A 72089-nucleotide genomic window follows, 5' to 3' on the forward strand; every position below is an offset into this window, starting at 1 on the left:
TCTGTCATTTTTGCTGTGGATCTGTGTATTTTGGGGTCACTTTCTGTATTTTTGTTGTTGTTTTATGTAGTTTCTTGTCAATTTGTGTAATTTTGTTCACAGTTTGTGTGTCTTTGGAGCTATTCTGTATATGTTGTTTTTTGTGTGTGTGTTTTGGAAGTTATTTTGTGTAATATTTTGGGCTTCATATTATTTCCCACTTCATGAATTACAATTTTTGGGGATTTGCTTTGGGGGCTGCAAAAAAATTAGACAGAGGGCCACATGTGGCCCCCGGATCGTCAGTTGCCTATGTCTGCCCTATATAGTACAGTTGTTTTCATATCTAAATACATATGTTTATCTCAATTATGATCAATTTTACCACATGAGGTGCTTGAACAAAAAACAGACTTATGCATGAAGAAAACACTTCAAAAACAAAGAGACATATGGGCTTTATTTGGGCTCATTGAGCGTAAGGTTGGACGGTTGAATAGTCCGAAGCTAAGGCAGAAGAACGAATGAAAAAAGCAGGATTTGATGTTTGCTGCTGCTCACAGTGTATACAATCCTTCACGTAATTAAAAAGAGCTCGGCTCAAGTACCATTAAAACGACTCTTGTTCGTTCAGTAAACAAATAAATTAAAACACGTATACAATCAGTAAGGCATGAGATCAATGCAGAATAAATATGGATGTGTACATTTAATCAATGGGATATCATGGCTCAGTCACTTCAGAGGTAGAAAAAGTTCATCCACAAAAGCAGAAGTAGCAGTTCTCAGGATATTAGAGGTAAAATAAATAGTATTTCTCAGCCTCTTTCTCAGGTTGAATGTTGAACATTCTTTGAACACACTTGCATAAACATGTTTACACAACATAAAGAAGCACTTGTTTTTAAGGCAATAACTGAGATGAACTTTAGTACTGAGTGCACATGATAAGACACAAATATAGACATCACCAAGCTGAGTCACACTGTGTGTTTTTGTGCGACTTCTTCAAGAGTCACCACAGTGTAGGAAAGTCCATGTGGGTGAAGCCAGGGTCCCTCCTCAGCTCCCAGTAGGTGTTGTTGCTCACCCATGAATCATCTTTTGATTTCCTATGGAAACAGAGGAAACGCTCAGGTACTAATGAAAAGTCGTGAAGTGAAAGGTGAGTCAGAGGCTGAAGAAAATTAGCTTCTCTGAAGTGTGATTTTACTGCGACATGTCGGAATTTACTGCATAGAAACAGTGGGTGCACGGCAACCGAGTGAACTACTGCAGTGCTGCTGCTGCTGCTGTGAGCAGCATCTGTGACCACATTAAACCAAAAACAGAAGAATGCATATATTCCTCTAGTAAGTTGAATGGTAGTGCAGTGTGGGATCAGATGCTTAATGGGAGCCTCAGGGATTTAAAGATCCCGATGAGTTTTTGTTTTCTTTAAAAGAGCCCGACACCAATCTTTGTTTGGTGACAGGTCTCATTACGAAGGAGCTCCTCCACCTCAGGGACCACTGTTAGCGTTAAGGATGGTCAACAATGCTGAAGTCGTGCTATGTGTCAAAGCAGCAGCCACAGGGTCAGCAGCATTTAGCATCGTACTTTATTGATCCCAAAGGAAATTCAAACATCATACATTCATGACCAGCAATAATATATGCTACAGTAGCTAGCCTGGTCAAATGGAAGTCATAGCTCAGTCTCAGCATCTCATCTATCAATAGCGCTTTAGTCAACTTTCAATCAATACTAATCATAAGTATTGAAGGTGTAGATGGTGAAGCTACAGCTTTAAAGAGCCGTCACTATTCAGTATGTGTCAAACTGGCTTATTCTCAAACTATTGCCCTTTTTCTTGCTTATAATACGACATATTTAAGAAGCAAGTGTTCACCTGCTGCCTAATGATCATAGCTACTGACAGGTGTCGTGAGTCATCAGTCAGTGGTCATATTATTATGGTTGCTTAGTGTATGATGTAATATATATATATATATATATTGTAATGGTATGCTATAAGCCAGTGGTTCTCAAACTGTTTTGGCTCAAGTACCTGTTTTCCTATTTATGAATCTAAGTACCCCCTTTTCAGACGATAGTACAACATTTTGCTCAAAATTATATGAAAAAACAACCATAATGTTGGAATGAATGAGTGATTAACACACATTCTAAAGAATCTCATTTTGTAGGTGCAATAAAACAGCATTTAGTGCCTCCTGCCGGTATCTGTTACCTCTTTGGCGGAGGTTATAAACACCTTTCTCCTCTTTCAGTCTGAAGCATTCACACTGTAATATATGAATGCTAAGAGGCCATTATAGAATCAGGTAAAAGCTACACACATTTAAAATATGTGTGTCTTGCTTATAGTTGCACAAAAAGTCTGAAACATAATTGAAATCCAGCACTGCTGAACAAAGATTTCTCAACACTAAACTGTAAACCCACATGTGCTGTGCAGGCACCACAGACTGAGCAGGTGGACAAAGGCATTTGAGAGAAACTGAAAGTTGGATTTTTCAGCTACCTGAAGAACTTAGTTTGATGTGGTTTGTTGCTCTCCTCCAGGACTCGGCGTCGGTCTCTCTGCAGCTGTTCAATTCTTTGCTTCTGTTCCTCTGCATCCTCCAGCTGCCCCTCCTCCAGCAGCCTGCCAGCCACACACATCCATTAGGCCCACATGCTAAAAGTTTCTTCTTTCATGTTGCAATTTATTCTTCACACGTTTATTTGACCAAGTCTGAGTATTTTTGGTAATGTATGAATAAGTAACACTATTAAAATTAGACACGTAACTCATGCAAGGTCTGAGTAGGAAAGCAATTATGAGAATATTATAGTTTCTCTTATGATGTCAAGGGACGCAGTCATGTCTTTCTAATCTGATTGGTTTGTGGTTGAACTGTTTTCCTCACAAATCTAGTTGAGCCTCTAGTCAACACGTGTCAAACTTAAGGACCGGTGGCCAAGTTTGGCCCTTTAGAGCATCCAATAAGGTCCGCAAAAAAGTCAGAGAAGCCATGAATCATTGTGTAAATTACCAACTAATTCAGTTGTACATATCTCGGCTAGATATCTCCAAATTAATACCGCAATACTGCATTTGCAGGCCTCACATTTTCCCCATGCTTATATTACATGATGGCAGTCATTTTTTTTTATCTCAAATTATTAAAATAACAACATTTTTCCAATATTCTGCAATTTTCTTTAAATTATTCCATAAAATTTCCTGAAAATACATAAAATGGGTCACAAAATCAAATGAATTGAAAGTAAAGATCCAGCAGGGACTGATATCATATATTATTATTACTGCATGCCTTAATTTAATTTAATTTTATTTTTATTTAATCTATTCTACTGTTGGCTATTGCACATTTTTAAAGCACCTATAAGCCAAAGCTAATTCCTAGTTGTGAATTCTGTTCATCAACAATGGCAATAAAACATTCTGATTCTGATTACTTTGATATTGTCAGTGTCGTACATATTTTATTTTTTTTATATGGAAGTGCAAACTAGAGCACAATAATGATTAAATTACCAGTACTAATTTTCCTGTCTAAAATCTGTGGCCCACTTAAGATAAACTGCTCCGTATTTGGTCCCTGAACTAAAACGAGTTTGACACCCCTGCTCTAGTCAATGTAGCTACATAGCTAACTTTTTTTTTTTTTTTTTTACAAAATTCTATCTACACCGTCTCACCTTTGGTCTACTCGTAGCCTGGTGTCTGTGGGCGGCAGCAGCAGTTTCAAAGCTGGGTCCAACTCATTCAGCTCGATTGCAAACTTAGTAAAACCGTAGTAGCGCTCAGGATCCACAGGCATAGCATCTGTGTTACAAACAAGAAAAACAGCGTCAGCCACAGCAGAAGGAAGCCTCACATTAGGGAACTGACAGCTTTTATAATTTGTGTAATGGAGTAGACTCTTCATACTTGCTCTCCAGATGCATTTGGCCGAAGGTGGATCTCCACAGAAAACTGCCTCGTGCCACTTTCCAAACAGACTGTGTACAATCTTTCCTTTGTTGTCTGTTATCGTTCCCTCCACCTCATTCACACTGGAGTGCCAGTATTTGGCCTGAGGATTTAAGGAAACAGAAACCAGTGTTCCATGTTAATGGCAGGGTGCTCGGTCAATGCAAGAATCATTCTCATGTTGTCCTTAAGTAGACGGATTCCCCACAGTGTGTTGCTGGGCTGCTCCGTTTAATGAGAGACGGGAATGCATAACGTGCAGTGACAGGTCTTGACTTGTTCTCCTGTACAGCTTCAGGAGGTCTTTTAACTGGAGCACACTAAAGCAATTAACCTTCGCCTCTCGGTGAAAGCTTCCATATATTAAACGTTAAAAACAAGGAGAGCTGCAGGCTTGTGTGCAGGTAAAGAGCAGCATCTACAGAGGAACTGGGACTACTAATGAAGGGGAAATAACGTGTAAAATGTGACCCCTGGTGGGTTCAGATAGCAACAGTAAGCATTTATTTAGAAGTCACTTTAAATCCTAATAATTTACATTATAATTTGAAGATCCTATGAGATATGGGAGATAGCACATGGGACATCAAGTCGTGATAAATAATGATTTATGACTAAAAGTGTAACGATATCTCGATACGACGATATATTGCGATAAGTACTGATTTTTTTTATTTTTTTTTCAAAACCTTTTTCGCTTTTTCATTAAAATGTGCAGGTAGGTCTTCACAGAAATTTTGTCACTGTTTGTTGAAGGAACCAATATATTGTTCACTGGAATATTGCACTATAATGGTGTCACTGGTAAGAAAGACCCTATTTTTTGTGTACAGAACGCACTATTGGAGATACTAAAATAGTGTCACTGTTCATAGGACACTTTTTCAATTTATTGTCTTTCAGAGATATAAAATAAAAATTGTATTTTTTCACTTCATCTTTTTATTTTCTTGTTATATCATAGATTATCGTAGATTGATTTCTGACCAATATATCGGTAATCGCAGTATCGTCATATCACGAGATAATCGTTATCGTGAGCTTTGTATCACGTATCGTATCGTGAGGTTCCCACCCCTATTTATGACAGATGTAAAGACATTTTAATGTGGCATAAACGTGTAATCTGAGAAAATGTTTGATTTTAAAGGTATTTTGATGAAGGTAATGGGGCGTCGAAGCATCCCGTGTAAACCAGGGTGTGAGGCGGGGCAACCTCTTAATGGGGTGTCATAGACATACAGTGATGCGGGAAAACAACTGACCCGAGAATCAATTCAGCGCTTAAATGGGACAGCTGATCATCTGTCACAGTGAGTGAGTTTGTTCCATAACATAATTATGATGTATTAGAATAGAGTCAATCTTGGAGGTGTTAGAGTTAGTCAGGGAAGGTGATGGACTGTCTTCAGAAAAATGAGCTCACTTTAAGAGGGAAGGGAATAAAAAAGGGAGGTGGGGAGGAACACCTTGAATAATATATTCATTTCAAATCTCTCTGCATCATTTCATGTTTTGCATCCTGTCATTAAATGAGCGTCCGAAAGCTAAAATAAATGCATTTTAATTCATAAATACCTAAAATATATTTATTCATGAAATGTGCAGCAAATGAATGCCTTGTCTTCAATAACCAAGGAATAAAAAAATTGAAGTATTTATCCTTTAATTATGATTAATAAACAAAGCTGCAACTTATGAGATTTAAAGATATTGTTGATTATAAAATAACACAGATAATGTTCAAAGCTAAAATAAATGCTCTTCTAGAATTTACTAGACAAGGATTTACTTTACTAAAAGCAAGAATAGAAGGTAAACCAAGATGTCTGTCTGTTCTAGGGGTTACATTGTGGAATACTGTTGATAAAGAATGTAAAATGAGTGACACACTATTTCATTTAAAAAAGAAAATGTCACAATATATTTTAGAGTTACGTGAAGCGGTAGAAATATGTGGGTGTTTCAGTCTTTTTTTATATTTTTTTTTTAAATTGTGATTTATGTTTGAATATTTTTTTGTTGATGACTGAAACAAACAAATAAACTGAAACAGATTTTTTTTTTAACCTTTAACTTTGCAGGAAGGTATAGAGATTAAAAACATAGTAGAAGCAAAGTACAGACATTAGACACACACACACACACACACCATCTAAAGGCTGAATTAGCATCAGATCAGAGTTACGCTGGAGATTATTAGGGTTGCTGAGTTCACTGAAGGCTTTTCTCTCACCTTAACAAACGTCATCTTGCACTGACAAATATCACTGCTGGAGTTTCGGATGGAGATCTCCCCGTAGTGCTCGATCCAGCGCTGACCACTGAGAATGTTGTGTATGCAGGACGTCACCTTGTTCCACTCATAATGATCTCCATATCTACGCAGTGTTAAATAATAAAATCCATCAGTTGTGTCCCGCTGACTGGTTGATACAGCTCTAGAATAATCAATAAATAAACACACACACACACTCACCCTGGCAGAGTAACGTGGGTGGTGCCAATGGGAACAATCTCCATTGACTTTCCCCAAAACTTATTCTTACATCTCACATCTGCAGGATTGGAGAAAATGAGGCTTCATGAATCATTCATGATCATCTTTGACAATAACTTTCAACTGAAAAAACATAGTGATGTATTTTATACCAACACTACCTTGCCAGAAGACAAAGTTTTTAGACTCGGCATGACATGCTGAGATAGGAGGATGATGGCTGACCTGATGATGCAAAGAAAAACAAAGTTTTGTTCCGGAGGCAGTTTTTACTTTAGTGCTTTGAAAGAGTTATCTGTGATTTAAAAAAAATACAATAAAATGTTTACCTGTTCAGCAACAAAACGGAAGCCTTTATCTGGTCGGTCACATTCATACGTTTCTCCAAGAACAGGATTAAAAGGCTTTCCACCAGTTCTGTAGTAACTAGATGCATATCCAGATACAACAAATGTCGCAATGTAGATCTAGGAAAAGAGAACATTATCAATTAGAAAATAATATAACACGATAATATTCAGGCTGCAAATTACATAAGCCACAGTAACCATTAAACTTAATATGGTCTCCATTCCACTGCTGCCTTCCAAAATGTCAGGTCCCATTTTGATCCTTAACATGCCTTTTACTCTATTGAGCAGAGAAACTTATTGCCTTCATAACCCACCACTTGTTAGACAGGGGAGCTTCACCTCATAATGAGAGGCCACTAAGCTTTCACACAATGACTGTCTGACACTAAGCTTTGAGTCAGATAACTAAATGTTATGTATTTGCTTGTAATGCTTTGTATCAAACCTTTATTGCTAAACTCCAATTTACACATTGCACTGTATGGTTTTTCCTACATTTTTGCATTGTTTACTGTGCCTTTCTATTTGTTTTTCTTTAAATACATTCTCCTTTAGTTCAATTTTTTTTTTTTTTACTTTCCTTTGTATATATGTATATACTACATTATTTTAAAAAAAAAAGAATGTATTAAATGTTGCATCGTCTGCACTAAGGGCCTGAAAAAAAACCCCCTCAAAAATGTTGATTCTCTGTATGTCCTGTACATACTTTTTTGTATCTTGACCCCATTTCAATATCCCAAATTTCTGGCGACCTCAAAGACTTCTTTTTTCTAGAATTAGTTTTTGATCATGTTTGTTATACTGTGTTAAACATGTGGAGTAGCCAAGACTAGTGACAAAGCTCAGATATTTTTATTCTGCATTTCATTTGAACTAGATTTATATTTGAGAAAGTGAAAGTATAGAATAATTTATGTAAGACTTTAATATATTGATAATAGATGAGAATATATGTAGAATAATAGATAATAATATATACATTTAATAATAGGAATATGATATAATAAAAAATATATTTCTTTAATCAGTACTGTATTTTGCGGCGTACAGGGCTTTATTTATTTCTGTTAAAGTTGAGGGTGCGGCCAATGCGGCGGTGTGCTCTATGTGTGGATTTTTCAGTCAGTCACATACATTTGTCCAGTGAAAACAGGTGTCGGGAGGCAAAATATTACTGACAGTCACACGTACAGCAGAATGAAATAACTGTAACAGCCGCTCTGAACATCACGGTGAGCTGAACGTTCAGAAACGAGCGTCGCATAATGTAGGAAAAGTGAAAGCGTTCACAGTTTTATTAACTCACGTGGGAGCAAGTCACAGAGAGAGAGAGAGCGTTGAAACACTCCGGATAAAGTAAAAATCAGCCGGTTAATGATAGAAAGAAACAATAAACAGCATAAAGTTGCCAAATAACATTTCGTTTGTGCAGAAACGTGATCGCTACTGAGGCGATGGTGCACGGGAGCAGTATATCAGTCTGCTTCCAGTAAAAAGTCACCATAAAAAGTTGTAAATGGACTGATATACAGACGTGCGGCAGTGACGATGTGATTTCATGTGGGGATGGAAACTCGATCGTTGAAACTGATCAGAGTATGCAGTAATACACGGAAACCTCCGTTAACAGAAGTACAGCAGCCCGACTACCTGCCTGTTCTGATTGGCCGAGTCGTTTTTTAGGCTCATCTTTTCATTGGAAAATTGATAAATTATTGGAATGTGGCCAATAGCCTTGAAAATACGGTAATTATTTTTTTTTTATCAATTACTTGACATTTGAGGCAACCCCAAGGTTGAAAAACACTGCAGTAGGCTGATTTTGATTTTCACATTGTGCACCAGACCAACATCTAACATAGACTCCATGGTGTGCACGGTGCAACCACAAGGTCGTCAATGCAACTTGAACAAAACAGTGAAGCGTCTTGTCTCACCATTCGTTCAAAAGGGTCCTGTGTGTCTGCAGCCCTGTCTAACAGCTCGCTGTATTCCAGCTCCTCACACAGTCTCTGCAGAGCGTTGAGTGGCTCGTTCAGCTGCACCGGCATCGCCACTTTGGAAAGATCTTTGCCGATGTTGTTTCTGAGGATGTTCCACAGGCTGACGGTGCTGTTGTTGGGGCTCGGTGAAGGCAGACAGGATCTGCGTTTGTACAGAGTTTCACCCTCTACTACAAAGACAGAATGTAAGTATGAGAAACTAATAAATCAAAGTTACATCAGGCTTTAGAATACCTGAGTTGAGTCTTTCACCTTCGGTCCCATTGCTGAAGTTGTCCATGGAAATGTTGTCACTGATGTCACTGATGTATGAGTCATCCTCTGACACCTAAAAACACATTCAATCCCAAAGTGGGTGGAATTTCTGACACATTTGCGTACCAAAATCTGACTATACGGTTGGAAACCATAAGATATTATTTCAAAAAATTAGACAAAATGACTTTTCTGGAATAAAGTAGGTCCCATACGACTGAGTCACTCCACTCTGCAACTTTTAACATCTTGTTTTTCTGCTAATTTACAGTAGCATAAAGACGCCTCATTACCCACTGCTGATAGAAAAGGTTTAGCACTGAAAACTACCTCGTTTTCAGAGGAACTTGCCGACAGCAGAACTTCTTGTGCATCGAAGAACTCGGACAATGACTCAGCGATCGACGCACGGCTCTCGTTGGACACTTGGTGCACGAGGTGACGGGATTCATCTGTTTCTGAGTCCTGTTTCTGAGGAACACAATGAATTTGGAATAAGATGAGAATTAGAATTGCAAAAAAATGATGAGAAAAATATTCAAAGATAATTCTAATAACTCATACAATACAATGCACACTAACCCTTACCTAAATTAACAGCAATATAATTAGAAAATGTAAATGAAAAGTCATTTTTCCTTTGCCTGCCTACCCTAAACAACAGTGGTTCTCAAGTTTGGTCATACAGAGCCCCTGTCCTGCATGTTTTAGATGTTTTTTCTGCTCCAATACACCTGAATATAATGATGGTGTCATCATTTAGCTCTACAAAAAGCCTCATAATGAGCTACCATTTACAATCAGGTGTGGTGGACCAGAGTGGCATCTAAAATATGCAGGATACAAGCTCTCCTGGAACCTTTTCGAACAGAATCAGAGGGCAAGGGAAAGCAAAACCCATGGATGGGACACTGGTCTATCACAGGAATAACACAAACATACAGGCTAGGGGTACAGCTACACTATGAATGCAACAGACACATTTTATTTGAAGTACAGAATGCCTCAGAAACTTGGTACACTTTTAATCTATGCTATCTTACATCCACCACATTAAAAAGTTCACTTTTGTGAAAAATGAGCTTTTTAACACATGCAAGGATGGGCAAACATCGATTAGTCAATATGAGTAAAGTTAATAAATCAACCTGTAAATAAGATGAAGTGCAGCTTTGTTCTGTGTGTTCAACAAATTTCCAGGGAGACAATTAAACAGCTCATTGCACACTGTCTGGTCAGCAAAGGTTTGTCAAACGAGCAAAGGACGATGATGTCACAGAGAGGTTCTTCCTCACAGTGTCTGCTCACAATGAAGGGAGAGAGCGGATGCACTCGCTCATTTAAAGCAGCAAAATTCTATTTATTATAATTCATTTATAGGAGAATTTATCACCCAGAGTGTGCAGAAAGGAAATGTGTGTTCACTTCTTGAGTTTTATTGAGTGAGTCAGAGGAATGGCTGAAGTGCGTGTGAAGAAAAAGATACATCATTCATTCTGCAATGACTTCAAGACAATGTGGGACGGTAATACAGACATAAACAAGTCACGGATGTGATGGTGGGGAAAGGAGACACTGCATTCCTGCACCCACCTTCACAGAGGCAGTGAGATTTATAAGAGAGGGCTCTACGATGTGGGACTCAGCATGAATCTTGCTCAGGCGCTCTCTCAGCTCAGAGTTGTGGGCTAAAGTCTGGAAAAATAACCAGTATAAATATTGTTTATCTTACACAACCAATCTGAAGACACTTTGAATGGTCCAAGGCAAATATTTTAAACCGTTTCCTCTTTGTCAAATCAGGCTGTGGATGTTTTTTGATGATCGTCTGGAATGGGTGCTTGCTATGTGAGAAACACCCGAGGCCGACAATGAGAAACGCATTTTTGCAACAGAACCCAAATAAACCACATTATAGCAACAAATGTGTGCAACAGAGGACAGGAACAAGAGACATTGACTGTGGTGCATTGCTGGTGGGCAGTCAACACATATTAGCTCGTTGTTCCTCTAAAGGACTCATTAATGTGTCACACCTGACTGATGCACAGGAGAGTAAAAAGAATGATTGGAAGCATTTGTTCAGCCCGTGTAATAGCAGGTGTGTTTTCTGCGTACCGCTGTCAGCGTGTTCCTCAGATTGACAACTTGCAGTGAGGTGGGGGGGCACGAGTCGTGATCCACACATTGTCTTAATCGCTCTCTTTCAGAGGACAGCGAGAAGAGCGCTGACTTCATCGTGGCATGCACTGCAAACACAAGCTGTGTAATCAATTCAGAACAATGCACCTTCATGTAAACCACTCAGTTTATTAGGCTTCTAATAGAGAGTGAATTAAAATTGATCCACATTTGCTCAGCCAACCACAAAACCTGGTTTAGTAATTATTACCTAATAAAATCATTAATGATACCATTGAACAGCTGCATTATCCATGCGAGTGTGCATACATTTGCAAGTTTAATTAGCAGAGAGTTGGCAGCTGCTCCCTGGGGTTAGTCCGAAATGTAAAGTACACTTTAAAACACTAGTCACAGCAGAAAAAGCTTTAGCTGACAATAAAGAGTCAATAATCAATTTGTAAAGAAGACGATGTAGAGTTTGAGGTATGTTTAAATAGTAGACGTCCTTGTACTCTTATAGTAATTGTTACTCACAGTTGGTGGCAACACGGCAGAAGTCCTCCTGCAGCTTGGCTACATCAAACGTAGCATCCGTGCATTCAGGTTCGGCTTTATCGGTGCCAAGAGCGGCGCTGGACAGGTTTGGGTTTGAGGCATGCAGACGGATAGAGCCAGAGGAAATAAAGCTGGGCACCTGCAGCCCAGGATTACAAAAACTGTTAGTTTAAAGGGCAAAAAATAAGCAGTCTAGAAAAAAAACACACTTCATTGCCACGTCCTTTACCTGCAGGGTTGTTTTGACATCTTTATTGTAGTTTTTGCATCGCCATTTCTTTGCGATACGCTTTTCTTTTTTCGGGCTGTCAAATGTAGAAGCCTGAATAAAGATTAGAATACCATTGATATTAAGCCAGTAACTCATCATTAGAAAGTTTTTAAAAGAAGTATCAAACCTGCAGTGCTTGGATAGATGGAGCAGAGTAGGTACGGTGAAGGACTTCCATACTCTGAAGCAGGTGGCTGAGCTCCAGCAGGGAGGCCTCACATACTGATATGTCTGTAGAAAAAGATTTGATCTTTAAAAATCTGAAACAACAGAGAAATCTAAAAAAAAATGACACAGGGTGAAATGCATATTAGTAATGCTGTGCATGGATGGTTTTCTCCAGTGGTGTTTTTCTCCAATAATGCCCAAAAATGCATGTTAGGGTCATTAGAGTGTCTTCAATTAAAACTTGATGAAGTATTTGTGTGATGGACACGTGACGTGACTGTCTGGAGTATAGTTTGTGGGCATGACAACACCTACGAGGTTAAAAAAAAGGTTTTCTGTACTGTGCACAAATGCCTGAGTCCTCTCACAGAGCAAAGTGAGACCTGGCACATTATTCAAATGTATTATGCATGCAAAAGGTGGTCCTCAGCCTCAGCATAAAACACATAACTCAAGAGCTTGAAACAATTTGGTTAGTTTTTATCCTCAAACAAACACTCCATCACTCTCTGCAGGGTGAGGCATTGATGCATATCATCTCCTCAATGAGAGGCTCTCAGTCACAATGTGATTTTTAAAATACATTTTGCAGGAAGCCTTCTGCCAAACTTCCAAACCAGATCAATGTCCAAGTTTGTCTGACTCACAAATGTAAGATGTGCCAATTTAGGCCAAATATCAGCAGGCTCCAACACAGTCATCAAACAAAAAGGCATTTGCTTAAACAATAAACTCAAAATCTGAGAAAAACTGGTTTATTTTTACATTTCATGTAAGACTTTCATTCCCATGTTCAGACTTTCAAATCATTTGTTTATGAAGAGTCATTTCCTCTGCAGGCGACTGAATCTCATTATGTCAGACAGACAATGCTATCATTTTAATCTAATAATCAAAACTAAATATTCCAAAGTGTCTGACTCTGAAAATCATTTTTAAAAAGCTGTGTGGTTTGATGAGGTGTTGACAGCACCTCATTTGAATCCTAATGAATGGAACCAGAGACGGTGCAGTAGCAATCATTGACTTCCTTTTATAAACACCAACCTGTCAATCATGTTAAGCTCACAAATACAACAGCAAGCAGGTATCCTGAAGGGTATGGGAGGCATTTTAGGTCTAAGAAACATACAGGTTTGAAAACAAACACTTCTACACTTTTTCAAATAAAACATCATTATGAATCTAATATTTTATTTACTATTAGTAATTCATTCATAAACACCATAATTCCTTCATCCCTGTTTTATATGCACTTTTTCAAAAAACAGGACATTCACTGAATTGATATCGACTGAATTCAATGGGATCTGAAGTCTGATTTGCCAAATAATTTGTCCTTTAGGTCAGCAGTTTATAACAGGCCTCAATAAATTAGTCACAAACACCCCCACATGTTAATACACCAGTTTATCCAACAGAGGCTCCGACTCACAAATTCAAATACGGTCCTTTAGATGTCACATTTCAAACTGATATTAACTGACGTCTAGAACGCACTGTATGTTCTGATGTGATGCAGTAAATAGACTAAAACGCTTGTGTGTGTCACCTTTGGAGCATCGGTCCATTTCGTCTGATGAATGGAGCCATGCAGCTACCCTGGCCTGGCTGTTGGAAGTTGATGGGAAAACTCCACCTGAATGCACGGAGGACTGCCTTCGAATAGAAATGCACTGCAAAAGAAAACACATTCTATATTCCGTTGCTGTCATTCCCTCCTTAGATGAGCTTTTGTGATTCAAATAAGCCGAACGAGAATAGTCAAAGCAGACAAAGAAACCTCTGCTAGTTTTTATCTATTTGAAACAGGTTACTGTGACTGTCAGTGGGCTGTTGTGTGTGTTGGTTTACCTTTCTAATGGAGGCACTCTCGGCCATGCTTGGGGAATTGGGGGAGGGGTAGTGAGGATAGTAAAAGGACTTCTCGTTAGGGCACATGGCAATCTCATTTTGCCGACAGAGACGATGGTGACGTAGTTTGGACACCCATTCATCAAACAGCTCCTGTGACTTAATCTGCAGAGCGGAAATCACAAGCGGAAATCCACACAAGGACAAGTAAGGTGAAGGAGGCGTGTCAGAGGAAAAATGAACACACAGGTGCAATGACACACATCCTCTGCACAAAAGATCATTTCAAAGTCATTCTAATGTCTGCATGTGTTTTGAGAATTAAAGAGATTCATATTCTGAATCAACCATGTTTCATCCTGTTCGATGAAACCCTTATTTTTATTTGACCTGCCTTTTACCTTCAAATGATAGATGTTTTGCTCAGCGTCAAGATCGATGCACATGGCTTTCTTCTTAATAGCCATGACAGAGAGACCCACGTCAATGCAGCCATGCAATTTCCCTTTTTCAATCTGAAGTCAACACACATTATCAAAAGATTAAAACATACAGTTTAAATCAGCCATCCACTAAAGTAACAGCAATATGCACACTTATCCCAACATAATGAACAGTTTACAAAGACTACCTGCATCATTTGTATAACTTAAGCAATGTTATCTCAATCAATCAAAGTGTAAGAGTGAAATTATTTATTGATGCATCCATCACTTTTTTTGTGTTTGTTCGTCAAGTTGACCCCGTAACAGATAATTTATCTGTAATCTTATTCAAATTTACAAATTCCTTCTGATCAGATTTTAATTTCTGTATTAAAATACATCTTCTACACCAGTGATTCTCAACTGGTGGGTCGGGACCCAAAAGTGGGTCACGGACAGCTGGTCAAAATGAAATAAATGCTTAATGTCTCTCATGTTGTATTTTATTTTGAAATAAACTTTTCTTTTGATAGGCATGCTGTGAAATGTATGTTACACAGGAAAATATGTAGATTTATGTTGGAAAAAATATGATATGTGTTTTCAACACCTATTTTTGAAAAACTACATTTGTTGGTTGAATTCTAAAAAAAAAAAAAAAGCGGGTCGCGATTTAATGTCCGTGGTAAAATGTGGGTCCCAGGGTGGGACCAATTGAGAACCACTGTTCGACACTAACTCTGGAAGACAATTAACCTGAAACCTGAACACAATTAGCAACTAAATTTGTAATATTTGATAAAAATCAATATGATTAAATATTAGTAATATTAAATTATAAAATGATTGCACATTATAAAATAACAACATAAATACAACGCAATACTGTTGAAATTGCAAATTCGGTTTCATATTTCTCCATAGCTGATAGAAATGTGTGTGAGAACGTAAGGTGAAGGTCATAGTGAGATTCTCAGTAATACTAAATGTTTGTTTATTCTATCACCATCTAAGTATTTACAAATGGTTGATTATTAGCATTATTTACCCATCAATTGAACTTATATGTGCAAGGTGTTATCCTTTATATGGGAGAAAATCTATTGTCCAAAAATACTTTATCCCACTCATTGGTATAGCTTTGAAATCCAACTTTATAATGGGAAGACGAACCCTCATCTGAGTCACGGCCACACATTGGCCACAGTTACAATATGATTTTTTTAATTCGGAATTAGTTATTCCGAGTTAAATCATTCGGAACTAAAGTGTTCTGCTTTGTGTTTACATGGAAATAGTAATTCCCGAACTGAGATTTACATGGAAAAACGGTTTATTCGGCTTTAGTTAATTCCGCCTTAGGTCTGGGGATTGGGAAGGCTCGGATTGGACAGGGTGAACATGACGTATCACGTCGATCATGTCTATCGGGAAAAACACACAACAAACCTTTTATTGTTGACTGTAACACAGAAGACCACACACGAGCTGTTTTCACCTTTATTTTGATTGTGGTTTTGAAGCAACAGCTCGAGAATAACACGCTTTGGTCCACGGAGCAAAAAGGTGATTTAATCACCAGCAAATAAAACCCAGTAAAACTCCGGAAAACAAGAACCAGTAATAAATATTTGCTCCCTGTAGCCCTAACAACTGGTACTAGTGTTGTGTTCAAGACCGCACTATCCGAGACCAAGACTTGCCCGAGACCAGAATGCACCGAGACCAAGACAAGACCAAGACTTTCGGGAGCCGAGACCGAGTCAAGACCAAGACCGAGACAAGCCGAGACCGAGACCAAGACCAAGACCATAAACATTATTTTTTTTCAATTTAAAAAAATATATAAATAAATAAAATTATGACAAGGTTCAACAGTTAAATAACATTCTCTCTTTAATTTTAGTTTATTTTAAATACATTTGACGGACAAAAAAGGTGCCTGCAAAAAATTAACTAAAATATTAAAACTACTACTGCTACTGATAAATTCACAATTATTCTACATATTTGAAAACAAGATTTTTATGTCAGCTGAATGTACAGCAAGTGTTTAAAAGTATTTCTGCCAAGAAATAATGATTCTTGATTCTGATTCTTTCAGTTGTGCAGGTCAACAGGTCACAGATTTCATAAGATATTTTTTTTAGTTTGAAAAAGCCTTTACACAGGTTATTTTATTAATTCACTTAGTTGATATAGTTTAATTTGGTTGCTGTAATATAACTAGGATATTCAATTAACAAAGGTTTCCAACTGTAACTGTAAAAGTGAAACTTTCTGAAATAAAACTACAAACAAGTTGTCATCAGTGTAAAAAACAAAGAGCTACAGGTAGATGTGAAACTAAATAAAACAAACTCAAACACTGGAAAAGTCATGTGACAAATTAATCAATAGTTATTGTTGAGAATTATTATTATTATTCTGGATACAGTGGAAACAGAAACTATAAAAATAATTATATTGTGAACCTGTTTATATTGTGGGGAACATATTATATACATAAATGTAATTGGAGTCTAAAGCCACAAAAAAAACACAACTTTAAAAAGAAAATAGACTAATATAAAACCTCTTTAGTTATTTGACTCATTCTGGCTTGTGCAACTCTGCGGCGATGACGCGCTGGTGACGACATAATCCAAGATGGCGGCGGCCCGGACTAGAGCCGACATTATGTAATAAAGCCTTAAAAGACATGGATATAATGAAAAGAGTGGATGGACAGATGCATAAACATGCAGACTTTCACACGGACACACACGGACTTATTAAACACACACGGACCTCAGTAAACACGGTAAACGGAACAGGCTTCACCGCTCGGCTGGCACTAGGACCCAGAGGCGGAGTAAGTGCGTCCCCCGTACTTCACAGGCTGTAATATCATCAGTTTATCATTTTACCAGTTGTTAGAGCTACTGTCTTTACCAGGGAGATAATATTTATTACTGGTGATTGTTTTCTGGAGTTTTACTGGGATTTTTACCGGTGATTAGTTCATTTCTCCCTTGCGCTCCGCGGTCCAAACTGACACGTAGCCACACACGTATGAGTGTCACACACGTCACTCAGTCACAATAAGGAAGGTTGTGGTCATTATACGGGGTGGATTAATTAATGAATAATGGATTGTTTTATCCCGTTCTTCTCCGTGTTATTATCACATTATAAAAAAGTTTAAAAATAGCAGGAATTAGTGCTGGTCTCGAACGGTCTTGACGGAAAATCCCGAGTCCGGGCAGCCCGAGTCCAAGACAAGACTGAGTCAAAATGCTTCAGAGACCGAGACAAGACCAAGACCTTTAAAATTTGGTCTCGAGACCAAGACCGGTCTTGACCACCACAACACTAACTGGTACAATGATAAACTTGGTGATATTACAACCTGTGCAGCAGTACGGGGACGCATTTACTCAGTCTCCGGGTTTTAGTATCACCCGTCTGATGAAGCCGTTCTGTTTGCTGAACTCCATGTGTGTGATAAGTCCATGTGCCCGTGTTAATGTGTACATGTTTATGCCTCCGTCCATCCCCTTTTTTAATTATATCCATGTCTTTGAAGGCTCTATGTTGGATTATCTCGTCACCCAGCGCGTCATCACTGCAAGTTGCGCATGCGCAGAACAACTGGAATTCACTTAAAGCGGAATTAAGTTTTATTAACTGTTTACAAGAAAGAGGAATTATTTAATTCAGAATTAAAAACGGAATAAACCATCCACCTAATTGGGATTTAAGTTGAATTCAGAATTAAATTAGCATTAGGAGTTAACTGTTTACATGGTCAGTTTAATGAGGAATTAACTTTTATTCTGCTTTAAAGAGGAATTCAAGCTCCCATGTAAACATGGCCATTGTCTACGCAGTTACGTAAAAACATGTAACACCAGAATAAAAAAGGGTCCAAGTGTCCTTTGTTGTCCTCTGTGAATGGTGGGTCCAGTTGTTAGTTTGAAAGCCAGCAGCCTTTTGTACTCACATCAGCGCTGCACTTGCCGTACTTGAGGATACCCTTGTCCAGGAGGAAGAATCTCTGCCGGAAAGAAGGAGAGGAACAATGAAACACAGCTGGGATGACAAGCAACCTTCCTCTGAGCAAATCCTGAGTCACTGCTGTGAGTCTGTGATCAGACACTCATTACATCTACATATTACTAACATCTCTGCAGTCAGATGCTGCTTAATCCTTCTTCGTTACTCAGATGTAATGCGTTTCCTCCACATTACTCAATGCGTATCAAAGTCAGACTATTGACAGCACAGAGACCTGTGAGGCCCTGACAGTAGGTCAATACTGAATCTATACAGCTCAGGTGACCAACAAGCCATCAGCTAATGCACTCCACAGGAATGCCAGGATATCCAGACATCATCATCCCAGGGAAAGCTTTTAGACGGAGTGTAAACATGCAGTGATCCAGGTCACACGAGACTCCTCTACAGGTGAATTCATCCATTGAATGAGCTCATTCAATTTGTTAAGATGACTCATGTCAGCACATTTGTAATAAGAAATGGAAAATTGTCGGGAAAACTGGGAAATGTGAGTGGCGCTTAGCTTTGAGGCGTTAGAATGAAAGATAAGTATGTGTGGTGTAACATGGGTCAGTCAGGGATTCTGCAGGCATTGCGTTGTACCTTGTGCCAGCCTTTCAAAGGCCATTTTCTCCTCTTTAGCATGAAGCCTTCTTGTTTCTGTGGCTCCAGGACGCTGCTGTATGCTCCACGCAGGCCTTCTACTATTTCCCAGCTGTCCTGTAAACACACATAACCATATGATGACCAGAGGTTAAAGTAACGGATTACTAGTACTCACGTTACTGTAATTGAGTTGCTTTTATGGGTACTGGTACTTTTTTGAACATATTTCTAAATCAGTAATTTTACGTGTACTTAAAGTAAGTACGTTTTAAAAGAAGTCATTTGTTACATTTGTACAACCAACCGTTGCTGAGTAAATTGTTATTATTTGTATTAAAATATTTAACGGACATTGTGAAACTACAAAGAATGAAATGACCAGACAACAATGAAATGCATCACATCACAGTCGACCAATCTGATTAAATGTAATGCATGACGCCAAAACAGCATTGAATGCCTGCTGTGTAATGTAGTTTTTGTATTTAGCTATACTTAGAGCCTTACATTTTTTTTTATTGAATTTAATTCCATAGTGTTTTTTATTTTAAAATAAAAATATTTAATACAGAGGCTTTTGTGGAAAATAAATTAAGTTCAAATTGTGTACAAACTTGAGATGTTTATTGTATGATTTCACAATAGATCGGGATTTTTTGGGTGCCAATTTAAATCAATTTTTTTTTTTAATCGAAAATGTTAAAAAAAATTATTTTTTTTCTCTGATATTTAATCGATATGTTTCTTATTGTGTTTTTCACATTTTCGTGAACATGTATTTTCTACAGCTGGAGACATTGTACAATCATTTTATTTTCATATTGCTTATTTTTGTGCATTGTCAGTAACTCAGGGTGATTTATTGATGTTCTCACTTACAGTTGTTACAATGCCGTCATTATGTTGTCATGGTTACTTTGAGACTTCTACACTGTAGTTTCAGTGAAAAGAAACTTGTTGTCCTTTATTATATGATGGCAGTGTGTATCACTACATTTTCTTTTTTCAGTGAAAATGTGCAAAAACACTAATAATAAATAATAAATAGGATGTTTTGAAGCAAATAGTTTTGACTCAATTTGTCCTCTGAATGATCAATATCTTCTGATGAACATATACAGCAACTTAATTTTTCATCTCTACGTTTAATTTTGATATTAACTAGGTTAAATATTGCAATATATTGTGACATTGTGATAATATTGTATCGCGACCAAAGTATCGTGATACGTATCGTATTACAACATCCTTGCCAATACTCACCCCTAGACAGTAACTAGTAACTTTTACTTTGAGGACCATTTAATTCAGCTACTTTTTGTGTTTACTTGAGTATTTTATATATGATTTACTTGTAATTACACTTGAGTACAATTTCAATCAAGTAACAGTACTTCTACTTGAGTAGGATATGTCAGTACTCTGACTGACATTACTGAAACTGCACCACTTTCTTGTAAAAATGAGATACTGAATTGTTTTTAAGGACTCAAAAGCATGTTGTCTTTCATGGCTGTTGTTGTGTTTTAAATGAGCTTTGTTGAGCCATTCAGGTTGAATTGTGGAGTCCAGTAATTGGCTTTGTGAGCTGCTTAAACCACATGTTTCCTATTTACAAAGTAAGCGCACCCGTCTAATCTCCCTCTTCACAATAATAATTTCCTGTTGAGGATAAGAGCTGTCAAATTCAAATCAACAGCAAACACAGAGATTAGGAAGGTATCTCATCATGCACTAATCCACAGACCATCTTTGCTGTGTGTTTCGATTTTGTCCTAAAACTATTGGTTGAAAACAGTTCAATAATGCTTTTAAAACCTTTATGGTTGCCTTTCAGGCAGCAAGTAAAGCCTTTAGAATCAGTGGAGCATTAGGTCATCATTTGGTTAAAAGGGCATTTTCATTTCCCTGTTGCTGTTGCTTATGCTGCATTATTATGGGGGGTACTTTTATAAACCATACACACACTTTCGATTGTAGGACATTATAAATGAATGTGTTTTTGGCCTCGTGTAGAACTGAGCACTTAGTGTCAGTGATGGGCAGTAAAGGCCAACAAGCGTTTTCTATAAGTTGTATCAGCAGGCGGGTCAGCACTATGAATACATCTCATCTGACTATTAACATCTGAGTCAGAATCACAAGCCTCTTCAATTTAAATGTTCAATGTTAATAATAACCTGTGAGATAAACACTGGATTTATTTTCAGATCATAGCCATCAATGTGCTTGTACTTAATCTGAATTAATGGTAAAGAGACATAGAAAGACTCTGACTTTGGCATTAAGCTTACCTGTATTAAAGGGCCCATGTTACTCGCCTTTTCTGTGCTTTACACATGATAAAAGTGCTATTAGGGCTTCATACACATGCCCAAAGTGTTTTTATCATTGATTCCCTCAATCGTTAGTTAGAGGGTGATTTGCTCCTTTCTTACTGCAGGGTGAGCCCAAACACCTCGTTCCAATTTGATGACGCGTTCCCACTTTGATGACGAATTTGACGTAGCACTGAGCTGGAGAAGCCGCGCCTCCAGGAAGCTCTCTGCCGTGATTGACATATAAACAGACACGCCCACGAAGGTGAGCATTTCAGCGTCCTTCGCGCAGTGTTATGTATGTATTTTCTACAGTTTATGTGTGTACCGGTGAACGCCCCGCCCCCACGCTCTGTCTCGTGTTTATAAAGCAGCATGAGCTCAGCTACGGAGTGGGTGGGAGGAGGGCGGGCCGTCCTCTGGTCCTACGTCACTGTGCGGGGAGGAGGAAGTCAGTGTCCCGTCTATAGACACGCCCACTCATGAATATGCATAAGTAGGCCACAAATCAGCCTGTTTGTGTCGAGTTGCTCAGAAAGTGACTTTTCAGAGGCTAAAACTCTGGAAAACAGGCGAGTTTGGGAAAATAAACCTCAAATATTATGTTTTTTGAGTTCTTAGAACACATGGAGATGGGTGAAAAAAGCATACATGGGACCTTTAAGGGGACTTTTTGTCTCAGTATTTTACTGAACACCTCAGTACAAAACAGTTCTGTCTGATCAGATTTTAATTAAGAGACATCAGAACTGTCAGCTAGAGAGGTGCTGGCTACAATTAGCCCTCATATCTGAATGGTGATAAATTGTAATACAACATGTACTGCCTTTTTACTCTCCACTCATCAGGATTCTCCTCTGCCACAGAGACACAGTAAATAACTTCAACTCACTACCTGCGCCCTGTTCAAGGTCCCAAGTCAAAAACATAATCCTGACACTGCCCTCTCTTTTTATATTCTTCCTTTAATAAAGGGAGGGGGGAGCGCGCACTGAGCGCGGGGTTTGGTCGTTCTCTGTTCCAGTCAGCTTGTTTTCTCAGCGCATCACAAACAGTAGACTTATGAGTCTACGTACTTGCACCCGCAGTGTTCGCCATGTTGTAAACAAAGCTCTTAAATGAAAACTTAAATGAAAACTTTTGATCACGAGGGGGGGGCAATGCCCCCTGCCCCCCGCAAACTCCGCGTTTAAAATACAAAAAAAGAGGGCTGTTCAAAATCTAAAATTGCCAAAACAGAAATAGATAAATAAAATGTTTAAATGAAAAGGGTAATACTGGACAAGGCACATGAAAGAGTTTAGATAAGCCTGCTGACAGAAATAAACATAGCATAACACGAACTAAGTGGAAACACAGGCTGTTGAGCATGCAAAGACTATACTTATTAATACTTATCATTGTAGGGTTGCACTTTTGGTTCTTTTTTCTACATTTTGTTTGTATAATATCAAGAGGACATTTTATTTAATCAATTTTTAAAAAGGGCTGAAGATTAATGTAGAAAAGGTAAAGCCCTGGGAATACTTTGTAGGTACACTAATGACTTTCATTTCTAAAAAAAAAAAAAGCTGTTGTGAGTAATGCATAATGAATGCTTTTACAGCCTGCAGATAAACGCTCAGGGCAAGTGCAGAAACAATTTGTTTCACTGAAACCTGTGATGGAAATTTCTTGAATCTCTGCTGTATCGAACCAAACATATCCACAATCTTGGGATTTTAAATTACTAGTGCATTGCAGTGTGGATGTCTTGATATTGACGAGTGGAAGGTTAAGTAGCTTTTTCATGGATGGCCAAATGAGTTTGTGTTTGAAGGTGGGACGTCAGGGACATTTAGGTTTGTTGTGAAATGTATAGAGTGATAACTATTGTGTTTTCATATATTTTGGCTTTTGGCAAGAACACTGTAGGGAGTTAAACCCCATCTATTCCGATTCCAGTTTGTTGTCCTCACGGATCCGAATCTCCTCACACCGGTTTAGATGCGCACAGAGATTGTAAAGTATTCATGAAATAATTTAGTAATGGTATCATTGCAGTCTAAACAAATCTGACAATGCACACCCCTGAACCAAGCAGCAGCCATGTTGAAAGTCTCAGGTCAGTCTGATCCTGATCTGCAGAGATATTTGAGGAACACACACACATACACACAAAGAGAGATTCCTTGCTTTTATAGAGAGATGTAGTTTGTATTATGAGTGATACTTTGTGTAGATTTTTTGTTTATGTTTTTGTATATTTTTCTGTAATTCTGTGTATTTTTGTCTTGTGAATTAACTTGTCTTATTTGTTGATATGTCTGTTGTGTTATGTCTGCTATGGACCATGTACAGTATGTGTCCGAAATAAAGTTTGATGATGATGTTTAAGAATTTGGGTAATTTAGCTTTTTTTTTTGTAATGAGTTGTTTTTGTGTATTGCTATAATAATATAATTTTTCCGTATGTTTGTGTTTTTCTGTCATCTAAATTCTTTTTTACTTAGAGGGCTGCACATTTTTGAAGTGTTTTTGTTAGGTGGCCGTAATAAGGTAGAATTTAAAAACCAAAGAGGAAGAACTATTTCAGCTTTGTACAGTTTTTGGGTTCATACCACAAGGGTGAAATACAGGCTGCAATGAGTTCCTATCAAGAGTACACATCAAATGTTTCAACTTCTGGCTACATATGATTGATAAACAAAAAAAGCCATGTGTTTAAGTCCTTTCAGATTGGTCAAAGAAATTAAAGTAGTTCATAATCGCACTATTTTGAATAAACACATTGCATTTGAACAAATCACAGTTTTCAGTACTCATAAAAATTCAAAGATCAGTAAACATGACCAGAACAAACCTGTCTGCTGTCCTGCTTGGATGAGGAGCTGCTGTTGCTGCGTGATAGGGAGATCTTCTGTGACATGGTTGAGCTGTGCTCCTCTGAGCCCATCGTTCTGCAGACGAAGCGCCAGCGGTCACTGCAGGTTACACCTGGTGTACAACGAACATCCTCTGTTTGAGAATGATGAGGTGAAGAGGGTTTCACACAGGAGACGGGGTGGACAAAGAGAGTAGAGGGAGATAGTGTGAGTGGATGGGTTTTCTGAAAGCTTTTTAGCTCTCACTAAAATATACATTAGGATGTTGAGGGTAATGAGTTGTTCCATCTTCGTGAAGCAGAAAAATGGGACAACAACAAAAAAAGCTTGACTAAAATGTCAACATCAGCAAAAAAAAGTTGGCCCACAAGATGTGCTGCCAGTCTTCAGAAAACCTCCACCAGAAGGGACTGTAGAATTCAATCATTTACATACATACACTTTCATTGAAGAATGAATTGCTGAGTAATCCCACAACATCTTTTATTTATTTATTTTTATATTTTTTGCTGTAAATCATTAGTGATGAAAACACTGGAGAACAGTAATAAAGATGGAGATGACATAAACCACTTTGGCTAAATGTTTTTATAATAAAGAATCTAAAGCAAAAAATAAATACAAATTTCAACACATACGAGTCACAAGAAGATTTACACAATGTTGCATCTATTGTATTTGACAATTTATGGATATAAACTTTTTTTGTACTTTTCACAATCTGCATTTTCAATACTCTGCAGAATTGTGCATATCCACTTGTTCAATTTGACATCAATATTATTAATAGTATTATTCAAGGATAGCATTTGTAATGGTGTTTTCAAACTATACAAATCACCAAAAAAAAGCTGATCCCCTATACTATGACTCCAGGTCCACTAATATTCTCAACTGGTGGGTCGGGACCCAAAAGTGGGTCACGGACCTGTACTGGGTGGGTGGTGGACAGCTGGTCAAAAATAAATTTGAAAGAAGCATTTATTTTGACATTAATGTTGCACAGGAAAATATATAGATGTATGTTTCAAAAAAGATTATATGTGTTTTTGAAAAACGAAATATTGGTTGCGATTTAATGAACGTGTGCAAAATGTGGGTCCCAGGGTGAGACCAGTTGAGAACCCCTGCACTAATATACACGACCAAAATCAATAGTTTAGGGAGTCTGTTATGCATCTGTAATGGACACTTGTTAGAGGCTGATGTGACTCCACTGACAGCTCAGTGAAGTGAAATCAAAATGCCAAGTGTCACTTGTGAAAAAGCAGTGAGACGTGAGAAGATCAGTGAAATCAAATATCATCACTTCAGCAGAGTGTGAAAATAATTAGGCTTCTAAACAAATGGCAACCTTCAATCAGCTGCCACACAGCACACGCACGCACAGACTAATTAACATGATGGGCTCGATCTGCCACGTCGGCACATAACATCATATTTGCTAATGTATTGTGGGAGGCAGTTTGTCACAGTGTGGAGCAACAAGCAGGCACTTTGTGCACGTGCGCATCTTGTTCAAATCAATGGGGAGCTTTGCTAATATCAGGATTGATTTTGAAGACCATCACAGGCGATGTTATAACTGGATGAAGCAAAAAAATCTGAAATAGTCCAACAAGAACATGCACAGCTTTCTCCAGTATATGGATTTTGTTTTTCTTTCAATCCAAAACCAAGAGACTTTTAATGTGAAAACCACTAATGCAATGTTTTACAATCATATCAAGGTGAGAAAATAAATCTTACCAGTATATTACAATAAATACATCACAGTATGAAATGTACTGTTGAGTTAATTTTGGTCAGTTGACATATTTTTGCACAAAATTATACTGGCAAATAAAAATACATTCATATACTAGCTGGTGCACTGCTACTCAGAACACCAGGGATTAAATCCACTTTTGACTAAATATGAGCAATATCTTTATCTTTATCCCGCTCTTTTAGATAAAGGGCTAAAAACATAGTACTGAGAGAAACATAGAGAACATGCAAATCATTCACAGAGATTTTTAAAGGCAACCCCTGGAATCAAAGACAGGAATCTATCTTTCTGTGAGGACAAGGAAAGACACCCTGGACTTTAACGCAGGATGGTAACATTGCAAGCCTCAATTCTATTGTGTCACTGATAGTTTTAGAGTCATTTAAAACATATCCATCATTAGCCTTCTCATTTACATTTTACGTTACACAACATTATCCAAAAATTAGTCAAAAACAATACATTTGAGCCTCTGAACCTATGCTATGGGTTAAAGCTATTTTAAACATTGTTAACTTATTTTTAACAACTGCCTTCTGGATCCTATTGCCTGCATTGCTATTTGCAGTGAATGCAAATGTAATTGCTTCCTACTAGAATGTATCAGACAGAGTGGCTCACGCTAAGTATAAAGCAGTAGCAGTATTAACACTATTATCTGTTGTGTGGTGCTGCGTAATGGCTCAGACACCCTGCTGAGACAGACTGAAGAGTGGTCATCTGAAACCCTCTGCGCTCGGAGCCAAGATAACCTCATTTCTGTGGGCGCCCAAAACCAAACCACCCACGTCAATGGATCAAAGTGGCTGGAGACACACAAAGGAAGACCACAACAGGAGGGTGGCGCATCTCATACATTTTACAGATCAATTAGTGCTGAATGCTTTTAAGTGAACCAGGTAGAAACACAGGGCTGGGATTTATAGGACTGAACGTAATCTTTCAGCGTATGCTCCCTCACCATCTTCTATGATTTATTCATCTACTTTCCACTGATCACTCCCACCATGCACAGGTCTGTAACATGGTGTGCACGTCAGGACACCTTTTCATCCTACACAACCCCACTTCACTGCTTTCATCAGGGGACAGTAGCACTAGACGTTCGGTAATGACCTCCTCTAACTGAAGAACACAGGGTAAATTGTAGTAACTGATTGCAATAATAAAGCATTAGCCTGGAAAGTAACTGTCATTAAAGCCACACTTGGCAACGATTTGTATACCCTTTGATGATTGTTGCTGCCATGGGCACAGATGGAGAAACACAAAATCTAAGGAGTCCAGAGACTTCAGTGCAGTTGAAAAATGAAGAAACATTTAAAACTGCCTTTTGGGTTTAAAAAAACTACACAAAACATGAAGGATCATCGGCTGAGCACTGCAGAATACAAACACAAACACAGGGCTCACGGAAAGTTCTGATGCTATACTGCATATGGATGCATGAGCACGTTACACAGGAAAAGACAAGTTGGTATAGGAAGTGCACGTCTTGCTCCAGCAAGAATCAAACCGAGACCATCTTGGTAACGGGAATAAAACTCAATGGGAATTACACATTATAATCAATCAAACTCAATTAAAGCAGTGGAATCTTCATTGAACAAATGGAAACTTTCAACATTTGTTTTTCAATTCATCAATTAATCTTTATCCTGTTCAAACTAATGGGTTTCTGTAACCAATCCAATACCAGCATTAGCTTGTTACATTCAAGCAAAACTATGGACGCAATGAACAGCAATAACAATCAAAAGACTCTGTCGGTATACCGTATGTATTCACTTAGACACACTTAGAATGATCTTCTTTTGCTTCTTTTTGAAATTCATTAAGAAAACAATACATAATGAAGTTTAAAAAACAATAATATGTGGTATATTTCAGCAGGACAAACACCTCCAGTATAGTGTTTAGATGCAACAGAACCATACAAAATCATCTTTGGACCACAGTTAAAAAGGCTGAATTTGACCAACAATGACCTGATCTCTTCACTAACCATTTTATTAAACCACTTTTCTGTACAAGATCATAGAAAAAAGGAGCTTCTGCTTATGGCAGTTAAACAACAACAGTGACTTGACTAAAAATCATCTTTCAATTTGGAAAATTTGGGTGAATGAGAAAGAATGTCACCTGTGTCATGTCGTTAGAGTTAAATGCATAACGTCAGGCTTGGATTTGAGATAATTCATTTCAAACCTATACTAAAACATTAGGTGCAAACATCCATCCATTTTCAGACCCACTTTGTCCTATTTCAGGGTCGCGGGGGTCTGCCGGTGTCTATCTCCAGCTCTAGGTGCAAACAAACTTACCGTAAATGCCAAAATTCCACCGGTTTACTTTCCTTAACAGCCAGTACGCACTGTCACGGTACACAAACCCACCCACAAAACCATCAACATTTTCTCAGCAAGCACTAAATCATATTTGAAGTTGCAGATGATTTAATGCCCCTTTGACCTGCATTAGCCACATTGGCAGAGGCTGAAAGCCGTCTATTACATTTCCTCAGCAGTTCATGTTGCAGATATTCTGACATGCTTCCACCATCCTCATTGTCTGCCAAAGGGGCTGACAAGCAAAACAGGCTTTCAGGCATCATTAGGGATGTGACTCAGTAGGATAAATGTCTCAAGATTGAACCCCCCACAGTGAAGCTTTCATTAGATATCCAGTTATGTTTGTGGGGGGAAAAAATGGGAGCACTTACATTCCAATTGGCAACTGACGCACCACAGTAAATCAAAGGATGGATAGGGATTGAGTCCCACTTCTTGGAAATATGAACCCAAAGTAGAGAGCGTGAAATTTGTTTTCAAAGCAGTACAATACAGCTGGTGCTGAGTAATTACAGAGTGAAACAGTAAAGTCCCAGAAGCTGATCACTAAGAAAACTAAGTTATCCTGAAAATATGGTTAGAAATAGGCTTTACACCAATCTGGTCGGCCAAAATTTTGAGTTTTATGCAATTAATGCAGTCCTTCCCAGGGAAGCATGGTGCAATACCGGGGGGGGGGGGGGGGGGCGTTTGACCCAGGGGAACATGCTTTTTTTGCTGTACTAAAGTAAAGTGTAATTGCACATCCACTACTGTGGGCGGCAGTGGCGCTCTCATTTCAGTGAGTGTGCGCTCTATTAGAAACCATGAGTATCAGCTCTATGGTTTTTGCACCAAGCATGCGTGCACACAGCACAGAGCAGGAGATGTGAAGTGCAGTAAACAAGGAAAGTGTGTATTCGTACGGTTGCTGTACGAACTTGGCACGTTTACCGAAGTACACGTACGTAGCGTCTCAGGGTTAGGTTTAGTCTTAGTCACGTGACCTGAACTAGCCAATGACTGACTTATCCCGTGACCTAAACTGGCCAATGAGAGGCACTGCGTATGGATAGAATGTCAGTATATTGACACGGCAACCGTACGGATAGCCACTGATGTAAACAAATCCCCAAGAGACACAATGGAAAAATATTTAACAGGTATGAAAAGAAAGGTGGAGAGAGACTGAGTTAATGAGACAAACGAAAGTGAAAGCTAAGAAAAGGACATATGATGAAGCGTATGTAGCGCTTGGTTTCAGTGTGACTACGGTAGTAGACGAGGAAAGACTGAAGACATGAAGCCAAATAAATTAAGGCGTTACTTAAGACGTTGTACCCCAATAACGCTGATAAGCCGCTTGAGTTTTTTCAGCGAAAAGGTGCCGAATATTGCCAACAAACATCCCGCTTTGTGAAAGCTACGTCAGTCAACCAGCGAGCACTGTTTGCATCATGCTGGATGAAGCAAGTCCAGCAAAAATAAAAACAATGCCTTTGTCCAATGACACTGTCACCAGACGTATACATGATCTTCAAGAACAGCTGGTAGATAACCTCAAAGACAGATGTTTGGCCAACAATTCGATGAAGCAACTGACAGCAACAAAGACTTTATGATAGTGATATAAGCGCTCCGATAAGTTTTTGCTGTTTTTGTCCCCACCATATACTGACAGTAGAAAACAACTGAAGTGAACTTGAATTGCTGACTTTTGTTCTCTGTTTGAGTAACATCACTTGATCAAGACTTTTCTAACATTCCACACTACAAAATAAGTAATAAAAATATGCATGATTCGTGCTGATATCGGATCGGATCGATAATGGTATTGGCCCATACTCAAGGCTGCAATATCGGTTTTGTATCAGAAGTGAAAAAGTTTTATTGGGACATCCCTGTTTTATTCATTTTTGTTTTGTAGGTTAATATGTTTTATATATTGTGCTCCTGAGTTAATGTTGCTGGTTAATTTGTATTATTTGGTATTATCTATTGAGTTTATTTCATTTTATTTTCTAGTATCCTATAGTTCTAGTAGTTCTAAATTAACTGCAACACCTGAATGTGTATATATATATATACAGGTAAAAGCCAGTGAATTAGAATATTTAGAAAAACTTGATTTATTTCAGTAATTGCATTCAAAAGGTGTAACTTGTACATTATATTTATTCATTGCACACAGACTGATGCATTCAAATGTTTATTTCATTTAATTTTGATGATTTGAAGTGGCAACAAATGAAAATCCAAAATTCCGTGTGTCACAAAATTAGAATATTACTTAAGGCTGATACAAAAACGGGATTTTTAGAAATGTTGGCCAACTGAAAAGTATGAAAATGAAAAATATGAGCATGTACAATACTCAATACTTGGTTGGAGCTCCTTTTGCCTCAATTACTGCGTTAATGCGGCGTGGCATGGAGTCCATGAGTTTCTGGCACTGCTCGGGTGTTATGAGAGCCCAGGTTGCCCTGATAGTGGCCTTCAACTCCTCTGCGTTTTTGGGTCTGGCATTCTGCATCTTCCTTTTCACAATACCCCACAGATTTTCTATGGGGCTAAGGTCAGGGGAGTTGGCTGGCCAATTTAGAACAGAAATACCATGGTCCGTAAACCAGGCATGGGTAGATTTTGCGCTGTGTGCAGGCGCCAAGTCCTGTTGGAACTTGAAATCTCCATCTCCATAGAGCAGGTCAGCAGCAGGAAGCATGAAGTGCTCTAAAACTTGCTGGTATACGGCTGCGTTGACCCTGGATCTCAGGAAACAGAGTGGGCCGACACCAGCAGATGACATGGCACCCCAAACCATCACTGATGGTGGAAACTTTACACTAGACTTCAGGCAACGTGGATCCTGTGCCTCTCCTGTCCTCCTCCAGACTCTGGGACCTCGATTTCCAAAGGAAATGCAAAATTTGCTTTCGTCAGAAAACATGACTTTGGACCACTCAGCAGCAGTCCAGCTCTTTTTTTCCTTAGCCCAGGTGAGACGCTTTTCGCGCTGTTTCTTGGTCAACAGTGGCTTGACACGAGGTATGCGGCAGTTGAAACCCATGTCTTTCAAGCGTCTCTTGGTGGTTGATCTTGAAGCACTGACTCCAGCAGCTGTCCACTCCTTGTGAATCTCCCCCACATTCTTGAATGGGTTTTTTTTCACAATCCTGACCAGGGCGCAGTGATCCCTATTGCTTGTACACTTTTTCTGACCACAGTTGTTCCTTCCCTTTGCCTCTCCATTAATGTGTTTGGACACAGAGCTCTGAGAACAGCCAGCCTCTTCAGCAATAACTTTTTGTGTCTTTCCCTCCTTGTGCAATGTGTCGATGGTCGCCTTTTGGACAGCTGAGTATTGTACATGCTCATATTTTTCATTTTCATACTTTTCAGTTGGCCAACATTTCTAAAAATCCCTTTTTTGTATCAGCCTTAAGTAATATTCTAATTTTGTGACACACGGAATTTTGGATTTTCATTTGTTGCCACTTCAAATCATCAAAATTAAATGAAATAAACATTTGAATGCATCAGTCTGTGTGCAATGAATAAATATAATGTACAAGTTACACCTTTTGAATGCAATTACTGAAATAAATCAAGTTTTTCTAAATATTCTAATTCACTGGCTTTTACCTGTATATTTAAAAGAAAACTCACCCACCGGCGGTCTCTTTTTCCTTCAAGCTCGGGTCCTCTACCAGAGGCCTGGGAGCTTAGATGATGTCATCAAATTATTTTTTGTATTGTACATGCATACATTCAGTGTTGATAAATGAAGTAAATATATTTGGATTAGAAGCAACAGCAGGTTTTGCGATGCCACATTCAAGAAACATGTGTTTACTCCACTAATGCTGATGGAGGCTTCACGTAGTTCCAGTGTGGTCTGCCTCTGCAGCTTCATCTCCAACTCTCTTGTAGTTGAAGTTACCCTCAGCTTCGGGGTTAAGTCCCTTGTTTCACAGCAGTCACTGAGTATGACATGGGACTCCGGTTGAATTTAACAGCTGCAATGTTTATTTTACCAATCGCCCAAAAACGTCATACAGCTTATAATCGATCTGCTCTGGTCTCACACGCTCCCTCACTCCGCACACTGGTCGAGCGACCAGCACATTCATTTGCAGTTCAAGGGTCACGCACTCACACTGACAACAAATGTTATGTTCAAGTCCTGCATGGAAATTCTTCCAACTCTTCCACTCCCTCATAGTCACAAGCGTGTACCGTTTGATTTTCCATGAAACTGTATCAAGTAGTACCTAAGGAATTTGGTCAGTACCTAAAAAAACAACCTCAATTCATATGATTAGATCGGTGATCAGTTTTTTTAAACTCACTCTTCGGTGATTGGCCTAAAAATCCTGATCGTTTAAAGCCTAGTTAGAAAATAACCTTTCAGAAAACCACAGAGATAACCTTCAATATTTAAAGAAAGAAACACCCATGGGGTTAATCATGTAACAAATTAAAGCTATTTTCAAAGGATATTGTTTTAAGCACTTTGCATAAAACATAACAAGGTGTTTATAAAAAAAGTAACGTTTTGGTACAAATTATTATAACGACATAAAAGACTACAATAAAGCTGTTTGTACAAGGAAAACAAATCATGGCTTTTCTCCTGGGACTGGAACTAAAGTGATTACCTCTGTGGTCTGAAGCATTGCCTGATTAAACAGAATTAGCCTAATACACGAAAATCAATGTTGATTTAACCTTCCCCCACAGGTCAAACACTGCTCTGAGTTTACTCTGATCTTTTTAGATTTGGACTAAGCTGCCTGAAGGCGATAAAAGAAATGGTCTTTATACAACTTCCACTTTTGTGGTGTTATGGTAACCATTTTATTTCTACAAATCACCAGCTATTTTCTGACAACTCATCCCACTCACTTAAAAATGTTTTGCTAACAAGGAAAAGTACACTCACCGTCAGTAACATTACATTTTCCCGTCTATTCCAAAACAACAAGCATCAACGTCCTTTAATTTCTCTCAGTGGGATAAAGTGATTGCAATCAGATCTCTAATGAGCCAATGCTATTATGATGACTTACTCTTCCAGGATAGAGAAGCACTGAGCTCCATAGTTAGAATTTGAACATGTACTCCATTACTCATGTTATTATGTGTTGTTCAATCTTACGTATACACTGCAGTGATGTTGCTAGGTATTAATTAGCTTCTCCAACCATTACATCTTAAACATGTCTTTTTTAAAGACCTTTATGGGTAGAAAAAAACAACCACTGAAAGTATATGTGCCTAAAGTGAAGCATACTCAAAAGTGTGGACCAGTTTTGTAAGCATTTGTGACACTGAAAAAGAAAACTAAAAAGGAAGAGGAGGAAAGAAATTGGAAGAAGAATATTGTTTGTTGGCAGGCTAAGTGTTAGAGGTACACCTACTGGTGCTCTGCTAGTATTCTTAAGGGTTTAAAATGATGCTTGATGGGAAAAGAGAAAAAGAAAGGAGAACATAAGAGTTTGGGAATATTATGTATTATTCAGAAATATCAGAAGAATTAATGGGAGTACCGAGCAAACCATTAACCCAAAGGTGGACACAGAGACCAAACTGGCCTCTTCCTATAACATGTAATATATTATTTAACAGAAAACCTCTTGACGAAGCAATGTCCGCCCGCCAACCCACATCTCTTTCTTTCTCTGTGTGTAAATGCATGTATTTTAATGTGCACTTTCTCTTCAAACAAATGCACACGCCATCTTCTATCTAACTGGATACATCACGGTACGTCAAAGTAGCCACATTTTTAGCCAGAAATCCAGTTTGAAGTTGATTGAACAGCATTCAAATTGATAATAATTTCATAGTCATCTCATAATCATGATGAAAAGACAGAGGGAGTCGTGTCTCACTAAATAATTTCAATATTTTCTGTGTCTAAGACAGTCTGTCTTACCGTCAAACACTAGTTTAGATATCACGCACTCGCAGAAACATCCTGTCAAACAACCACATCCTCAACACACTGCCTCTCCTCCATTGTCCTTTTCTCTACCTCTCTCTCTCTGTGTAGTTTACTGTATTTACAGTACCAGTATGAAAGAGCCTGTCAGACTGAACTCAACACTAGCTCATTAAGAGCATGTTTCAGAATAGTTTAACTAACAAAGAGCTGGTGGAAGAAGCTAATGTGAGCATGCTGAGCAGTATCTCATTTTAGATATAGAGTTTAGGATTTAAACATTTCTAAATTAGAAAATGCATGGAAATTTGGTTTTAGTTTGTCGACATCATTATTGTGTTACGTTAACTCACATGATTTTATATTACATTTATTATGTCTCAATTCTCCCACAGGCTTTTTTTTTTTTTTTTTTAATCGGCTTATTCAACACCATGTCCCACCTTTTCATACTAAAGTGGCCCATCTCCAAATTAACATCATGTTTTATAACATCAATATTTTATTTGTTCTAAAAGTCCATAAAAAAATATCAGTTAATTTAGCCATCATGCCTTTATTTGTATCAATTCCTAGTCCAGTTTTCTTTAAAAAGTGAAGGAAAACTATAACAAAAGGCTCATTAATTATTATTAATCCACACTTCACCTTTAGCTCACCTCTGGAATTACAAAAATGAATTAACTGATAGGACCAAAAGGAGAAACCCTCAAAAGCTAAATATCTACAATGTGCTGAAGTGAAATCTATGATGTAGAGATATTTAGACATTACGTTATATTCCATTACCTCCTATTTACTGTGTATCACTCAAGACAGTCAGTATACACATGTTTTCAGGATATTTATTCAACAGCTCTTTAGATGGGCCTTTTATGTGCATGTAAGTTTTATTCACTGATATTCCTACACTTATCTTCCTACTGTAGATTTCAGTAAATGTTCTACAACGTTGACCCAAAAAAAAAAAAAAAGCTCAGCTAAAAATGTCAGAAACAGATTGTTTCCTAAATTAGTTTTTGTTTGTTTCAAACATGCATTTCTGCCACCTTGATCAGACTCGTATGCAGATGAGATGCAGAAGAAGTTATGAAACCAGTTTTGAGCCTCCTTCATTCTCTGATACCTTGAGTGGGTGCCTTGAGGGGGCTCAAAACAGCAGAGGAGCAACATCAGTTCAGCTGAGTCATAGATTATCCCAATAGACAAAAATGGAAAACATTGCTCGGGTGCTAATCATCCATCAAACCATTAACTTGTTGTTTTTCAGGCACGAGGCAGACCCTGCACAGGTCTCTTGTCCATCACAAGGTTGTAATTTGTTATTTTTATTTGTTTATTCCATTTTTTTCACTTTGAACACTTTCAGCATGTCTTTAAAATTGCCCTTCCGTGATAAATACAGTGTTTTTTATTGGAATTGAAAACCACTTACTCAACTATAGTCATAGACTTCAATTTGCCTCATCATCTTTCTTAATAGACTTTAGGGGAAAGAAAAACAAAAACACAAATGTTTCCTTTGAGAGGTCACAGACTGATGGGGACGTGTTGTGAATCCATAACCTTGAACATTAACGGTGAGGGAGCATTGCTAATCCAGATTTAACCCAAAAATTATTGTGATATATGATGTGTTTTTAACAGTTAAGTGTCTCTCCCTGAGCTCTACTACCTACTGTATCTACTACATGTTTGCATATGAAACTATGTCAATTATTGAAGCTGGCTTACTGCCCACACAATGCACATGCTCACTGCTTCTGTGTATCCACCTTTAAATTTTTTAACTGGCAATAGTTGTTTGTATTAAAAAAAAATCCTCATCCAAATGTAGTTATTACACTTGTGATTTGTCCTACTTCTGTACTTTATCCAAGTTATGTTATTTGTGTAAGAAGTAGAGTGCTCTTTAGAATGTATGGCAGTATAATCAGAAGCACAAGCAGATGCATTTTGAATATATGTTTTAAACTCATGTAATGCACAGAGGTTTTCTCTCCTCTTCAGGGAAATCTGCATTCCACAGATTGCAATGAGACCTCTTCTAAGTCAGTCCTTGTCGACGATGTTTACAGATATGATCCAGGCAGCAATGACCAGACCACGGGAGCGAGTATGACTTTCACCTTTCCCTTAACGTGTCTACTTGAGTCGATGCACTTTAAGACCAGCACCCACTTTTAGTTTACACAAACTCATGAACTTTTCCATAGAAACTCCTTCCAGCTTCTGATATATACATAAACAAAAACATGCTGACCCACACCTGAAAGCCTCCTCTGTGGTGGTGTTGACATAACACCCATGAAAACTACAAAGACGCTGTGCACAAAATATCCAAGCTTTTGGCATTCAATGTTGGCTCAACAGACTTTTCTTTTTGCACAGGACTTGTTTCTATATCAAATATGTACAGTGGAAGAACAAATTCTTAGAAATGTGATCTGACGGAAGTTTGTCCCGCGCTTGTCTTATTACTAGGAGTGGCGTTAATGCAATAGTTTTGCATCATTGAGCAGTTTTGAAAAAATAGTAACGAAAAATTATGGTCATCTGTCATTTTGACGGATTACAATTCACACCTCCGACCACTTAGTGGAGAGTGATAACAAAGCCCTATTTTCATTAATGTTAAATGCAACCACACACCATAGTGCATCCACGAAATATTTTACATTCTGTCCATCTGAACGTTTTGCATTTTATTTTCATATTGCTGGTCTGTTTACAGGAGAATGGCCACATTATAGGTTGACGGTGCGAGTACTCCTTTATGTTGCGTTCACACCGGATGCGTCACACATCTTTCCAGTGCGGTCCGAACCGCACGTCAAGTGCGTTGGCCTTGCGAGCGCGCTCCTGATTTTACGCATATCCGCACATACGCAAGAGTTGAAAATATTGAACTCCTGCAGCTGTATCTCACGACGAGTCTTTGTTGACGATGACGTCAGGAGTAGAAGCTGTGTGTGACCACCGGGACCGGACTAGGAAGGATTTGGCGTGGAGGAGAATCAGGGAGGAGGTGGTAGTAGCAGGAAAAAGTTCTCTCTGTAGTTTTCATCTTCAAAAGTCGGCACTGAGCTAGGATAGCATTAGCCGCTAATCCCACCGGCTTTTTTCACTGGTGGTTTATGTTAGGGGGAGGAGAAAAAGGAGCGCAGCCCCTCACTTCAGCAGGCAGTGAAACTTACTGAGTTGGATGTGTCGCTGGTGGGCGGGGCTTTGCTACAGACAAGCGTATGAAGCGAATGGGGACATTTTTTGATTCTGCGGATCCTGCGGTACGTTCCGCGCAGCAGATGCATCCGGTGTCACAGAAGACGCATTCGGTGTGAACGTAGCATTAGAGCTGCACTGATAGCTCACACTGACGACGCCTACAGGATTAGATAGCGTCATGACTACTATTATTGTTTTTACATGAAATAAGATTAAAAACACAACATGTCAAATTGTGACATCGGGCCTTTAATTAACTATGCTGTGAGAGTTCCTCTAACTGAAGTGAGTGCTTGCGGATCAGGAAACTCCTCGCTCAGAGAGTCTGGCTGAATTCTGATCTCTTCACTTGGAGTCGTTCCCTGAAAACTTTGGCTGCAATTTTAGTCTCATTTGACTGAAGCCCCTTCATCCACATGTTTTCTGTGTATACAACATCGCTTTTGGTAAACTGCAAATAAAGCCTATTATTGTAGAGCCCTGTAAAATCCACGTTAACAGAATCGTGGACGGAATCACGGAATCGACCAATGAAAACTCTTGAATGAAGAATTGACAGAATATGGATGAAACGCCGTCACTGTGAGGCAAGGAGCGCTTTTTTTTTATGGGAAAATGTTTCCAGGGACGACACTCATTAGGTGCACCGCCTGCACCCCTCCCGTCTTGGCTGCTTCAAACACCGTCTAAATCGCACTAAACACCGTCCCAAAATAAAACTACCAACTCATATCTCACTCTAAAATACAGAACCACCAGTGCCCGCTTAACTTTAATGTGTCTGTGAAACTCCGCCCGTTTCTCGTGAAGCGCTGCGCGGTCTCCGTGAAGACATTGCATTGTCAGATGATGGATTGCATGGTGCTTACGAGATGTTAAAAGCTTAGGATATGTTTTTTACTACCTTAACTTAACTCTATCTCTGACTGCTGTGTTTCTTGGTTTTTATATTGTTTGGTAACAAATATCTGACTAATGTCTGTGGTGGGGTTGTATTTAATACTGAAATTAGATTGCATAGAGGTGTACTCTCTTTACTAATTAAGTGTCTTCTGATTTTATTTGGGGGGGATCAGATTAAAGGGGGATGCGTATACTTTTGCAAGCTACATATTTTTCTGTAAAATTGTAATGTGTCATGTTGTGTTGGTCTAACACATAAAATCCACCCCCCGAAAAAATCATTTACATTTAAGGTTGTAATGTACATCCACCCAACGTATTACACTTTAGTTTATAGCGCGTCATTCATAGTTTTGTTTTGAGTGTTGGGTATTCCCCAAAGACAAGATGATGGCACTGATGATAAATCAAAGGCTTATTAACAAAGCTAACCCTGTACAGAGCAGGGTTTCTGTATAGCTACTAGTCCGAGGTCTATAGAATTAATCATTTTTTCAAATTAAATATAATAGCACATCATTTTTTGATAAAGTGTAATATACTGTTAATAAATACAACCAAAACTAAATTAAATATGTTGATCCCCAAATTTGGACATGCAATGATCAGTCCTATATTTTCACTGTATGATGTTATTATTTTTTACTTTTAGACACTTTTGCTGTGCGTCACCTATAAGTTATTGAGCTAGTAGCTCATAAATTACTATTCACATCTACTTACTTCAATAATTATAAAAATACAATGCAAAAGTCAAATAACAATTAGATTACTATAGCTGTGTAATTTATTGATCTTTAGTATCCATCTATTTATATATTTTTTACATTGGGCACAGGGTGGGAAACAGAACAGCAGACTATCAAAGAGTTAACACACCAGACAGACGGCCAATGAAACGTACCTTTCATACCTCTCAAGGGCAATTTACGGACTCCACACATGTTATTAGACTCTTAAAGACAAAAAAACAAAAACAAAAAAACAAGATACGCACAGAACATGTTAACTTCGTATATAAAGGGGGAGGAGTCAAGCCCAGTGACGTCTGTGCTGCTATAGTTTATTTTTGGTAAAACACTCTCGTTGTTTTATTTATTCATGTATTGCTGTATTTAAATAAATAAATAATAATAATAAAGCTCATACATTACATTTGTGTTAATGAAATAACAGTTTCATAAACTATTTGGAATAAATCTGTCAGTCAACATTGAGCACATGGCTTGATGATAAAGAGGGAATCCATTGTCAAGGACTCCACTCGTGTTTGGAAAACCTGTGTTAAAGTGATGTGTTACTAAACAATTTACCTTTATCTTTAGGGCTTAATGTACGTCTATCATACCAGTACCAGTTCACTATTGTTGCATATATAAACTCAAGGTCAGCAGCTCTGTATATTTCAAAAATGCAGTAAATACTGAGCTCTCACTGACACATGTGGTAGCACGTACTGTAGCGTTGCTGGGAAACGTTTTACTTCAAATGCTGCTTGGAAATTCAACTTTAATGGCACTTCACTCACTCGACACATGCTTGATTTTTTTTATTTTTAGTCAATGTTCTTATTTTATAATAACAATGATAATAAATACAAAAAAGTTAAAAAAAATAAAATAAAAAAAATGCACTCACCTCAAGCGGAAACAGACAGTGGATTGTGTTTATCTTCTACTTTGTAAATGTGGAAGTTAACGGCTGAACCACCGTGTCAAACTGCCGGAGCCGGAGCTGAACTGCATCCCAGTAGCGCCGCTGTAAAGGGGAGGGACTAAGGGACTGACAGACAAATGACACGACCAATCACAGCACGAATGTGGCCTTACGTTATTGTGTGGGCGTATACTATCGACAGCATCTTTTCCGTGACGTATTTGGAGGACCCGACAGCAAGGACGACCGGGGTTGGGTAAAAACAAAGTTTATTTAATCAAAAATGTACGGAGCCCTGGAGGTGACATGTGGATAGAGAACGGTATAATCTTTTTTTTTTTTTTTTTATAGATTTGTTTGATGAGAATGGATATCTTTTTTTTGTTTTGACATTGTTCTTATCACTAAATAATTTCCTGTAACATATATGGAGTTTAATTCAATTTTAAAGGTGATCCCTTCAGGCACAAGAGTGACTATGCAAACCAAAAATCCCTTGTTTAATGCTAAGTGGTGTAAAACTAACTGATTAAAAAGTGTAATAATGAAGATATAAGAAAAGAAATAATTTTTCACTATAAAATTACACCCAGGTAAAGCAATTTGGAACTCACATTTTGAAAATATAAAGTGGAAAAAAAGCTTGGTTATGCCCCTTTCAATTTTGTATTTATAATAAAATCAGGGAAGTACATTTCAAAATTTGACATAACATTTATCGCTGTAACATATTCATTTCTAAATATACTGATAAGAGTGATAAATGCACTTTTTGTTTTACCGCTGCCCATCAACGTTATTATTCTGGAATGTAGTTAAGGATTTTGTATACAACAGAACTAAAAACACAATAGTAATAAACGCCAAAATATTTTTTTCCTTTGAAAACCAAAATAGATCAATATTTTTCATTAGTCTCGTAAAATAATGGCAAAATTCCATAGTATGGAAAGTAGCTTTAAAATGAAGATTTTTTTTCCTGTGTACCTCTAAGTGACATACTGTGATGCCTGTATTTGCTTTATTCTAGTGTTTTCTCTGACTTTGTTCCCTTTATGTTTGTTTTGTAAACGACTGCAATTTGACAGTAAAATTGAAATAAAATTGAAAAACAGTGGTGGGTCCAAAAAAATCGAAACTCTTGGAATTTAAAATATTTAGGTTATAGTGCCACCTGCTGGACAAATATAAAAGTTACAGTTTGAAGTTTTCTTATTTGTTAAATTTTCTGTTCGCTGTTTGGCCAGAAAGACGAAGCACAGTTTCGTGATGAATAAGTAACAAAAAATCAACAATTTAGATATATATTCAACTTAAATATATAATTAAATTTAAAAAAATTACAAAAAATAAAGAATAAAATAAATGCATGCTACTTCTGCATTTTTATTTTCCATAATTGAAAACAAAGAAAACGTATTTTTCTGAAATAGTTGTAGGGAAAGTTGGAATATTTGTATGAGTTTATATACATGAGACAAACACGTGTTGTATTGTTTTATTCTCTATATAACAAAAAAAAAACAAAAAAAAAAACATACACACACAAACCATTTTGAATTTCAATTAAATAAATACTATGTTCTTACAGAAAATTAAAAAAAGCAGTTTTGCTCAACTTCTATAAAGTTCTGTTTTTAATAAGGTTTGACTGGAGTAAATCCTTTTCTTTTTCAACCATTTAATCTCCTGAATTTGTTATTTCACTTTCTATCCAATATTGATATTCCTGGGATGGTTATTTTCAGTATAAAACACATTACTTTGGAAGGACTTGTGTGTGTGTGTGTGTGTGTGAATTATTCAGAATTAAATTAACATTAGGAATTAAGTGTTTACAAGGTCATTTTAAAGAGGATTTAACTATTATTCTGAATTAAAGAGGAATTCAAGCTCCCATGTAAACATGTGTGTCTCAAAGTGTTTCTCCAGGCATAACTTCATACTGGTGCATTGCTTTTTCCCAATTTATTCATTTAAATATATGGAAACACAAAAAAGCTACTTAACCTCCCACTTTTCTATATCAATACATACTTCCTATGGGCACTGCACTAGTATATTATCATTCCTACTCATCAAAAATAAATAAGGATTGCTCTTAGAAAAGCTGTAATATAAAATTCTAATCAGTAAATTTGCTTATAATTCATGTGCTGTTTCTTTGGAATTATAGACAATATATAAGACATTTTTAATTAATTGCATATTACAGAATTGTTTTCTGCATATCTTGGGAACAAAAGAAATACTGTGGCTTAACAATGTCAAATCCCTCTGACTGAAGTTGCGCTCAAAGGGAGCGTGCTTATTTTTTCTTTAAATGGCATTATTTCCAATCTTTCTCCAAGAAAACTGGACAACTAGAGTGTCTCTGTTGCTGTGTTAGGCTATATGTTTTTTCTCCTTATCTATGAAAAGCTGCACTATCACTCAAGGCTGCAAGCTTGCCATACAAGGACTTAGAAACACAAAAAGGTTTTTCATATAAAGTCAACCTGACAGCAACAGATTAGGAGCAAAAGAGCATGTTTTTCTCCTGTAGCTCAAAGCTACAAGGTTTCTGTATCCCTCAGTAATACCAGAACACATTAAGTCACTAGACTCTGTGTTAGAGTTTCAAAGAGAAATTCACTTTAAGCCTTTTGGTTTTATTTTTAAAAAAAAAACATACCGGTAAGTGTCAGAGGAACAATCATAGCTTTTATTTGCACAGAATTATGCATTTAGAGCCAGTGATCTTTTTTTTTTTTTTACCATGATCATTCATCAAACAAACCAAGGTAATACTGTAATAAAGACATGCCTCCTGCAATGTGAAGCTAAAATTTTGAGGACCCACTCGAAAACGAGATGTTCCATCTCAAGGGGTATATCCTCCAATAAATAAATTTGAAATAAATTTGAATTTGAATACTTACACATATATTACAAAGTTAAGATTAAAATCCTATCAAAGCTTTTTGTAAACATCCGCATTCTTTCCTCTGTTCTAAAAACATTCAACCCTGAAGAGAAAATAAAAAATGACACAGAAAGCATGAATTATTGTGTAAATTACAGTACCAACTCACTGAGTTCAAGATATCTCAGTCCCGCAGAATACACAAATTCGGTGAAACTCAGTTTTTCCATGCAAATATCACATGATGGCAGTCATTTTTAATCGCAAATTCTTGAATAAACTCACCATTTCTACAAAAACCTACAATTTTCCACTAATTACTCCTACAAAATTTCCTAAATTGAATAAACTCACTGTGGTTAAGGACAGCGGGCTTGTAATCAGAGGGTCGCCGGTTTGAGTCACTGTGGGATGTTGAGCTTGTCCCTTAACCCCAATCCAACTGCTCCCCAGGTGCCTGCAGTTGGCAGCCTACCGCTACCCCTCGGGGGAATGGGTAACGGTGATCAATAAAGGTTACATTACATTACATATAGAATTTGTTTCAAAATCAAGTAAATTTAAAGTGAAGATTCTGCAATTTCTGATATATTTCAATAATTGCTTGGATATTGTCTGTGCCTATGAGACAATATATCATTTATACATAGAAGCATAAACTAGGGCACACGTAGTTATGTAGAAATGACTCGTTTTCCAGCGTTTGACACCCCTGATTTACACTGTAGAAAAGCTGTTGACTCCTGGAGGTCTGTAGTTCTGCATGGTTACGTCCAGATAATACACACCTGATACAAAGGGATTTTGGGTGCATGGACCTCTGCAGAACTAGATGGTGTATTAATTTAACTATAACAAAAACATGCACGACAGTAGCAAACACGACTTTGAAAGAAACTACTGTTTTTTTTTATTTGATATTTGGCTTTGCCATTTAACAGGAGCACGAATTACATGAAATAAGGCTGCATTTTCATATGGAAAAGTAAACATTTATTTCCTTAAAGTCATCCGTGAATGTAATTGCAGTTTAGTCCATTGAAGTTATGCTTTTTCCCTTTCACTACGTTATCCCTCAGGTTCACATGAGCATATGTGATGGAGTTGTTAAAATTGCGGTGAGCCTCAGACTTACTGAAGGAGTTTTGGAGGTCCCGTAGGTTTAGAGTTCTTTCTCTTCTCACAACACCAGCTCCGTCCATTGAGGAAACACCTTTCAGACATGGAGGTCGTGGCAGGAGAGGACAGGGGTCGGGTAACAGCCTTTTGTTTATCATCTTATCTATTGCAGAATTCCCTGATCTTTGCTTTGAATTTGATCTGAACTCATGTAGAGTTTGGTAAGGTACGTATTTGTGAGGGTATTGAATGTTTGAGACAGGGACACCATCGGCTCTATGGCTGCTGTGAGACATGGTTTCTTCTGTTCTTAACTCATGAGTGGTCCCAAAGGGTTGTTCTGTAGGAGCTATAGCAGTGCTTTGGTTTGGTTGTTCTGCATGCGTTTGCAGGAAATCAGCAGAAGTGGGAGTGCAGGTGCTCCTCCCCTCATCCCTCTCTAGTCCTCTTCTTCGTCCTAGTTGTGGTCTCGAGGGAACAAAAGCAGGATAGGATTTCTCTTGCTGAAGGGAACACATTTCAGGTCATTAGTGTCTCACACTGTAATTTTTACAATACAAAGAGAAATATGATGGTTCACCAGTGGTGCAATTTGTGGATTAATCCCACTGAGGTTGCTCATCTTTTCTCTGAAATCATCCATCTTCAAAGGATTTGCTGGCCCCGATCCTTGAAAGATCAAACATTGTTGCCAGATATAGAATAATTAACATAGAAACTCGATGATTTTGCAAACCTGACTCCAAACAAGGTTTTGGTATTCCTCGTCGAGGAAGTGTACCATTTAGTTTTGTGTTTTTGCATTTACAATATCGAACAAAATCTATTTGTTTATAAGAGTGAGGTGTTTTACCTGTAAAGTGCATTTGATAAGAGGTCAACCAGAGTGCCCTCTCCATGTTTTTCAGCATGTTGCATGTTCTCTCCGATAATGACAAATCCCAATCTCTGAGTTTAGGGTTAGGTTGCACAATCTTCGGAGGTGCAGGGTAGAAAACTTGCTTTTCTCCCTTTAATGGTTTTGTATGCTGGTGAGGAGGATTGCAAACCATCAGGATCTTGTATAACTTCATTGACTGTGTGTTATACATATTTCATTACGTACGTCCAAGGAGCCATGTGTTCCTGTCCATCTAATAGCAGTTTTCCTGGTTTTCATGGGTGATTCTATGATCTCGTGCCTGTAGGGACCACCTGTACTTGGAAAGAAAAATAAACCTGATTAAAAAAAAACAACACCCTGAACACCATCTGCCTTACAAGTGTTGCATGTTACCTATAGTTTTGGACAGCACAGTAACCTCTGGTGCACTGTTTGGGATATTAGTATCAAGGTAGGTTTGAGAAGCAGCTCTGATTCCTGTTTCAGGGTCATCCGGAGAGCGGAATGATGGAAACAACGCGAAACGAGAAATATGGGAGGAGTAGGGATGCTCTTTTAGTGTAGCAGTTCTCTTCATGATCTGTCTGTGGGCATTGCAGGAACATCAAGGGCACAAAACAGGTTTCAAGAGGAAAAGTTGTGACAAAATGAGTTAGAATTTTATCTACGTATGTATGTCAGTGCAGAGATCTTTATTTCTATTCTACATAGTGACCTGCGTGTTTTGGATGTCAGCAAACATTAATTTAATAAGTGTATTCCTATTGATAACAACTCATCACATTAAGGAAACATATCAAACAATATGGTGGGTGTCCCTTTAAGAACAGGAATTAAGAATGCATGCGTTAAAGTGAGAAAAGAACGTACCCCACGTTTATGTCTGTTGGCTTTGGGACACTGTAGGAAAAGACAGATTATCCATGTTATTGTTGTGAAATTGACCAAAAAAAAGTTATAGCTACAAAGAAACACACATAAAGACATCAGGGTGTTTTTTTAATTTAACTTTAAGGTTGCACGATTCTAGCTCCAAACAAAATCCCAATTTTTTACTTTGAAAACTTGATTTTCAATTCCAATTTACATTTTTTATAAAAATGTGTTTAAGTATTGCAAGTATTTCCTTTTAATTGAAAAAGTGAAAACAATTTTTTGTATTGGGAATAAAGTGCAACTGCAAAGCTTCAACAAAGAACTTTAAATCCCCTGTGCGTTTGATTAAATAACAACCTGCCCATCCAAAAATGAATCCTTCAGCATTTTTAAAAACACCACCATGCATTAGAAAAAACCTTACACAAAAATCACATTTAAAAAAGAAGATGTTGCAGTGAGGAATTATCACGTTAAACATGTATTTGAAACTTGTTTTTCAGCAGTCTGTAAAGGGAGAAACTCTTGCTGTGATTATTTATAATCAAACCACAGAACGTAAAAAGAATAGACGGGACAAGCTCCCCAGTGGAGTGAAGCTTTTTTTTTTTAGAGCTCCCCCTGCTGACTGGCTGCAGCATAGGTCATAAACCCCGCCTCCTCAATGATAACGGATGGGAAGTGAGTCAAACTGTAAAGTCAAAATACTCTGCTGTGATCATTAGATATTATCACCCTATAATGTGTTCAAGTGCTCATTTTTCTGTGAAGTTTGTTTTAAATAAGTTATTTGAGGTTGAAAATTGATTTTACGTCATATATGACGATGATTGACAGCCGCGGATCTTGCATAGCTTTCTCTGTGAATAGAAGTTACGTCATGAAGGAAAGCCAAGACGCCATTTAACTAGATATTTGAGTTGAAATATATTGTGGTTTTGTACTAACCTCTATGATATGAACAAGCCGTTGGTAGAATTTCCAGTGGGAAAGATACTTATGTTCTTGGCGTAGCTGGGCTTGAATAAGTCATCAGGGCAGTACGCTAAATGGGCGGGGCGTGTTACCAAGGCTCCTGCTGCACAGAATCTGGCTCCAAATGATGTCAAATTTGCAAGATGGAAGCGCCCCTGAGCAATGTATTTTGGCTTCAAGAACGTTGAGTGGGAACAGTTGCAGTTGCATGCCCACTGGATTAAACGGGAAAATCAATTTTCCGATTTATACTTTTTAAAAATCCCCCTCAATAAATAATCCGACTTCAATTTTATATCAATTAATCATGCAGCCTTAATTTACTTATTTTATTAACATTAAAGACAATAATGTGCTACTCACAATTGGTCATTCAGACGAGCATAATTAATTCTCTTTATGCTAGAGTGTTTATGATATTGTTGACTGCTGATGGCCCTGTGAGGAATAAAAAACAGCCCAAACAATGCATTCTCATGAAGCATTGGTTATGTAAAGAACCATAAATTCTTCATATCGGCAGTCACTCACTTAGGTATGGTTTCTCCATGACCGTCGGGATGATTTCCATTTAAATGGGACGGGATGCTGTGGTTACGAAAGGGCTTCATCCCCATGTGACTTTGCGATACTGGACTCACAAAAAAAAAAAAAGAAAAAGAGAGGTGGAAAAAAATTGTGGAAGCTAATACAATAAACAGAGAAGCTTAGAGATTAGATAATTAACAGGAAGGCAGTTTGTTTCATCAGTGAATCATTATTTTACATGTAAAACCCCTAAAAAGACATTCAAATGTAACACAAATGTTGAATTTATCTACCATGAATCCGTTTCAGCTCTTTTTTTTCTGCATTTACTTTGAAAGATATGAAATAATAGTCACCACACAAAATCAGTCAAATGTACTTAATAGGGCGTGACGTTACCTGCAGTAGTTTCCATTATCGTGTGGCAGCAGATAAGGACTGGAAGTCATTTTGACGGACAAAGGAGGGAACCTTGAGGCTTTTGTTACCTGAATAGACTTCCTCCTGCTCTGCCTGTGACCAATAAGGGGTTTAGATTCCTGCAACTGTCAGCGGACCCATGTAAAAAATAAACAATAGGCTCAGCTGAGAGACATCCAATCCAGCTCATAGACCACAGCTTTGTATGAGGAGCCACTTTGACGACAATGGAATAGATACAATCGATTAAACCTAAAACCTGACATTATTGTTTGTTTTCCTAATCTGTGTTAGTGTTAAGATTGCTAATGTATATGTATCAGCAGGTAATCAATGCTTAGGATGCGCATCACTCATTACTCCAAGTGTGAATTACTGAGGATGAAATGGCATATTCACACTTTCATAGACTCAGTAGAGCAAAGCAGGGGGTGCAGTAATCATCAGGCTGTCTCTGACACTGGATATACAAGCTGTGTAGTTAGGGTTTGGTTACCAGAGTCACATTTCATTATCACCATTCCTCTGTAACACACAGTAAGATTAATCCAAGTAAGTAGGAAAAACACCAACTCTCCAAAGGAGGATTTCATTTGACTTACACTGTGTTGTCTCGCTGCCTTTGGATTAGACTCATTAAGTTATGCATCAAAGAGTGGAGAACTGATAAGGGAATTAGTTCTTTGACATTTAAAATAATCATGAAGTACCTATAATGTACAGTTTACATTCATACTCTAGGTTGGGCAGGCTTGGTGTTTGCAGCCATTTTCTGCTCACTTCTAAGCAGGGCCGGTTGTAGAAAGGCATACAGTATATGAGGGGGCAGTCAGAAATGTGAAAGGGGCATCATATGTAAACATCATGCTCCAGCACTTTGTTTCCCCTGTGCTTATAGTAACAGTGTTTTCTTCATTGAATTCAGTTGTTAGCTACAGTATGTGTTCAACCCCAACCTAGAGAAGTGGATTGCACTTAGTCCAACTTGGGTGTCCTACCTGAAGTCTGAAAAACTAATCCATGCATTTGTTAACTCTCTACTGTCAGGATGCCCTAGTAACACACTAAAAAGTCTCCAGTTAGTTCAGAATGCTGCAGCTAGAATACTAACAGGTACTAACAGGAGATAGCATATTTCTCCAGTATGGGCTTCCCTTCACATTGGCTTCCTGTAAAATCAAGAATAGAGTTTAAAATCCTCCTGTTTGGCTACAAAGCTCTACATAATCAAGTTCCTGTATATCTTAAAGACCTGTTAGTGCCCTGTTGTCCTGGCAGAACTCTCCACTCTCAGTTTTCTGGTCTTCTGGAAGCTTCTAAAGTGTCTAGAAGTAGAACAGGAGGCAGAGAATTCAGCTACCAGGCTCCTCGCCTTTGGAACCAGCTCCCAGTCTTCTGCTACTCAAACTCAAAACCTACTTATTTGCTAAAGCGTATATTGTATAATAGCGTTAACCTAACCACTAGGAACAAAGCCCTAAACCTAAAAACAGGAACTAAAAAACTAAGATTATATAGTAGAACACTATAATATTCAAACAGAATCCATCATCTACACATAGCTCCAATGGGTTGCAATGTGCGATGTCCAAAAAGACAGTTGTGCCGGGTTGTAGCCAATCCCCCACTTTTGCACTATGTTGTATACCCATTATATTGCTTACACACCATTTACACTGATGTCCACCCCATATTCAATCAATCCATTTCCACTGTATTTCTGACCTGTATCATGTTTTTCTGCAGTCTGTGCCTTCTCTACGCCCTTCTCTCTCTTTTCTGTTTCAGGTGTCTTGAAGCTGGAGTTGACAGTTCCCGATTTGTGGTTCACTGCTCAACTAGTCTGGGACACTCTCATGTTCTGTCTCTCTATCCTGTTCTGTTCGTCCTTCTGTCCACTAACCCCAACCAGTCGCAGCAGATGGCTGACACCTCTGAACCTGGTTCTGCTGGAGATTTCTTCCTGGTAAAAGGGAGTTGTTTCATCCCACTGTCACTAAATGCTTGTTCATGTGGATCTTGTTAGGTTTTTTCTTTCTTATTATGAATTTTATATTTTGATAAGTGCATTGAGATGACTTTGTTGTAATTTGCGCAATACAAATAAAGTTAAATTGAATTGAATTGATTACTGCACACCTGTTCTCAATGTAGAAATCCCTTAAATAGGACCTAACTGACAAAGTGAAGTAGATCCTCAGAAGACATCATAGACATCATGCCGAGATCCAAAGACATTATGGAACGAATGAGGAAAAAATAGTAATTGAAATCTGTCAGTCTGGAAAAGATTATAAAAATATTCTGTGGACTGACGAGACAAAAGTTGAACTTTTTGGAAGGTCTGTGTCCCATTACATCTGGCATAAAAATAACACAGCATTACAGAAAAACAACATTATACCAACAGTAAAATATGGTGGTAGCAGTGTGATGGTCTGGGGCTGTTGTGCTGCTTCAGGACCTGGAAGACTTGTTGTGATAAATGGAAGCATGAGTTCTGCTGTCTACCAAAAAATCCTGGAGGAGAATGTCCGCCCATCTGCTTGTGACCTCAAGCTGAAGCAAACTTGGTTTCTACAGCAGTACAATGATCCAAAACATACCAGCAAGTCCACCTCTGAATGGCTGAAGAAAAACACAACGAAGACTTTGAAGTGGCCTCGTCAAAGTTCAGATCTCAATCCAGATGCTGTGGCATGACCTTAAAAAGGCGGTTCATGCTCAAAAACCCTCCAATGTGGCTGAATTACAACTATTTTGCAAAGATAAGTGGGCCAAAATTCCTCTTTGTTGTAAAAGACTCATTGCAAGTTATTGCAAATGCTTGATTGCATTAAATGCTACTAAGGATGGCCCAACACGTTATTAGGTTTAGGGGGCAAACACTTTTTCACACAACTGTATAATTAATGCAGCTGCCTCTTCTTGTGCATGTTATCAGGCTTGTTTCTTTACAAACAACTAAACTTTCCTTGTATTTTAGTCCATAATACCATATCCTGCATTTTGCTCTTTAATTGGGATTCTCAGGAGACTTTAACCAAAGTCTCAGCAAAGAATTCAAGTCCTATCAAGTAGCGTAAGCTAAGTCCAGTAACCAATTACCTTACTGTTCTCCATAAGAGCTGCCGCTTTGCAGATCACATTTCCTATATCTGCATTAAAAAATATTGCCTCTGCATGCTCTGACTACTCCATTAGACAAATGCAAGTCGATGGTTACAGGATTTCACACAATCAACTTAATCTGTAGTTCCCATTACTCAAGACAGTGAGAGAGGATTCATTTACCTTCCTCTTGAGAGATAAACATGGATGGTTATTCATACATACCCTTCAGAGTTATAGCACAAGCAGCTTACGTGAATTTGCAGATGATTCACAGGGACTCTGATGATGAATTTATTCTGGAAGGTTTTATATATATATATGTCTTTACATCAAGAGAAAAATACACACACAAAAATGCCGGATATAAAAGCAAGAAAGGCTTTCAAGTAACAATCACATAACAGTACTTGTTTTCATAACTTTAAATAATGTCATCTTTAGGCTCAGGTTTTTGTGACATAATTCACATTGAAATTGGATATTCTATATTTCTGTGAGGAAAACGTAAAATTATGACATTTAAAAAGTTTTTATAGCTTCATGCCATCAAACCGTATTTTTGTTGTTCTTGAATCTAATTTTGAAGTAATGTTTTTGCACATTTTTAGACTTTCAAACCTTTGTTAAAAAGTAAAAGCACACAACACGGTTGATGTTTTTTTTTTATGTTTCTCACATAGGACAAACAACAGGAGGAAAGGTTCTTTGAAAGATTTGATATCATTAATATATGCGAGAAAAAGATGAAATGCTTTCTGTCCACAGTCTAATCTTAGTTGTTATGAAAGATGGTGACTGTGATCAATCAGAGGAGCATTTTAAGATCAGTGTGGTTAGTAACAAGCCAGGACAGCAATAAAGGAAGGGAACTTTAACATGTTTGATAGATGGTGTGACTGTCAAAGTCAAATTCTACATATTTGCTGTCATCATTCTCACCCATTATGGCCTGATGTGTAATCCAAGCATGGTCTTGACTGCTGCTGAAGCTCCATGATTGTTTATGGGAACAATCCTCACAATGTATCTCCACCAAGGTGAGATCAGAGTGAAAGAAAGGAAGATGAACCTGTGAACTATGTGCTTCAAAGCTTAAACATTGCTGAGGAATATCATCAAATGAGTGTTTTTGAAAAACCTCAAACGTGTGTGTGTGTGTGTGTGTGTGTATGTGTGTGTGTGTGTGTGTGTGTGTTATACAGTAGCTACTCCACACACTTGTGCTTCAAAGAATTCACAGAAAGGTTATGCAACAGAAATGGTTATTTTTCTTTTTGTATATCACTCTGGTCTGAGCATTATCTTTGAGTGCTTTCAATTACTTTAACCATCTATTCAGCCACATTCAGTGTGCTGGAAGCCAAGCGCCCTTGAGTTATTCAAAGCTGCTCACAGAGTGAGATGAGTCTTTGTACCTTATCTATCTATCTATCTATCTATCTATCTATCTATCTATCTATCTATCTATCTATCTATCTATCTATCTATCTATCTATCTAATTTTTCCAACTACAATTAAATGATGACTAACAGCCTTGATGCTTTTCAATGTAAATTAAACATTAGGACAGTTGTTCTAGTTTTCATATGAGCTCTGCACACTGTGTCTTGAATACAGAGAGTCAGTGAACAGTCTGTCCTGCAGTTTTCTTGTGTTTATTCTCTCTCTCTCTCGCTCTCTCTCTTTTAATGCCTATGGACTGGATGAGCTACTACACCTCTGCAAAGAAAGGCTGTTGCATAGCATTCCCTGGAGACACAGCGGTTGACTGACAGCTGTACTGTTACTGTATGTCTCAGGCATCACCTTGCGCTGGATGTCAAAAAGCACATGTATTTGCATGCTGCTCCTAGAGAAGCCCATGGACCTGCTCACTGCAGATGTTGTGAGAACATTGGTTGTGTGAGGAGCTCTGCTGTTGCAGATCACTCAGCTCTTTGTTTCTTTTGGCATTTTTAGCTTCTGACCGCAGTTATTTTATTTTTATTTATTTTTACATTTTTATTATTATTATTATTATTATTTTTTTTTTTAAATCATTTTTATCATGACAGCTTTTGACTTCTCCGATATAGAGGCGTTTCTGGACTGTCACCCGGATCTTTTTGAGGAGTATCTGGTCCGGAGGGCGAAGTGTGACCAGGTAAGCAGGTGGCTGAAGGACCACCAGCACCAGCCCTCCTCCACAGTGTCTCCAGTGGAGGAGAAGCGGGGAGCAGCTGTGGAGCCCATCAGACCGGCGAACGCCGACGGGCTCCGGCGCAGGTCGTCCCACATGGAGCTGAGACGGAGCTACGCCCGGTCCAAAGCCACCACCGTGCACCGGACGTACGACGAACACGTGAGCCTGAGCGAACACGAGTCCCAGTCCAGCGTGAGGCGCCGCGCGCTCCTGCGTAAAGCCAGCTCTCTGCCTCCAACCACAGCGCACATCCTCAGCGCACTGCTGGAGTCCAGGGTCAACGTGCCCCAGTACGCCTCCAGTGCCATAGACTACAAGTACAGACTCAAAGAGACCAACGAGAGGGAGTTCTTCTTGGAGCTGGTGAAGGACATCTCCAACGACCTGGATCTGACCAACCTGAGCTACAAGATTCTGATCAACGTGTGCATCCTGGTGGACGCAGACAGATGTTCGCTGTTTCTGGTGGAAGGACCTGCTCACAAGAGGACGCTGGTGTCCAAGTTCTTTGACGTGCATTCAGGGACGACGGTCAGACCATCATCCAGCACGTTGAACTCCAACGAAGTCCAAGTTCCTTGGGGGAAAGGAATCATTGGATATGTAGCAGAGCACGGAGAGACCGTCAACATCTCCAATGCATACGAGGTATAAACTGTCACAACTGAATACAAGTTTGTACATAAGTCAAGTTATTCAATTTTATCATACATTAAATCATACATGTTTCATTTGTAGTGACTTCTGTTCGAGTCAATAAACTTATTTTGGTACTTCCGGTGAATTTACATACAAGCTAAATATTTATATTTAACATTCAGATTTATATTTAACATTTATATTTAACGTTTAACATTTAGATTTAACATTGACATTATATTTTTAGGTGGAAAAAAAATCAGAAATTACAAAAGTAACAAAAAAATTCACATATGCTTTTTAGACGCGGTTTGTTGCTAAATGTTGCAAAAAGTTTGTACTATAAGTCAAGTTATTACATTTTATAATTAGTTTGACAAACAAAATCATAAATGTTTGATTTGTAGTGACTTTATTCACTTCAATGAGCTTTTATTTTGGTGCTTCTGGTGAATTTGCATATTAGCTAAATATTTAGTTTGACAGTGACATTTAGATTTAACATTTAGATTTGACATTTAACATTTAGATTTAACATTTTTACATTTAACATTGACATAAAATATCACAAATTTCACAAATATTGCAGTAAATCTGGTTAAAAGTAACATTTAAAAAAATTCACGTGTTTTTTAAACGTGGTTTGTTGCTAAATGTTGTAAAAAGTTGCTGTTTATTTTAGAATGCGCAACTTTACAATTGGCGCCCCATTACGTCCACAGAGTTTTTACATTTGCTTCCACATAAAGTTTTTTTTGTGGCTGAGATAACTTTCAAAAAAAGAGAAACACTAAATATATTCATGGAAGTCAGAATAAAGATGTCGTCATGACAAAATCCCACAGCAGAAAAAAGCCATTTGTGTTTTCAACCAAGCAGGTTGTGCAATGGGAACTACATCATTATATTGTGGCCCTGGGCTGCAGGGAAGCAAAAGCAACTTGTTCATGCAGATACCCCTGAGGTCTCTTACTGTAATAGTATAGCTATTGTTATACAGTCAGTGAAATTGTCCATCTTCAAGAAACAATGACTTCATGCACAGTCCAGATTTTAATTATCCATGCTGTAGTGCGCAAATGTCGCAGAGATACAGGGATGCAAAAAGACGTGTAAAGTGTGTGTTGGAAACATATAATTCCCTATTTCAATATGCCTGATTATCTGGTGTGGTCATGAATTTTTCATGTGTTTTCTTTCCCAGGATCATCGCTTCAGTGATGAGATCGACAAGTTAACTGGTTACAAGACCCAGTCTATCCTTTGTATGGCCATCTGTAACAGTGATGGAGAAGTCATTGGTGTGGTGCAAGCAATCAACAAAAATCCAATCGGCACACCTTTCAATGAAGATGATGAGAAGGTGAGGTTGAATTGTCAGAGATTGTTCACATGCACATACTTTACTACAACACCCGGTGGATTATTCATCATCTTCAGTATTACTCATGTTATAGAGTTGTAATTACACTCACTTTCCACTGATACCATTTACTGTGAGTCTTACTAATGATTGCAGTGAGACTAGGGGTGTCCCGATCCAATATTGATATCGGATATCGGTCCGATATCAGCCAAAAAAACGAATATCGGATCAGACTGCATCTAAAATCTCCGATATAAGCGCTCCGATAAGTTTTTGTTGTTTTTGTCTCCACTCTCAGTTGTTCCCACCATATACTGACAGTAAAAAATAACTGAAGTGAACTTGAATTGTTGACTCATTTTTTCTGTTTGAGTAACATCACTTGATCAAGCCTTTTCTAACATTCCACACTACAAAATAAGTAATAAAAGTATGTACAATTCGTGCTGATAACGTATCAAATTAATATCGGCATCGGACAATACTCAAGGCTGCAATATCGGTATTGTATCGGATGTGAAAAAGTTGTATCATCCCTAAGAGAGACTATTTGTTCCCTTGTATGCAGAATACCAGAAAATACAAGGCGAGAGTAAGAGTTAGGCCTATATACTATTTGAGTGTTCCCAGAGCAATCATTTACAAAAAAGGTTTATGAATTGTTTATATTTATAGCTTCATTGTCGATTCACAGCTTATGTATGCAAATTAATTTCCCATTTTGCCAATGAGCAAATAAGTAATAGATTGCACATCTTTCTAACTGCTCATCTGGTGACTCACTTTGTGTAGATGAATTAAAAACAGATGCATGTGTGCTCTGCGTACAGCAGAGAAACAAGAAACATGTACACGTTTAGTTTTTTTGTTTTTTTTTACTTCTTGCATGTCTTTCTACAATAATTCTGGTGTTAATTCACTGCAGACCAAAGGTGTGTAGAATAAATTAGAATTAACAAAGTCCTGGGAATGTTCACCTTTGTGGTATATATATATATATATATATATTTTTTTTAATTAATTTATTTATTTATTTATTTTTATTTTTTTTATACTATTATTATTATTATTATTATCTTGCTATTTATCGAGTTTGCACATTCTAGTCTAACTACTGTTTATATTTATACTTATGTTTATACTTATTATCATCTTTTCTAGTTGATTGTTTATTATTGAATGTTTTCACTATTGGAGAGAGCACAGTTGACCGAGTCAAATTCCTCGTGTGTACAACATACACTTGGCGAATAAAGATGATTCTGATTCTGATTCTGATTCTGATATAAATATCATACCCTTCATCTTAAATGTCTGCATATAACAGGCTGTGATGATTTGATACATCCAGCTCAGTTCAACAAGAATCCCACCTCTTCTCCCTACGCAAATCAAAGTTTCTTATCTCTCAAGCTTCCCAATAAGGGTTATACCTCCAGAAACATAAATTATATAGCATTCAAATAAGTAATAGTAAAAATAATAGTAATATAATGATAATAACAACAATAATAATAACAATAAAAGGCAAAAAGTTGATTTGAAAATAAACAAATAAATAAATAACTGTTTAAACAAAACTCTTTCTTGTCCTACAGATTTTTTTTTAGTTGTGAAGTTAAAAAATCCCCCTGAAGTCCCCTCTTTTTTTCCTGAACAATTGTTGAATGTTCCCTGCCAATTAATTCCAATTTGCTTTATGCATAATTTGTGCTGTTTGATCATTAACATAAGCAAATCCTTGATTTTTATTATTTTTGACCTAGAAGGTTTGTTTGTTCCTAATATCCAGTCTTGTGAATGATAAAAGTTGCTATTTTAGAAGAATAAATAATGGTAAAGTATTTCTCCAGACTTCTACACAGTAATTTAAGGTGGGGCCAGTGGACAGAACAGAATGTGGAGTGATTTATGGTGAAGATGTTATTTAGCTTTGTTTAATACTCCAATACTTCTTGAAATTTGAATTGATTTTGATAATTGATGTGCGATTTCCAGCTGAGTTTGTTGTCTACGCTCTACAGTAACGCAAGGAATTCCTTTTCGGGGACTCTCTCTATTGAAACCTCATCTGTGTATCTGTTTTAAAACCTCCAAATAATGTATATTTTGTTTTTCTTAAGTTTAGTGGTAGTTTACGTTTGTCAAACCATAGTTTTATCTTAACCATTTTCGAATTGATATCTGTAAAAAAGTTGATCCAACTCTTCAGAAAACAAAACTCTGGTAAAGCACCAGGTAATAAACTGCAACTTCTAGGACCTTCCTTTGAAGAGCTCGCACCACTCATTAAGAAACACTTAAGTATTTCATCATATTTTCATCAGGGGACTTTTTACATTTTGTTATTGAATCTAAACTTTGTACAGTAAATATAGAATTAGTGAAATGATTGGAGAAAACAAAGCTTTTGTAGTTTGGGCAAAGATGATAACAGGAAGCTTAGGATGTATCTAGCTTCTTTAATTTCTTAGTGGTCCACAAAATCAATATCCTATCTATAAAACATTCTTTTGGAAAGACGTTTGACGTTTGTGCAGCAAAGCAACAAACTTGATTTTGATTACTTGTTTTTCTTCTATATTCTTGCTGGCCATTTTTTATCCCACTTAATTTCATTCAGATGCCATGTGCGCTCAGTTTGCTCTCAAAAGAGCCTGACCAGTAGAATCAATGCTTTAATTAAATTATTGCACCAAATTGTTTTATATGTCACTTGAGAAAACTTTACGGAATCAAAGTATATCGCTATAAAACCTAAGAACAGCTATATTTAAGACAAAATGCATTTATAACTTTAACAGAGCGCGTCCTCCCTTATCGCCTCACAAAGACCTGATTCAGGGGCGGATTCACAAAAGGTCTCGTGGTATTAAAACGTGTGCAAACGTCATTCCATGCGCTAATAAGGAGCACAAAGCCAAGGGAATCAGGACTGCATGTCAGAATGCACCCTCATTTCATTTAGCGTGTTTCCCTCTAATGAATATGCATAGTAGGCGGATCTCTTAGGGGGAGCAAAAATATGGGAGGAGGAAATGCAAATAAATTAATGCAGGGGACGCAATGCGATTCATGAAATCTGGAACTGTTTGCGGTGATTGTTTTAGTACGGTGCAGACACACACGCAGTTGACAGAAAACACAGCAGATATGGAAAAAAGGCTCCAGTTGTGTGTGTGTGTGTGTGAGAGAGAGAGAAAGAGAGACAGAACAAGAGATGGATATATGGATATGACCATGGATCGATATCGCTTTGGACGCACTGCTCCACTGACCTCCAAATTTAACTTCCTCAAATGTCTGTGTGCTTGTGCAGACTGACGTCTCCACATTAAGTGAGCAAGATGCTCATTTAAATAGGGGCGGTCTGCAACAGTTCTGCTCGTGCACTAATCATTGCTGCAATTCCCGTGCAACTGTCTCACTAAAGGATTTAGGGAAGCAACTGAATTACCACCCTTTATTTCAGATCTCAGTATTTCAAATGTGTGAATAATGTTCTTAGTAATTCTTTAGTAATAGCAAATCATTTGACATTCATTTCGTAAACTCTGAAGGCTGTCTCTGATGATTAAGAGCTTTATTCAACAGCAGACACAGAGATTACATTATGAACATTCCATGTGTCATAACAGGATTCTTCTACTTCCAGGTGCTACAGATGTATCTACCATTCTGTGGAATATCAATCTCCAATGCCAAGCTGTTTTCTGAGTCTCGCAAGGAGTATGAAAGGAGTCGGGTGAGCATTTTTCCTGTAAAGAAGTTATGTGATCCATTTATAGTCAGTGAGAAGCGCACATGGTCTAAATTTAATTTCAAACTTGTCTGTTTAAAGAAAAAAAGATTAGTACTACCTGTGCCATCTTGACAGTGCAGTGGAAAAACAGAGAGAAGAAATACAAAATTAAGATAATCGTATAAACGTGCAAGAAATGTAAACCATTTTGTTTCGAAGTGACACAGAAATATTACATTTGTGTGACAAATTACACATTTCTGTTGCTTTTCTTGTGCCACAGGCCTTGCTGGAGGTGGTCAATGACTTGTTTGAAGAGCAAACTGATTTAGAGAAGATCGTGAGGAAGATAATGCAGCGAGCACTAACCCTGCTGCAGTGTGAGCGCTGCTCTGTGCTCCTCCTGGAGGACATTGACTCACCTGTGAGACATGCTGATCACACACTGAAACAGTCAACGCTTTCATCATGTGCCATTTCTGACTACATAACTTTTCAGGGTTAAAGATGGAGTTGGTTGTGCTTGTTTTTTTTTTTTTTTTTAGGTGGTAAAATTTTCCAAAACGTTCGAGCTCATGTCCCCATTGTGCAACATCGACCGAGACATCAGGTAAATAACACGATTCATTAGTAAATACAGAAATGCTTGTTTGTTTACATTGTGGCATGAGCTGGATATCTGGAACACTGTGTTTTTGTTCCAGTGGTTTTCTTTGACCATATGTGTTTCTCTGGATTCTCTGGTTTCTTACATTATCTTAAAACACATTAAGGACATTAGTGTTTATAGTTGACTTATTCATTGTGTGTAGGCACACACAGATTATAAAACTGTTAGATTACATGATCCAATTATATATGGTCGGGGCCAGGCAATTAGGGCAAAACAAGACAGAAGCTGATAGTGTAAGTCAGATTTCAAACAGCTGTCAAATAGCTGAAAATAGACATTTTGCATTGAGACAGCATGGAGATGTTGATCATTTTTTTAAAATAATGATTTATTGGCTCCATATTTAGAAAAAATGTGTTTAAAAATGTGATTTTTTTTGCATTGACTCCAATTGTTCGCATGACAGCGAGATTCAAAATGCTGTAAAAATCAGTTTTTCATCAGTTTTTGAGATAAAATTCCAATATTTTCCAAACTTTATCTACCATGAATCTAAAATTTTGTCATTTATTTAGAAAGAATTTGCAAGTGCATTTTTACAATACATTTAAAGTCAAATATATTGATGTACTGTAGGCTAAATTTTTGATAAATAGATCATTTGTGTACAGTCTGGAGATTGGCTGTGGCAAATTTGGTGTCAATTGATCAAAAATTATATGGGAGGAGTTTTAGTTATTAAAAAAAACATAATTTTCAGTTGGTTTGAGTATACAAATCAGTATTGGGGCTGCATTTGGCTGAAAGTTGCAAATCTGTAGTGCATATGGTTGATTTGTTGTGAATTTTCTAAATTTTGAAGATTAGAGGCTTGCTGTAGCGCCACTTTTTGGACAATTGGTCAGTTTTTGCAGCTGAGGCAATTTGGCTAGATCTTTGTGTAAAATTTGGCGATTGTAGGCGCATGGGGAGTATGATTTCCTCAGAAGAAGAAGAAGAAGAGGAACATACAGGATAGCAATAGGTTCCTGACAGCTTAGGCTTCCTGGCCCCTAACAATGCTTCTTGGAATGCTACTGTTTACTATTCAACGTTTAGTATGAGTTGAGATGATGATTTCTCTTCATCCTTGTGCATACAACAGCATGGAAAAGTTGTCCTGCTCTGACTGGCTGATCAATAACAGCATAGCTGAGCTTGTGGCGTCTACTGGACTGCCTGTTAACATCAGTGACGTGTGTCAGGATCCACGCTTTGATGCCGAGGTATGGATACTAAAAACCTCTTACCTATTTCAGACCTAAAGTTTACAACAAAATTGAACCCTTTAAGTAACTGTAAACTAAGAAAAAAACACTTTACCCTTTTCAGGCAGATCAAGCCTCAGGGTTTCACATCCGCTCAGTGTTATGTGTCCCTATCTGGAATCGAACTCATCAAATAATTGGTAGGTTGACAAGATATGCAATTAATTTTATTATACTGGAAAGCAGACGTCAGGGCACCATTAAAAATGTGTTGATTTTTTTCCTGTCTCAAGGGGTCGCACAGATTCTGAACCGCCTGGACAGGAAGACATTTAACGACGCCGATCAGCGACTGTTTGAGGTTCGATCAAAACAAGCACAATAAGAGACACATCATCAATACGCTGGTTACAGGCAAATCGCTAAACTTCTTAACGTGCTCGTATTGTTGTTTTTACCAATGTTAACAGGCGTTTGTGATATTCTGTGGGCTGGGAATCAACAACACCATGATGTACAATCAAGTGAAGAAGACATGGGCCAAACAGTCTGTGGCACTGGACGTAAGCTGTTGGATGATTCAAGCCCCACTCACGATACTATACTTCTTCTTCTGATCAGAGGCAGTGAAAATGTATTTGCTTTTTAGGTGTTTAAGGCAACAAGTTGCAGGGTAAACCCCATACAGGCTGCTTGTCAGTGACGTGCCGTGAGCACTAGGGTTGGGTAGGCAGGGTGTTGCAAATCGAGACCACCAATGTCAACGCCAATGACAATTTCAAATGTTTCTGCTGGCAAGTGTTAATCTAACAAAATCAACATTGTAAAACACCATTAAAGAAACATAAACAATTATTCAATATAGCCTCCATACTCTCCCATCAAGATATATCTCATGACACGTCAGTGCATCTATTGTTTGTGTTGGAAACACAGAAACACGGAGAAAATGACAACGACGACAACAACAACTCAGAACAGCCTCAGTGAGGAGCATCCACAAAGCCAGTCCTTTCTTTTGTACCATTCACTGTGGAGAGTACGAAACATTTTCTGACCTTACCTTTGCTGAAGGTCTGGTAACTCAGGTGTTGGTCTCTCATCTTTTAAAAGCTGTTGTTTTTCCTCAAAAGAAAGTTTCTTTATCGTGTCTAGCGCTGTCATCCTGCCTGTAGTGTTATCCCACCCACTGGCTTGAGAATGTAACAGCGATCACGCTGTATCAATTCACTAATGCACTCTGAACGTGTGTATGGCATTTAGCATAGCACGGTTACGTCCAAAGGCAGCGTAGAGATCTGCCTTTTTACGTAAACGGTTTTAATCTTGACTGCGCACGCACAAACACATAACAAACAGCTTTTAAATATGCTCTCATTCTAACTAGTAAAGTTCACATATAACAGTCTTTCAGTTCAGCTGTCATTTTAATCTAGGTTGAGTATCCCTTTAAGGACTGCGACTTTTACTGAGCTAATGCACAATCGCCACCTTTCTATGATACAATCATATTTCTTTATGCTTATATTATTCATAAGAAATGCACCACCAGCACTGCTAAAAGGAAGTAAAACAACTTAACATTTATATGTGATACTTAAAGCATTTTAACTGCCTGCTACAGGCCAATGTTGCTTTGACAAATCAGAAAATATCCATAGAAAGACAGACATCATTTTCCAAGCAAGCCTGTAATATTAGCTTTTTGAAATGCATTTTGAGAAATGACTATTTACGTTATCGTAATGTTGGCTTGCATTAACCAGTGTCACTATCAGTGTTATAATCTGCTGCCCACTGTCTAACCTTACCAGTAACAATATCCACAGAAAACAGATTTCTGCTTTTCTGCCATTAATATTTCAGCTGCTCTTAATAATTGATGATAAATAGATGTGCCAGTCTGTTCATCTCTCATCAAAGGCAAAATCCCATGGGAGGTCTGTGTCACATCATTTCACAGTGGTTTTTTTAAGTTTGAGAAATTCCTTTATTGTGTCTGTGAAAGAATAGAAACAAGCCGAATAAACTCTGTAAATTGTAATTTTGCAACATTGACCGTTTTGCATTGAGTGTCATTGTTTTGCTTGATTTCTGCTCCTTCAGATGTTGTCCTACCATGCTACCTGTTCCAAAGTGGAAGTGGATAGACTCAAGGTAACCCTTAAATGATAGGAAAATAAAAACATCAGTATGTCTGATCAGTTACAGATATTGATCATCAGGTTGATGTCATCGCCCATTTACGCCTTTTCTCTCTCTTTTTAAAGGCTGCCAAAATTCCTCAGAGCAGCGAGTTGGGCATTGATGAATTCCACTTTAATGACTTCTCTTTGGACAATGACGCTATGATCACAGCTTCCCTTAGAATGTTCCAGGAGCTTGGTGTCGTCCAAAAGTTTAAAATTGACTATGAGGTGAAGTGACGCATCCTGTTTTGTTGTAGAAGCGTTTGTGCGGTGTTGCTTTTCTACCTCTGGGTTCGTCTCTTTGCAGGTTTTGTGCCGTTGGCTTCTGACTGTGAGGAAAAACTATCGAACTGTGGCCTACCATAACTGGAGGCATGCTTTCAATGTGTCGCAATGCATGTTTGTTATGATCACAGTAAGTTCACAGATGACCTAAGCTACATTAAGATGTATTTAATGTATATGACAACACACACTATAATACCCCACTATGTCCTAACTTGTGCCATCCCGATTCTTTTTCCTTGTTTTATCATGTCCCATACAATTTCCTTAATTGTTCCCCCTATTGTTATTCTGCGTGTTCTTCTTCTTCAAATGAAATCTTATTTCCCACCCGTACAGATTGGCAACTTTCACTGAAATTTAGCCCCAATACCAAAGAAACGTATGTGCATTATTGCAAAACATGAAGTCAAATCACTTTTTGCGAGAAACTGTAAAACCTACTAAACCTACAGTATATCCTGTTGCAATTTTTGCTTAATTGACACCAAACTTGCTAAGACGAAACCTTGAGCCTATCCGACACAAACGATTCACACAGACTTTTGATTTATCGAAACTTGAGCCAACAGCGCATCAATGTTTGACTGTAAATGGTATTTTAAACATAAACCAGCAAATTCGTGCTACATACATTTTCAATGAAATTGAAAAAAAAAAGACAACATTTTTGGTGTCATTGTAGGTGATGTCTGGGAAAATATGTGAATTTTATCTCAAAAACTGAATTTCTTGAGCATTTCGAATTTCACTGCCATGCGAACAGTTGGAGTCATTTCAAGTTTTTTTTTTTTTCTAGTGTAACAATTACAAATCAAACATAATGTAAATCAAACAGCAGTAATTACCTTACAAGTAGAAAAGTCACCAATTCCATCTTCTACTCCTCCAGACCATACACTATAAAAAAGACGGACCTCTAGTTCCGGGAAAGGCACGGGGACTGTGAGCAACAGCTGTCAGACAGCCCATCAAACGCAATCCTGGCTCTGATTGGTTCTTTTAGCTCGGTCGCGGTGCATTCTGGCAATCTGCCAAAGGCTCCAGGAGCAGCAGGAGGAACTCAATGAGCCTGTTTTTTTCACACAAACTACTAGTTTGATGTAAAGCTGTGCTTACATAGTGACAGCTTTAGCAATATAAAAAGTTACTTTTATAAGAGTTGCAGACTGCACCTTTAAATTGCTTGGCCCTGACTAATGCTGTGCAGCAGCTATAATTCTCCCTGCATTGGTCCTATTCCTTACCGTTTTCTCCAAGAGTGTCCTATCCTTTTATGTCCTGCCGTCTTAGTCCATCCCAGTTGGCCCTATATTTAATGTATCCTATTCTATCCTTCGTTCCTCTCATCTGGTCCTTTTCATACCCATTTCTGCCTTGTACCTACAATGCCTTTCAGAATATTATTTTCTGTGTGCAGACAGCAAACTTCCAGGACGTTCTCTCAGATGCAGAAATCCTGGCTTTGATGGTTGGCTGTTTGTGTCACGATCTGGATCACAGAGGCACCAACAATGCATTTCAAGCTAAGTAAGTTATAGAGATAGGACAGATAGACAGATTACTAACCTTGAATTGTCCCCATCCTTATATTTCAAATTGGTCTGCAGGATAGGTTCTGCTCTTGCTTTGCTTTATGGCACATCAGCAACCCTGGAGCATCATCACTTCAACCATGCTGTTATGATCCTACAGAGTGAGGTCAGGCCTATATTTCTTACATCTTTATTGAGGCTAATGTAGCTCTGTGCCCACTTGCATTGAGAAATAATTGAAGACTTACACTTTTAGGTCTGCCCTGAACACTCCCAGCAAGTGCTTTCATTAAACTAATAAATCCAATTTGTATATACTAAAAGTGCTAAATTATTCATAAAAGGAAAGGCACCAGGTACAGCTTTTCCTTTGTGTCACATTGTGTCAAATAAATGAGCCTGCAGGTTCTTTTTCAAGTGTCATGTCATCAATTTTCTGATATAAAGTAACACAACAGAAGTGTTAAGAAACTTAAGATATGGGATTTTTTAAATGTTCTTTTGTAAAGCAAGAAAATGAAGCAGTTGGGTAGCACTAAAGAAAAAAGAAAACAATCGGTGTGGATTGATTGGAGGCCACGTGCCCTGCAATGACTGGCCCTAAGTGGTGCACAACACGCGCCAATAACGTGCAAAAATCAGGCTGCATGCACCACAAAGTACTATTGAGTTACTGAGTGAGTTACTTATTTGAAAGTGTTAACTCAGTGCTAACATTTTTGTTGCAACCATGTGCAGGGAAGAAAGGGCAACACTGAGCGCAGTGCAGAGACCACGAGTGAAAACGAGATGACTCTCGGTCTCAGGTGTACATCGGTTACACTGAATAGATCACCATTGATTTTCTTTACAAAAGGAGAGAGAAAGTCCATACCCAAAGCTAATTAACATCTCTAATGAGTGCTTCTTGTGACAATGAGCAATGACTTACCAATACAGTAGATATACAGACTCATTATCAACCCCCTTGACCTTCTTTTGTGCAGGAACCTCCCGTCTAATACGGTTTGTTGTTCCGTAGGGTCACAATATCTTTGCTAACCTCTGCTCTAAGGAGTACAGCAACATGATGCATCTCCTGAAGCAGGCTATACTCTCCACAGACCTTACTTTGCACTTTGAGTAAGTGAAGATCATGTTGTTTCATGACTATATGAGATTCAGATCAAGTAGAAAAATTTAAATTTATTGTGTTGCTTTTGCTTTTTTCTGTTTGTAACTATTGTAAGGTTTCTTCAATGTCTTTCTTTAGATGCAGATCAAAGTTCTTTGAGTGTGTTCTTGCTGGAGAATTCAGCTGGACAAATGATGGGCAAAGAGAAGTTCTGAGGTTTCGGCATTGCTATTTAACCCTGTTTTTGATTTGACAAAGCACAGAACCAAAAACCCAAACCTAATAAATGAGATTTGTTGTCACCCACAGGTCGATGCTGATGACAGCATGTGATCTTGGTGCTGTCACACGACCCTGGAAGATATCTAAACAGGTTTGAGTCCCAGCGGTAATGCTTGTCTGTGCTTAACAGTAACATTGCAATTGCAATTGTCTCAGAATGTTTTCTTTTACCCTCTCGGTATTCCCTATTTCTTCCACAAGCTTGAATAATCATGTTTTTGTTGTTGTTTATTCATTTGCATTAACTCATATCTAATCGCAAGGCAGAGCTCAACCAGGAATGACCAGGAATGCTCTCCGAGAGCAATGCTTTGCATGTATTTATCCTCAAGAGGGATATCCACATGTTGAAGATAGAGACAGTACCAGTCCATGTAGAAGGGGAGAGGACCATTAGATTATTACTCAACCACAACAACCACAATCATTTTCTCCTTGTTCTAAGGTTGCCGAGCTCGTGACCAGTGAATTCTTTGAACAAGGCGACAGGGAGCGGTCTGAGCTTAAGCTAACTCCTGCAGTAAGTTAGACATATTTACAAGTTTAAGGGGTTACTGTATAGATTGTGGTCAAGCTAAAATTGCGGCTGTGATTTTAGCGTAGAGGGCGTATAGCGGATGGGGCGTGCGAATGTGTGAAAATGGAGCAATCCCTTTGGAGCAGTTACTGAAAATAGTGGGTAACACTTTCCTTGAAGTTTTATACATAAATGCTGTCATTGATATGACACGACAGCTGTCATTAGCATGAATAAGGTGTCATGAAGGCTGTCACTAAGTGTTTGTTACCCTAACCCTTCAGTACCCTAACCTTAACCCTAACCCTACCAAACCCTAACCCCTAAACCTAACCCTACCGAACCCCATTAGATCCCCCAACCTAACCCAAAAAATACCAACATACCAACCTTCATGGCACCTTATTCATGCTAATGACAGATAATCACCGCGTAATGTTAGTCTTATGTATAAAAGTTAAAGTCAAGTGTAACCAAAAGTGCATTGGAAGGCTTCAAATTTCACAATGTCTTTACAGTAAATAATATCTCCGTCAGCCATGTTTTGAATATATTTCTACTTGCTGCGTCTGGACCGCTTTGAAGACGATGATTGGAATTTTTTATCTTGGAAATGCCGATTTCCAAATTGTATTGAATGCAGCAGTGGTGGTATTATTACTTGTATAGCCATATGTGGACATCTGGGGGAGCGCAATTTGCGACCTCTAAATGACGCTGGTCGTAATTCTATATAGTGCCCCTTTAATTGTAACCTGTGATTTAAAACCTTTAAATTTCATATGATTATTATTGCGCAGGTACTTGATAAAAACAAATGCTAAAAAAACTTTTTGTTAGATCTCAGTAATACATGAAGGCAATCATCTGTCTACAGGCCATCTTTGATCGCAACCGCAAAGATGAACTCCCCGTGCTGCAGATAGAATGGATCGATGGAATCTGTAGACCTCTTTACCAGGTAGGTGACCCAGTGTCTCAGAAGGTTTGCGTCTTTAACAAGTGAGACCCCATTACCTACAATCTTTGTCTCTCCAAGGCTTTGCTGAGCCTCAACAGGAAATTACAGCCAATGATGGACGAGATAGAAGCCAATCGAAAGAAGTGGGAGCACCTGTGCTCATCCAATCAGCACGCTGATTCAGACCAGAACCCTGAATCCAGTGGACAATCGGAAAGTAACAGCCTTCCAGCTTTGACAGAAAAAGTGAATCCAGTTGATAAGAAAAAGTCAAAGAATAAGCAGGAGCTAAGGAGTAATGTGAGAAATGATGGAAAAGCTGTTTTTAATGGCGATGTGGAAATAGCAGGAAATAATTGAAGAAGAGTGTTTTTGTGTGTGTTTATCCTTATATAGCAGACATGAGACTTTTCTAATGTCTTTGCTATTGCATCTACTTCCTTTCTCTAAGGATACACAGAGGCTAATTATTTCTGGGTAAATACAGCGTGTCTATTTGACTGCCATATTGCTGCTCCTAGACATCATCACTGTGTAAGACTAAAAACCTGGGATTAGTTTCCATGATTTAAACCCTCCTTACATGAACATTTTCTTACCTATCAACTCCATGGGGAAATGTTTCAGCATTTCAACACAGGCTTAGAAACCAAAGAGGGTCATTTTTAATATGGATTATCTGAATATATTATGTGTATGTTGATGCCTGTACAAAAACAAAGAGAAACCACTGTGATATGTCATCATATTACTCACCCCTTTGAATGTAGACTGGAGCATGGTCTTGTTCCTGAATATTACTGATTAACTGTCTTACCTCATTTGTAAACCTTTGCTGCATGTTATTGTTGACTGATTGTTCTTCATTGTTTCACTGACTGTTGGAGCTCCTACTGTGAAGCGCACTGGGGCAACACAGTGTTTCATGGCAAAGGTTGCTGAGAAAGTCAAGTGTGTCGGCATGTTTGCACATAATTTATTCATTAGTATATTTACTCTATGGAACATAAACGCCGTTAACATGCTGGCAATGAATTGGAAATTACTGGTTCGGTTTTGCACTTGCAAATTATCTACAATATTTCTAACATATGGTGTTTTGTTTCCACATATGTGAATGACACACTTTGTCAGGTTGTTTTTGCATTATTTAACATGAGTTATTATTCTTTATCTACACTGAGCAGTGACTGCAGTGAATGATGATCCTCTTGGTTCCATTTATCTCACTCTGGGTAGGCAAACAGCTTTGCTTTTGTATTTTAGTATTACATGCTTGTATTGTTTGTATCAATTTTGTTAGAGTGTAACATATTTATATGAGTTTCTCTGTTTCCCATTGCATGCTGGAGGTGCATGGATCTGCTTTGCTGCTGATGTGAGAAACTATCTTGATGCCTTGAATTGCCCAATGAGATTTGCTTTGCATGACAGTACTGTAGGACTCAGTGTCATTACGTAATGATTCTGCACTTGCGTTGTTAGTAAGGAAGACAGATTTCTATTTTCAATCACCGACTGCACCAAGAAAAAAGTTGTCTTTTCTATGCCAACTTCTGTATTCATCTATATTTATAAATATCCCCTTGAAATACTTTTTCTTTGAAGAAACGAGTTGGAGATTTGAGATAAAAGGGAAAGGAAGTTTTTTATGTCCCTGGCTAGTCTTACGAATAAAATGATGTTCCATGATGTTCTTACAAACAGTGTATCCCACTTAAAAGTCCAACACTGACTGCTCTTTACTCCAATGGTTGTTTTTCCATAAAGAAGACAGGGAATTAACTGTGATGACAAACTGTAACAGTCTCACATCAGGGAGAAATATCATTAGGGATGATTGAGTGAATGCATAACATGTAAATCTTGTTTTGATATATACAAGAAGGATTAAAACTGAATTTACATGGTGTGAGATTAACCCTCCTATTATCCTCAAATATTACGAACACCATTTACCTTTGGGATCAATCTGACCCCAGGGATATTTGCCTCCAAAAAAATGGTTTTCAGAAAATTGTTGACCAAGTTTTTGTGTCAGGCACTTTGTTTATTTGTTGAATAGATAAATAACCCCTTGATAATGAAATCTTGACACAGCTACCATCAGGCCAAACTTTTAAATCACAATTAATTTATCTTGAATAGTTTTCATCACAATATTCTCAAATTTGACAAGAGTATGAACCCTATTGATCGTGTGTTGACCATATGATCTTTCCTGCAGCGCCGACATCAGGTCAAACTTTCAGTTTTAGAGTTAGTGTCTCTTGAAGATATTTTGGCCAAGCATTTTTTAAATTGGGATGCATGTTCATGATTCTCACAGAATGAGCCATATTGATTGATGTTGGTTCTTTCCATTTTTGGAAGGGATTGTGTTTGCTGGAGGGTCAACACTCTCGTTCTCATAAGATGAGAATGCCTCAAAATCAGGGTCCTCCTCAACACAATCCCCTGTCTCAGACACATCCTCCTCTATGTCACTTTCACTGTGAAAGAGCTGTTCCAAAACCTCATTGACAGTAAATCTTTTCCTAGAGGGCATTTTTTAAGAGAGAGAGGAGCTAAAACAACTTGGGGTCAAATTGTGTTCAGCACATTGAAAAAAAGATCATCATGATAATTTTATGCTCAATCAATTTTACCCATCAAATTAGGAAAAGTCATGAAATATGAAGCAAAAAAAAAAGTCTACTATTATTTTTTGAAGGATAAACATTGAATGGGGTCAAATTAACCTCAAGGATAATAGGAGGGTTAAAAAAGAGAACGCTTGGTGAGCGTTCATACTGTCTGGTTATTGCCTATGTTCACTGGATAGATAGATAGATAGATAGATAGATAGATAGATAGATAGATAGATAGATAGATAGATAGATAGATAGATAGATAGATAGATAGATAAAGGAATAGCTGACCTGTTTGTCATGATTTTCTGTGCTTGAGGTTAATAATAGACTTTTGAGTCTAAAATACATCAAATGTTTTTTTTTTATCTCTTTGACAACTCATGCTTGATGCATCTACTTTTAATGGCTAAAGAACAAATATGGAAGCAAAGAAAGTATTTTAAAGATGATAAATAGGACTTTGCAAATCAGCTCATCGTAGAGAGTTAAAGAGCAAAGTGAGAATGATCTGAGATGTGCTCCACATATAACAAATAGAGGCTTACCGTGATAGAGAGCACATTGTTAAGAGATTCTTTACATATTCATGCGGGCTGCTTTTTTTTTTCTCTCCATCCTGTTATTCCCCTATGGAGAGTGTTTGATGTTGATTTTAATAAGGCAATGAGGTGAGGCAACACTCTGAGCTGGAGGAGTGAGTACAACTCTGTGTAGCCCCGACACATCCAGAGCTGGGCCTTAATCTATAATTTAACATGGATTGACTTTATTCTCCTCAGGGTCGATGATCAGGGGGGAGCCAAAAGGAGAGAGAGCTTTCCAACCTCATGTTTGATACGCGGCCATAATCTTTAATCTCTGCCTCTCCTCTCTCTCTCTCTCTCTCTCTCTCTCTCTCTCTCTCTCTTTTTCCACTCTCTGGTGATTTTATGATGTATCCCTCTCACATAGGGAAACAGCTATTTTCATTCCTAGCCATTGTGACATTGTACAGTAGTAGGATAGTATCAGTGCTGCACACTGATGAAAAAAAAAAAAAAACAGAGCCTCAAAAACAAACAACCTGAAGAAGTTAAGCAACAGTCTATTTCAGAATGAATTTGGTGAGTTTGCAGCCTGTGTCAGAGGCTGAAAATAGGAGATAAATAACTGGAAGTAACTCCTGAGAGCGTGCTACAGAGAAGACAAAAAACACTGTGTGTTCATATAATGAGATCATTCATTATTGCTGCACTATAAATATATTTCGAATGTCCTACATCCATTTTTAGAAAGTAGTGTGCCTTAGAAAAGCGCACACTTACTAATACATAGCACGCACTTTTGGTTTGTAGTGGTTTGTTTTATGGCATTCATTATGTATTTTTTAACAACTTTTAAACATGTGAGTTTTAATGCAGATAGCCTGGCTGACGTAGTTACAGGTTTTTCTGACCTGTTTTTTTGTATTATGGGACAGGTTTCCCTCATCTTGTCAAATCGAAACAATAAGAATTATATTCTTCTTATAAGAATCATATTCTCTTCTTTACTGCTTCTTTCAATCCCTGAGATTTGTCAGTTGAGTTATGTCATGAATTGTACTGTATGTAGTGTATATGACGACAAAAACACAGATATAGGCACACAGATTAAACCAGACTACGAATACATGGGTGGGGTTTTTTTTGTGTGTGTGTGTGTTTTTAAATGCGGCTGAACAAAGATAAAGTTTGAGATTTGATGTTTCCATTAACCTTACAATGACTAGGCTATCTAGCAATTAGCAGTGGCCAACAAGTCAAATTAGATGCATTTCTACAATACATTTCATAGGGCAACCAATACTCA

At 37.9% G+C, this 72089-nt stretch overlaps 3 protein-coding genes across 6 annotated transcripts; 1 reads left to right on the plus strand and 2 right to left on the minus strand.

Annotated features, from left to right (window-relative positions):
* Positions 1 to 421: 421 nt before the first annotated feature.
* Positions 422 to 40248, minus strand: osbpl3b (oxysterol binding protein-like 3b). Of its 4 annotated transcripts, none has more exons than XM_028471169.1 (23): positions 40116 to 40248; positions 24283 to 24437; positions 19120 to 19236; positions 18461 to 18514; positions 14452 to 14565; positions 14051 to 14215; positions 13749 to 13872; positions 12156 to 12259; positions 11987 to 12079; positions 11737 to 11896; positions 11197 to 11327; positions 10672 to 10773; positions 9409 to 9549; positions 9076 to 9151; positions 8758 to 8990; positions 6794 to 6931; positions 6626 to 6689; positions 6444 to 6522; positions 6201 to 6345; positions 3923 to 4067; positions 3691 to 3817; positions 2507 to 2629; positions 422 to 1091 (listed from the first exon to the last, which is right to left on the minus strand). In XM_028471169.1, exons 2-23 carry the CDS (start codon positions 24373 to 24375, stop codon positions 995 to 997), a joined length of 2625 nt encoding a protein of 874 aa, XP_028326970.1. In that variant the 5' UTR covers positions 24376 to 24437; positions 40116 to 40248; the 3' UTR covers positions 422 to 994. The 4 variants fall into 4 exon arrangements, with proteins under 4 accessions (XP_028326970.1, XP_028326968.1, XP_028326967.1 ...); XM_028471167.1 differs by having other exon boundaries at positions 8758 to 8993; XM_028471166.1 differs by having other exon boundaries at positions 8758 to 8993; positions 9058 to 9151.
* A 3797-nt stretch (positions 40249 to 44045) lies between these two features.
* On the minus strand, positions 44046 to 47902 carry spmip4 (sperm microtubule inner protein 4). The gene is made up of 8 exons (XM_028470485.1): positions 47819 to 47902; positions 47423 to 47522; positions 45911 to 45940; positions 45434 to 45624; positions 45263 to 45351; positions 45011 to 45185; positions 44738 to 44826; positions 44046 to 44660 (listed from the first exon to the last, which is right to left on the minus strand). Exons 1-8 carry the CDS (start codon positions 47832 to 47834, stop codon positions 44046 to 44048), a joined length of 1305 nt encoding a protein of 434 aa, XP_028326286.1. The 5' UTR covers positions 47835 to 47902.
* A 4942-nt stretch (positions 47903 to 52844) lies between these two features.
* pde11al (phosphodiesterase 11a, like) lies at positions 52845 to 68658 on the plus strand. The gene is made up of 20 exons (XM_028471641.1): positions 52845 to 53784; positions 54980 to 55138; positions 58797 to 58886; positions 59167 to 59307; positions 59429 to 59493; positions 60641 to 60761; positions 60868 to 60943; positions 61037 to 61104; positions 61214 to 61306; positions 62850 to 62900; positions 63014 to 63160; positions 63240 to 63347; positions 64638 to 64747; positions 64828 to 64918; positions 65774 to 65874; positions 66005 to 66082; positions 66176 to 66239; positions 66594 to 66668; positions 67543 to 67626; positions 67705 to 68658. Exons 1-20 carry the CDS (start codon positions 53002 to 53004, stop codon positions 67984 to 67986), a joined length of 2787 nt encoding a protein of 928 aa, XP_028327442.1. The 5' UTR covers positions 52845 to 53001; the 3' UTR covers positions 67987 to 68658.
* Positions 68659 to 72089: the final 3431 nt, after the last annotated feature.

This window comes from Gouania willdenowi, chromosome 16 (genome assembly GCF_900634775.1).
Source record: "Gouania willdenowi chromosome 16, fGouWil2.1, whole genome shotgun sequence".
Lineage (NCBI taxonomy): Eukaryota > Metazoa > Chordata > Actinopteri > Blenniiformes > Gobiesocidae > Gouania > Gouania willdenowi.

Bases quoted from the DNA above. Each gene is read 5' to 3' on its own strand.
- osbpl3b (XM_028471166.1), bottom strand. From the start codon at position 24,375: ATGGGCTCAGAGGAGCACAGCTCAACCATGTCACAGAAGATCTCCCTA. The intron at 11,328-11,736 runs GTGAGTAACAAT...TTGTGTTTGCAG, and splicing joins CTGCCGTGTTGCCACCAACT to TGCATGCCACGATGAAGTCA. The intron at 4,068-6,200 runs GTGAGAGAAAAG...TTAAATCCTCAG, and splicing joins GCAAGATGACGTTTGTTAAG to GCCAAATACTGGCACTCCAG.
- pde11al (XM_028471641.1), top strand. From the start codon at position 53,002: ATGACAGCTTTTGACTTCTCCGATATAGAGGCGTTTCTGGACTGTCAC. The intron at 61,105-61,213 runs GTTCGATCAAAA...CAATGTTAACAG, and splicing joins CCGATCAGCGACTGTTTGAG to GCGTTTGTGATATTCTGTGG. The intron at 65,875-66,004 runs GTAAGTGAAGAT...GTCTTTCTTTAG, and splicing joins GACCTTACTTTGCACTTTGA to ATGCAGATCAAAGTTCTTTG.
- spmip4 (XM_028470485.1), bottom strand. The intron at 45,941-47,422 runs GTGAGTGACTGC...CTTTTCCTACAG, and splicing joins CATGGAGAAACCATACCTAA to TGTCCCAAAGCCAACAGACA. The intron at 45,186-45,262 runs GTACGTAATGAA...CCTCCTCACCAG, and splicing joins GAACACATGGCTCCTTGGAC to CATACAAAACCATTAAAGGG.